Raw genomic sequence first — 52,607 nt, forward strand, 5'->3', positions numbered from 1 at the left:
AAAACCTGCACAAGCGAGCATGGATCAGGATAGAATAAGTGCACAAACAGGGATTTGGGAATGGCCTGGGCTTGAACCAGGGACTCACAAGGCAAGGGAACAACCGCTGCACCAACTCGCTCTCCGATATGATATATAAATATTGTGCTTACCAGAAACCCTAAATGGAAGAATACAAATATCATCAACACCAGTAACTGCAATGAAATAATCCTTGGCATCCAAGCAGGTCTGCAAACAAGTATCTGCACTTAGATCGTAACATCCACCAATTATCTGTGCAACTCCCACATTCCATTGGGTGAAGGAAGTTTTTGATAACCAAACAACTTTATCACCAATTTTGAAAGCAGGAGGAAACTGGAGATCCTGGAGAAAACCTGCACAAGCGAGCATGGATCAGGATAGAATAAGTGCACAAACAGGGATTTGGGAATGGCCTGGGCTTGAACCAGGGACTCACAAGGCAAGGGAACAACCGCTGCACCAACTCCCTCTCCAATATGATATATAAATATTGTACTTACCAGAAACCCTAAATGGAAGAATACAAATATCATCAACACCAGTAACTGCAATGAAATAATCCTTGGCATCCAAGCAGGTCTGCAAACAAGTAACAACATCTCCAAAATATTCCAGATGCAGACAATGGAAGAGATTCTCAAATCCCTGTTTATCTAAGTCGGCAAATCATTCATGGTAGCAGCAAACTTATTCCAGATCAGGTCAGCTTGGTACACAACATTGTGTGCATGATTTCAGCTCAGTGCAGCAATCTCATTTTCCTCTGCAGACATAAGGACAGTCTGAATGTATTACTCCTAATAAATTGCCCTTAAGATGTTTAAGCTGCTCCTGATCAAAGTGCTGTTTTCTTAGTAGCAAGGGGATCTACGATGCAATCTGTGCGTGTAATGTAATAGTTTGTCCCCAGGAAGTCAAAGGTTGTAATGATGAATGTTGGATAGTTTAATCATGGCTTAAATTAAGTTGTCCAAAAGTGATTCAGTTGAAACTGTTAACAGCAATGTGATGTATTTCTCTCATGAAAATGATATTAGATAATATATTGCTACAGATACGGCCCCCGAGGGGGGGTACTCAAGTTTGGTTTGGGTAGGGACGTGCCGCTGAGATTTTGGAAGTAGACCCATAAATATACCAATTTGTCAAGAAATTTGGACCCATTGATATACCAAAAGTCAAAATTTTCGGCCAAATTTACCCAAAATTGTCTTAGTTTTTACAAATTTTCCCAAAATTTTGGGAAAATTTTGAAAATTTTGGCTAGATTAAGGAAAAATTGGGCTGTTTTTTCGAAAAAATTGAGAAAATTTTGAAAAAAGGACCCATTCATATACCAAAATAGGCTTTGAAAAAGGGTCATTGATATACCAGAAGGCTGAAAATGCTACCCATGTTTGCGTGCACGTCCCGTATGGTCATTTGTACTGAGTACCCCCGGGATACGGCCACATAATTTCATCTCTGAATTGATGACATGGCAGACACTAATATGCAGACACACAGGGCAGACACAAATGTGTTACTCCCAAGTCCTCAAGAAGCTGGCTAGTGTTTCTGTTTTTAAGTCCTGCTGTCTCAGTAGCAAGGGGAACTACAAGACAGTATGTGTGTATATATGTGTGCTGTGTGATATATTATTTTGTCCTCAGGAAGTCAAGGGTTTGCTAAAGTTGTTTAAAAGTGATCCCAATTGAAATGATTGATTAATTGAATAATTGAAAAGCAGTCTTCACATTATTATTCCCTGTCCTCAAGAAGCTAGAGTGTCTCTTGATCTTGCTGATGATTAGAATCCTGATGTCTGTCTCAGTAGCAAGACCAGCTATGTGTACGTATATGTTGCTTGATACTTTTACCATGGCTTAAATTATAAGTTTTCCAAAAGTGATCCAGTTGAAAATTAAGCGCACATGATGTATTTCTCTTGTAAATTAAATTTGAAATAATCAGATAATGTTTCTAGCCACATATTTCATTTCTGCATTAAGGACAGGGTAGACACAAGGACAGTCTTCATGCATGTATTTATACTACCAATATGTTGTAGTCAAGAAGCTAGAGTTTCTCCTGTTCATGCTGTTGACGATCCACCTGTTTTCACAAGACTTTTGGTAGCAAGGGGTGTAGTATAATCTGTGTGTGTGATGTATTACCCCAGCAAGTTGTCTAAAAGTAATCCATTTAAAACCATTAACAGCAATGTGATGTATTTCTCTAAAGAAACTTTATATCAGATAATTTGTCCTAGATATGGCAACATCTTTCAACTCTGAATTTAAAATAAATATTGCTGAGTTGGCAAAAGAATCAGCAAAGCAGGTGAGATTGTCACAGTCATTCCTTCACCTAAAGGTAACTAGAGCAGCTAACACCTAGTGAAAGGCTAGGCTATAGGAAAGACTAGGTGCACAAAGTAGGCTTGCATGCCATGCAATGGTTGCCGTTATTGCATAGTCACCGGGCCTAGTCATTCAAGACAAATTTGCTTGGAGTGTCTTGACCCCATTCATCATGAGCACTGGGAGACTGCAACTGAGGCATAAGACACTTGGCTTAGTCCAAGAGTTACTGCCCAGCAAGGATGGGTTTTGCATTCAAATTCACTTCAAAATGTTCTCATTGTCATTGTCAGCAATTGCTAACAATAGTACCTGGACCAAAATGGTATCATCTCCATTGGCAAAGTTCCATATCATCTCCAGTGACACAGTCCAATAGCATCCATTCAACAATCATAGCTGAAAAGATGACCTTGAGTTGTGGAGCATGAGTTTTTGTACCCAAAGTATTGAAAGGTCATTCAACAAATGCAGCAAACATATTGGGGTTAAAGAACTGTGTGATGACAGATGAGCTTGTTTGAGATCCTATGCAGGTTGCTATGACTACCTGGTACAAACCTCTTGGCTCTGTTTGTCAACGAAAGTGAAATGAATGGACAAGACTGGGAAGAGATTACGATCTATGCAAGGGTTGTTGCACTGACATGGAAAGGGTTGGTTTAGAGTTCACCCTAATAATGCTGTCACTTGTCCCTAATAGCCAAGACAAGATTATTGAGAGAGTCAGCAAGGGGGTGCAATGGGCTATTCCATCTGAAATCCATACACCCTCTATGGAAGAGATGACCTTAATCTCCAACACAGGGGGTATAAATTTGAACTGGAGTCACCCATGCAGGTAAATTCTGTTTGAAATTCACACTCCCTAAGATTAAACCTAACACTCTACATGCTTTTTTGGAAATGGAATGGAAAGAAGGAAGAAGTTGTTTGTTTTGGTCAGCATTCGAACCTGAGACCCCTTGCGTTCCAAGCAGTAAGTCAGTAACCGGTAGCCTATGGTATTTCGCTGGCCTGGCTACGAAACCATGTGTGCATACATCACTTTCATGCCTTGGGATATGGGATGCATGCATGCACAGTAGATATATCAAATAGTATTTTGTAGTACCTACCTGGGAGTGCTAGGGTTAAGGTATCAAGTGTCTTCCATAGGGGTGTATGAATTTCAACTGGAATAGCCCAATATTACCCTTGCTGTTTAGATTAGCGGGATTATGAAGACTGTATAGCACATCAACTTGCAATGTGTTATGGGTAATTAAGCTGACATCAGAAGTACCGAAGAAATCTGGTGTATATTCAAAACACTTGCTGGCTTGCCCTGTGACTCATATGTGTCAAGATTGGTCAATCTTGAAGTTTTGAAAGAATTGTGAAACAGTCAGATTAGTTTAAGTCACAGTAGCCAAAGTTGAGAATAATTTCAATTCAGGTACCATTTTTGCAAAATTCTCAGAACTATTGAAAGCATATGACTAAATTTCAAGTGCATGCATTTCGTCAGGGCATTTGTCTTCCATTAACAGGGTAGAAACTTGAACCACCGAAAATTCAGTCAAGTATGTTGCAACATCAGAAACCATTCACTCTTCACAAATCTTGATTAGAGCTTTCATCATGATCATACATAACAGATCACAGATTATAGTCTTAGGAACATTTACTTCAAAGAAACTTTTTACGGTTAAAAAACAAAATAGATCAGTTCTAATTTTGAAAACGGGCACTGCAAAAATTGGTAGTTGTGTGCACAACCACCCCTGCCAAGAATAGAAGGTATGTTTCCCTAGAGAAAACTGCCAAAGAGACACACAATTTATCTAGTACTCTTGACTGACAAACATATTACCCTGTCAATAACAGTGAGATCCCTTCCCTTGAGAAACAAACAGTACAGACTGTTAACAAGGACCTCTAAGCTAGATATAAACTGATGAAAAGTGATTGCAAACTATACAAAGACAATTCATTGACTGCACAGACAAATCACAATTATGCCCAAGACTTGAACCCATAACCTAGGGAGTTGTATGGCTTATTTAAGATTATACTGATATATAGTTGTACTCCACTGACAGTTAGCTCAGTCTCCTGTATTTACATGATTAAGGGACTGTTTAAGCAGCGAGTTGTGTATGGGTGAGTTGTGCTTTGGTGAATTATGGAGCACCAGAGTAGTGAAGTAGGTTGTGGGGTCAAAGTTTAACGTTGTAGATGGACTACAGGCAATGGATGATCAAGTTGAAAATAAGAAAGAGAAAACTGCCAAAGAGACACACAATTTATCTAGTACTCTTGACTGACAAACATATTACCCTGTCAATAACAGTGAGATCCCCTTCCCCTTGAGAAACAAACAGTACAGACTGTTAACAAGGACCTCTAAGCTAGATATAAACTGACGAAAAGTGATTGCAAACTATACAAAGACAATTCATTGACTGCACAGACAAATCACAATTATGCCCAAGACTTGAACCCATAACCTAGGGAGTTGTATGGCTTATTTAGATTATACTGATATATAGTTGTACTCCACTGACAGTTAGCTCAGTCTCCTGTATTTACATGATTTAAGGATTGTCTAAGCAGCAAGTTGTGTATTGGTGAGTTGTGCTTTGGTGAATTATGGAGCACCAGAGTAGTGAAGTAGGTTGTGGGGTCAAAGTTTAACGTTGTAGATGGACTACAGGCAATGGATGATCAAGTTGAAAATAAGTTCACTACTACAACAACAACTCACAGTACAATTCAACCCTTAACTCACCCCAAAATTACTCCACTATCTATAACAGATACTGTAATAGCTATAACAATAAACTCTCTATACAACTCGCAGGGACAACTCACCCTACAACTTGCTCCACAACTCACACAAGCACAACTCAGTCCACGGCTGTTTGATGTATATAGAATGTATATAGAATTGGCTTCATTATTAACTAAATGCAAACTATAGATGGTGCTATTTATCCTAAATCATATTTCTTTATTTGCAAGGGTTATGTGATTAATACCGTCATTAAAACAGTTGGAATAGGTGAAGCAAGCAACAAGGAAATTTTATAAACATATTTTATCAAACAATAAAAGGAATTATTTGTGTTAAAAGCTTGAAAGGGTAATTTCCAGTAAATAAATAGCGCCACCAATTTTGGCATTAATACATACATTTTATATCCGAAAAAGCTTTAAAAAATACTATAAAAGTGAATAATTTTGTAAAAGAGGGGAAATCAAATTTGAGAACGACTCAAAAGCATCTGTATACATTAGCACGATATCACCTTTAGCTGTTTAAGCCTAAAATATGGTTATACATGATGTTTTGTTTGAAAAACTAATAAATGATCCCATCAAACAACGGGATATACATAACTTGCCAAAACAAGAGTGCATACTCCAGACTTGGACGGAAAATTTCATGAAACCAATCCAAAGAATACATGAAGATGTTTTGACAAAATTTAATATCAATAATTGGCTTTGTTGATCTGTGTACATGGACACTGCTGTTAAGGAGGTTATTGACATCTGGAAACAGGACACTATCATGAACAGAGATGAGGGGCAATACATCTTTGCAACAACAACTGTTTGTCATGGTTTTAATCACATATTAAACCTCAAATCTTCAGTTGAAATGTTTTCAATCTTGCAATAACAACTGTTTGTCATGGGTTTCATCACATATTAAACCTCAAATCTTCAGTTGAAACATAGATCATCTATGATCTTCAGTTGAAATGTTTTCAATCTTGGATCCCATCCAATTGTGTCAATGATCTTATGTCATCTCAACATGTCATATGTTACTAGTTGATGACATATAGCAGCAAACATTACAGGTGATTCATTTCTCATGGCTCCTTTACTGATGACATCAACTGCTTCCAGATCTTTGAATCCCAGTCCTATCTCTAGACCTTATTAATTGCTTTTTACACTCGGCCTTCAGCCTTGCAATCAAGTTAAATTGCTCACTTTCTGACAGCAAGTGTATCAACTGAGGAGCAACGGTGTCAGTATTTAGTCACACCGCCAAGTTGAGTTCATGAATTTAATGCAATTTAATGCAATTGGTGTTGTTCTACAATGTGAAACGATTCTAAATACTTTCATCTACAGACCACACCTACTATCGGAGACACTAAGGCTTTGGTGCAATCAAGTAGGAGCAGCATGCAGCCATTACAACTCACCTGTTAAATCAAACTGTCAACCAATCATTACGAAACATGAAATCCACGCAAGCGCATTTCACAATATGGTCTGGATTTCTGGGAATTATTTTATCAAAATCAAGCTGGTGGTGTGAGTTACTTATTGCTGGCTGGAGTCAAATACAAAAAGTTTCAATTTCAATAAAAATACCATCCCAGTCTGCAAAGTATTCACTGTTGGTGTGGATCCAGGTTTTTGCAAGGGGTGCCAGTGGCACATCTGCATAGCTGGGGGAGTCTGGGCAAATTCCACCCCACCGCCCTATCCAGAAATTTTCAGGGATAAAATGGGGACAGTAAAGAGTAAGCTGTCATTAAAAGGACTAAAATGAAAAGTTGACAAAAGTGGACAAAATTTCCCTCGCCCTTTCCCCAAAAGGCTGGCTACCCTACTGGGAGGCCCACTCAAAAACAATTTGGCTTACTTCTCTCAACTATTCCTTCAAGAATGACTGTCGGCTTAGGTTATGACTATCGGCTTAGGTTAAAATCTATTAATAGCGAGGCGCTCGGCCTTCGGCCTCGTTGTTTGGCTTCGCCGAACATGCTCGGCTTTGCCGAGCCTTCGGCCTTCGGCCTCGTTGTTCGGCTTCGCCGAGCCCCCCCCCCATAGCCGAGGTCTTTCTCGAAGGACTACTCTCAACCAAATTGAATGACCCATAGTTTTTTTAAGGTGGTCATTCTGTGGGGATACCCAAGAGGAGTTCCCGAAGTTCCTCCTTGAGGTCAGACAATTTTGCAATAAGGTAGTTAAAATGATCATTTTCACCCAGTCCCACTGTAGCCCATCTATCTGCTCTTGATTCCAACCAAACCCATACTTTTATAACATTATAATTGCCAAATCAGCAGCCCTATTCTCATTATTGTGAATTACAGATTTGACCACATACATTGTAAACTTACATGGAAAATTAAACTATCATTTGTTATGAACTTGTAGTTGAAATCAGTCAAATCTACTACCCTGCGGGCCTTAATAGATGGTGCGGGCAAAAGGAAGCTTATATGACTCACAAATGGAAACAAGAATCTACCATGACATCCTTTGGGGAGGAGCAGAGGGACAAGAAGTCGAGGGGACCCCACGGTTCACCCCAGGCTATATGTAAATCATAGCATTACAACACAATATGTATAATGATCAAACAGTTCTCACTTTATTTACTTTTGAAGCAATGGTTTATCTTAAAAATGACACTACAGGGAAATGTGTGTAACTTTTCAGATTTGATAAATTTGTAATTTGACACTGATCAGGGCAAAGTTTTGACATTTTCGCTGTGTATCCTTCAATCATAGATTTTCGAAAAAACTTTTTTTAAAAAAGATATATGCTTCAATTAATCTCATCTCAATTTAAAGGTGGTTGGTCAAATTGTAAAACATGGTGTTCTCTACCGCACATTAAGGGTAGACGAGGTATTGTTGGTCGAAGCAACCTAAAAATCAATTTTCATTATGTAGATCAATATATTACTGAAAATTAACACCTTGGATGTTTTGCAAAAAGTTCATTCTACAAATCGTATACTTTGCAAACTTGCTTAATTTATTGTTGTTTTAATGAGTTATGTACGTTTTACAAAAGTGTTGTTGTTTCAGCCCTCTTTACAACGTAACTCAAGAACCGCAACACCTATAAAAGTATATCTGTGATATTTTAATTCTTCTACACGCTCGCTATGAATTGAGCAATGCAGTTTTTGCCAAAGCTCACTACCATTCGTAAGATGCTGTGAACTACCAAATCACAACAGTTTAAAATAATTAATAGCCTATCACACAAACATTCTTAATCCAACTTTAGGTATAATGACTGTGCATCAGTTGTTTTGAGGATATCGGAAAAATCTCAACATTTTACTTTGGTTTAGATTTTTTCTCAAAATACTCAAAATATAACTGATGCAAATTAAGTAATTTAACCTCATTCATAACCATCACTTTTCACTTTTTAATTCCATCTGCATCATTTTCTTCTTTTGAATTTGAAAACAAAATACAAGTTTTTTTGTATCTTTAATTTTCCCTGTAAAAAATTTGAATAGCAGATTAATGAAATACCGCTATAGCGATCAATGACAATAGCACGCAATGATATGTTGTCCAAATATGGCAGCCAGCTCCCGCGTAAAACAAGGAGCTTTCACCTGATACCCAAATTTACATTTTGATGGGGGTGAAGTGGGGATGAGGCTGTCAATTGGATCACACACCTTTATCAAACCCAAATGACTATTGTGTATGGGTTTATTCTTTACAGTATGAAACTTGTGTGAATCATAAATGGAAATAGCCTAAGCCCCATAATTTGCAGCGCTCTTCTGGTCTTTGCAAATCACAACTGACATGTAAATGAAATAATGCAAAATTGCCACTACCTTTGGTGCATAATGCTGCAATACAAACCCTTACCATAAATGAAGGCCTTCAAGAGCTGTTTGAAAGCCTTCACTGAACAGGTAATTTAGCTTTCAGATAGTAGCTGTTATTTAGCATGTACTAAGCCTTCAAAATGATGAATTATGTAAATTAGGTACAACTAGTGACAGCCTAACTAGCTGTTCAATAACAGCTATCACTAGCTATTCAGTAACAACCATCACTAGCTGTTTGATGATTATAGCCTTCATTTAGCATGTACTAAGCCTTCAAAATGACGAATTGTGTAAATTAGGTACAGCTAGTGACAGCCTTCACTAGCTGTTCAATAACAGCTATCACTAGCTATTCAGTAACAACCATCACTAGCTGTTTGATGATTATAGCCTTCATTTAGCATGTACTAAGCCTTCAAAATGACGAATTGTGTAAATTAGGTACAGCTAGTGACAGCCTTCACTAGCTGTTCAATAACAGCTATCACTAGCTGTTCAGTAACAGCCTTCACTAGCTGTTCGACGATTATAGGCTTCATTTAGCATGTACTAAGCCGGCAAAATGAAGAATTATGTAAATTAGGTACAGCTAGCGCAAGCCTTCACTAGCTGTTTCTGACCAATTTACATCAATCATATTATTTTTAAGCTTATCTATACCTTGTACATGCATGTACATCCATACCTGGCCTTGCACGGGATTAAAATTAGCTCCATGGATCACATATATTGTAACAGTCCAAGTATATATAAGTAACAGTAAAAGGTATAGCTGTTCAAAATGTGAAGGCTAAATATAGCTGTTCAAATATTAGTTATAGCTGTCCCAAGCATGTAGGATTAAGCTACTGGCTGTTCAAACTTACAACTGCTAAGTAACACCCTAGTGAAGGCTTAATTAGCTGTTCACTTTGGTAAGGGAAGATGTTCAAATGCCTCATGCACCTAGCACTACTTTCTGACTCTATTGCTTTAGTATAATACTATCCGTAGAGATGCCTACGTATACATGCACCCTGGTGCAAGATACACTGTGAGGTAATGGGTTCTATGTCCAGGTTTGAAGTGCATCTTCCGCAATTCTGGTATACTGATGCCCTGTGGTATTCAATATTTTGCTTTATCATGTGTGGTCCTATTTTTTATATACTGCCCCTAAAGACCCCATATTTGTCCTCTTTGCCCCACATGTGGCTTCTTCATACAAGAATATTATAACAAATGTTTACTTTGGATCCAGTAATCATGCTTCTTGTCATTTTGAGTGATTTTATGTAGGCCTATACACAGAGATGCCAATGGGTTGTGAAAAAAAAAATCTGAAAGTTGCGAACGAAGGGAGCGAAGCGCCCGAATTCTCGCCCCCACAGCCGGGGTTCCAGGGGCCCGCTTAAGGGCCCCTGGTGGGGTCCAGGGGCAAAGCCCCGGTGGGGGTCGAGTAAATAAGGGCACATATCCTTAATTCTTGTTGGGATTTTTAGAGGAGTGAGCTCTTTATTTGTAAATGAATTTTACCCCAAGGCAAAGGAGCCCAGGTGCGCCATTAGGCGAACGTTTACGGTATACTAATTCAATGTATTCCTGACTGTTCAATAGAAGCAAAAGTAATCAAAATGTACAACTTTATCCAACTTTGTAAAATAAAATTGGCAATTTCTTTTTTAAGTAGCAGTATTTCTATGGTTTCCAACCTTGAATAACAAGTAATTTAGGGCCTATAACTTGCTTTTTTGGCCAAAAATATTTTTTGAAAATTAAAAAAAAAAAAAAAACATTTTTTAATTTTTTTTAGAAAATCTGATTTTTTGGGAAAAATACAAAAAAATCGGAATTCGATTAAAATCGGAGGATTGGCATCTCTGTATACAATAAGCCTGACCGCTCGTCCTTCCTTCCATCACAGTGGCACTTACCTACCCCCGATATATCTTAGAATATTGTTATGGGAATTTCTTCCCTTATGTTTTATCATTTGATTATCCTTATCAATCTTCCTTATATTGATTCCGCAGACTGATACCGCAGGGATTCAAATCTGTAATGTTTTTATTGCACAAGTGTTCTAGTTTTTTCCTCATTTCTGAGAGTTACTCACCATGCTAATGCACCCCCAGCTAGCCATTGCTTCAATACTACCACTGCAAATGGGAAAAAATGACACATCCAGTTCAGCAATACCTTACAGTAGCCCTACCACAGGGCCTTTTTTATTACACATTATATATTATATACCTCATATATAGATTCCTCTCATCTGATTGGTTAAAAGTGGAGTCATTAAAATAGCTGTGCCCCCCTTTTTCTATCAAGATGACGTCATACAACAACTGTGCCCCGGGCACAGTTGATTCGATGCCCGGAAAATAATTGGATATTCGCAACCCGAATACACAGATCGCTTCGTATGCATTGCGCACCCACTATACGGCCGGCGTTGATTACGAGTGTTGAGACTATCGCGGTCACAGTTCGCAATGAATTTGACCTCTCCTTGACGACGATCTTTCACCGGCCGCCGTGAGTGCCCGGCGTGAGTGCAGTGATTGTTTACATTCTGTTACATGTCAAGGATTTATACCTGCCAAATGTCACTTTTTAGACAAATTACTACGACCTGGAGACTCGGCAGTGTGTGATGTTAGCACAGAAACGGTAGGGTTGTTTTAGATATGAAATCGGTAGATATCGGTCCAAATTCTGCCCCCTTGCTCTTGCATGCACTGTGTGCATTTAAGCCTAAGGCCTATGCAGTTACAAAGCTTGTAGGCCTTGTCAGTCAGGAAATCTTTTAACCAATCAAATGAGAAGAATCTATATTATTCGGTATATAAAACAAATATTGACTGCTTAATATTAGGGCACAGTTTAAAATTATAGGCCCTCGGTGATGTCAAAACCATGACTATGCCCTCAGCTTCGCCGGGCATAGTCATGGTTTTGACATCACCGAGGGCCTATAATTTTAAACTGTGCCCCGAATATTAAGCAGTCAATATTTGTATACTATACACCATGCTAAAAACCCAGTGACAGCTCACAACCAGAGGTTGTTTAAATGTAAGCCCAGAATACATTGCAGCCACTGACAGCATGTTTGAGAAACACATGGTTATTTTCAGAAAATATCACACTGGGCTCCTGCTGTGCATGGTCAAGGTTGTTATACAACAAGATAAGCTATGTGTTTGCATGCATGCATGTGCAAGAAAACTTTGCTGGTTCCACCTTCTTTTCCCAAGCATTTAAAATAGCTAAAATTGTTTTAAAAACACACGACTTTTTAACTTTCTTGCTAGCAATGTATCCACAAACATTACCCGTACCCAATTATCAATTCAAAACATAAAAGTCGCGATGAATATTCCATCAAAACTACTGGTTCTTATTTTGTACATAATTTGAATGTGAAATGGTGTTGAAATGGCTCCTTTATTACATTGCACATAATAACATACTGCATGCTGGGATTACATTGAATCAACCTCTGGCTCACAACCCACTAACCGCTGTCCCCGAGAAAGGGAATTAGCAGTCACTGGCAGTAGCTCTCTGGACATTGGCAGGTTTTATGATATAGCATGGTTTTGGATCACCACAGTCAAAAGGCCCTATACTAGTAGGGCTACCTTACAGTTCTTTTATATAGACTAGTTGTGGCAGGTGGTGTATGACATGCAGTCCCTAAATTCAGTAAATTTTCATCGTCAACCGTGTAATTAAATGGGATTATTTTGAAATTTTAAAACGCTTGAAATATCACAAACAAATAGGCCTATGTTGATAAATAATATAAATACAAGCTAAAACCGTTGGGGTTCGATAATGAACCCCACAAAACTAACTGAGTATATGGAAAATGCCATACGGCCAGGCGGTTTCACGAGTTGCCGGCTCGATCATGTCATCCGCCGCCTGAGTTGTGGATGACTAACAAATCATTGGGGAGAAAATTGCCATTAACATACAGATCATTGGGGATGAATGCCGGGGATGAATGCAGGCAGGAAAATTGATATTTAGAACATGACATATTGCTTGGTTGGATCATGGCCTATACAGTGACTAATTCTTCCAGGGTCTACGGACTATGCAGAAGACCCAACAATTTTCACAGACCAATATCACACAACACTCCTTTGTTTTCGCCAGCGCATAGGGCGCTGGTACCTAATTCTGAGATGGGGTTTGTGTACACTAAAGATTAGCTAAGATTATAGCCTTCTTCTATTGGTATGAATTATTTTTTTTAATTCTTGTGGTGGAAATGTTTTTGATGTCTGCTAATTCGATTTGCAAGGAAAAGAATGTATGTTTTGCTGTTTCAACGAGCTAAAACGATTGAGTATTGCCAAAGTTATGTTTGAATTAATTATGACTTTAAAAGTTATCATAGGTTAGGCCTACACATATAAACATAAACTTGTTCAGCAATCAGCATATCAAAAAAATGACATGGTCAAAGCGGGGGAATGATCACGAGGTCATATCAGTGGACTACTGATAGCATGATGTTTGGTTGCCTGTGAGTGCATAATTGATATGTTGATAACAGATCTAATAATGTTGTGGAATCAAAATCTTCATTATATGGACCACATTGAAGTCAAAGTAATTATCTATCCTATCCTGTATCGTTTTATGGATAAAATTGACTCAAAATGTTATTGATGATATTATTGCTATCTTTAACATCAGTTTTGTCTTTTCAACGGGAAAAATCCGATTGAAAATAAAGTTTTTAGGGGCTAGCTATAATATTGAACAATATATCCCATATTTTGACATGCACTTGTAGAAAATAAATAAATTATTGTCTTACTTTATAAATGATAAATACTGTAAAATGACACATAACTAAAGTGAGGCCAATTTCTATCTTTTTATTTGATTCATAAAATTACATTCAACAAAATGATTGAAGACTGAGAAAACACACAATGCAGACTACAGAATGGAGTAGGTAAGATGCCATGTCCATAGCTTTGCAGGAGTTTCGGACTAACAATCAACACATTCAAAAAATACAGTTTAAAAGTGAAGATTGTAGTGAATGATCAGTCCTTTATCATGTGCTTGCCACTATCTACTTTATAGTAAACTATACATTGCGAAATAATATAAAAAATTTTAAAAATAAAATGTGCATGTAAGTTGAGTTAACATAGCGAATTAACTAACAACTGCAGTGTATTTCTTGATTTTTATAATAAGCATGGGTAAAAAGCAGTAAAGACAAAAATACAGAACAATTTGGAGTAATGAATTAAAGAGTTGACAGGAGTTATAGGAGTTAATGTGTTTTGCTGTTTCAGTGTGCATGTTCTCACCATTGATGGTTTGGTGAACTGTCATGTAACATGGATGTAAGCGTGATCCTAAAAAATGCCTTTCACGGTGACCCAAACTATTTACAAGACCTCTTCTGCATTGACGCTGGCCTTCCCTTTTAAAGGGATTTTTTATTTAAGACTAGGCCTATCGCCTATTGGGCTATTCCATAAAATCCACACACCCCTGTGGAAGATTTCAATGCTATATCTCAATACAAGTTACATGCACCTTATGGTCACTCCACCTGGAAATTTCTAGTTGTAGGTGAAATTCCAGCTGAAATTTGTTACAATTTATAAAATCCAGTTACATTTTGTGCAATATTTTTTCTAAAATTAGACAATTTTGTTTGGAATTCCAAAATCTTCCACACCCTTTCTACTTTTTATGAATGAAAATGGTTGATTTGGTATAATATAGGCCTAAATTGTTGAATTTGATTGAAATTCCAAAATCTTCCCCAGTGGTTTAAATGGAACAACGCATTGCCCAGTAGCTTAAGTAAGGCATCTAAGAAACACATAGGAAATGACCAGGCATGTTACCAGTACTGACAGTCCTAAGCGATTTAATGAAGCCTTCCATTATCTATAATAAATTACTGAGTTTGGCGAATTGGTAAGGCTAAAAACTTCTATGTTTTACATTATTTCGGAAAACGGATTTTTGCGTTGCGTAGAGTAAAGTTGTCCGCACCCCGATAAATCGTCAAATTTTGTTTTTGTTTACGTTAAGGGTGTCAAATAATGTTAATTAGTTTAAAATGCCCTAGCAATGCACTAGCAAGCAACCTGCGAGCTAAGCACTGAGTAAACACTCACAATACACTACATGACATGAACACCCGCAAATCCTATGTCTGATCTGATCAATGCTGAGATTGGGTCACTCATACCATTACACAGGAGAATCTGACTTGAGTAATTAACATGCATTGTTTATTCAACTAATTTGTCAACATTATCATGTCAGTGTTCAAACTAGAACCTATTGTCAACAGTTAAATGTTTGTTTATTGAATTAGGTCAAAGTCTCCAAATCACCCAAAGTAAACAGGGTTGCCAAACTGTGATTTAGTAGCCCAAATGGGTGACTTTTTAAGATCCCCAACTTTTGACAATTTCCTGTCCCATAGAGACAGATGGTTAAGAAAAATGGGTGACTTTTTAGCAATGCAGGTACAAGTCTGGTTTAGGCTCACCGTAACTCACAGGTTAGCGGCATAATCAGTGAATTAGGTCAAAGTCTCCAAATCACCCAAACTGTGATTTAGTAGCCCAAATAGGTGACTAGCAATGCAGGTAGGCCTACAAGTCTGGTAAGCATGGTAAGGCTCACCGTAACTCACAGGTTAGCAGCATAATCAGTGTCTGTGCAAAATACTTTGCCAATGTTGAAAGTAAGTGTTCTACAAAATTGTACATTTATTTTGATTATTCTGAGACTGCACCTCAGATTGCCCTGCACCAGGTGAAATTACACCTTAACTTTCAAAATGGGGTGTAAAAAATTAACTCAAACACTGCAATTGAACCTGCCCATTACACCTGACCAGTACAAAAAAGAATATAAAATATCAGTACTGCAAAAGGCAGTAACCGATAAACACAGTGACCGCGAGATACGGGTGACCGCTAGTATTAATAATTGCCATTGCAATTTTCATATGATGATTGACATCAATGACTTTGATTTTTTTCTATATTTGTGCATATGCAACAGAAGCTATTTAGGAGGCCAGTAAATCAGTTATTCAATCATTTAACTGGTCAATTCATTAATCAATCAATCAATTACTTGACAAAATAATGTTATCAATCTTCCACACCATTTCAGTCTGATGAAGAATTATCACCAACAGGCTTATGGGACAGTGGGGGGGGGTACTCATGAGATGCAATACAGGGATGTGCCACCCAAATGGGTGATTGGGCTGCACATCCCAGTCGAAAAATAATCCAAATTTTGCTATCAGGTGAAAGCTCATATTGTTCTCATTATATTGAAATTAGGTGTTCCAAATGAGTATATTTCCGAAGAAATTATCAAAACACTCTCAAATTAGTCTCGAGTGTGGTATACCACATTTGAGACTAATTAGACAATTTTTTGATGATACCTTCGGAAATACACTGAGTTGGAACTTCTAATTTCAATATGGCACTAAGAAAAATAGGGTCTTTCATTTGAAATTAACATATTGGTGATTTTGGTGATTTTCATCAATAAAAACACTGCAGACTGCCAATTTCACACTGTTGATGTCAGTAAATTAATAAGGAATTAGTCACATTTATGCATTCTTTTTGCATGAATGCTTGATAGGGATGACATTTTATGTTATACACAAGTTTTAGAATTTGATTTTCCAATATCAGGTCACCTTCCTTTAAAAGATCAACATTTTGTCTTAGTAGGAATAACATATGGCAAACCCATCGGCGTATTATGCAAAATATTGATAATAACACCTTTAAACAAAGTAAAACTACTGGCAAGCATGTTTTGTTATGTGGAATGAGTATTACTACGACCATTTATGTCCTAAACCATAATCCCCCCCAAAGTTGTAAATAAATCATGTGTTTGCTCAATTTGGACCCCTACATTAGCTTACATTATACCCCTCCACCGGCGTGTCCAGGATCTGATCTTGCGGGGGGCTCAGAGGGGCTTTCAGAGTTATGCTGTTTTAACAACGTGCGGGGAGCTTCAGCCCCCCAAGCACCCCATGGACACGCCACTTCCCTCCAATAAATTTAGTAACTCCCTGTAAGAGAATGACTGCCCAATATACCCTTTACTAAATGTTTGCAATATTTTGAGCAATGGGAAGCTATTAGGGGTAGTCACAGTCGTTGTACTGATGGACCCTGCGCCACTTGTAGGCTGCAAACGTGGTTCCGACATATTCTAATGACGGCGGAATAAATGTAAAGCGCTTTGAGGCTGTTTACGGCATAAAGTGCTATATAAATATCTACATTTTTATAATAGCCAAGAAGGCTTTCACATGGGCCAATCAGGTTCCTTCTAACTTTAAAATTGACATCGTTTTTGGCTAGTCAGAAAAAAATAGAGCAAACACTCCCCGGTCTCCCCTACTTGCAGCTAGCCAAATTCAGCTTCCCTGTTTTTTTAATTCCAAATACCATACTTTACTATCATTACATCAAAGCAATCAGATTCCCAAACATAACATTTGCACCCATTTTCCTCTATATCAAATTAAAAGTTGATTGCCCTCTGCTCTGCTTCCGGGCTCTGCTTACTCTTTCTCAGCATATAGTCAGGTACAATTTTTAACAATATCCAGAATAAACAGTAGAATTTGTCATCATTTATGTCATAGAAACTTACTACCTGTTGGATTTAAGCAAATTTCCAGTATAATCTGATATATTTATAAAAACAATATTCAATCAATCAACCAAACATATATGACACGATCTGGTCCATGGGGGCCAAAGAAGGAATTTTTGAAAATTGAGTTACTGTAATAATAATTATTACATTATACATACAATAGGCTATCCCCCGGGGGGTCACTCCCATTGTGGCATGTACACCATCCGCGATAATCAACTTTTGAAAAGCACCCTAAACAAGGATTTAACCCTTGGCTAAAACGATACCCTAAACAGGGATTTTATTCCTTGCATCAAATTTCTTACCCTAAATTTCATTTCCGCGTATTAGCAATTTTGCAATTTTGCTACCCTTTTTTCCCAATATTTCATGTTTTTGACACCCTAAACGTGTTACGCAGCAGATCGTGCCTACCCACTAAAAACTACCCTTTTACGCGTTTTCATTATCGCGGATGGTGTACAGGCCACAATGGGAGTGACCCCGGGAGGCTATCATATACTGGAACACCAAAGGTCTAACATACTTGGTTCTTAAGTTATGAAGGTTTTTGAGGGTTGGTACAATTTGTGACCCTACTTTTCATACCCGACTTTTCATACCCCACCTGACCCGACTTATTTTTAAAGTTTTGTTAGATATTCGCAGTTTATTCCGTTGGTAATCAAATATTAAGCAAATACCATACACATTTCCTTAATATTATTGATAAAGAACAGCATTTTCAAGCATTTTCTCATCTCAAATTTCAAAGCCTCGTTCAGCCATATTTAGATACAAAATTGTGATTAGTATTGATGAGTTTTGAGCCCTGTGCAATTCTAATCGCCTGGACTAAGGGATTGTTCAGAAATACTTTGAGGGGGATGGGCAAAATGGAGGGGTCAACAAAGTTTTAGTCTCTAAAAGGGGAGTCAAAAAGTTTTTGCTCCTGATAGGGGCGGGGTCAAAAAGTTTTAACAAGAAAATACCAAAAGAACAAGAACATACAACATTTCTTTTTGGAATCTCGAAGACTTTACATTTATCCAGTCTCTATAAGAAAAGAGTATATGTTTATATTCCACTGATAAATACCGGGTCAAAATGATGCAACCGACATTTTTTTTTCGTCTTTGCCCCTAAATTTATATTTTTCCACTGACCAAGCAAAATTACGCCCCTGATAAACAAGTCTAAAGCACTAAAAATCTTGAGTATGTGCCCAGATGTTTCTCTCAATTTGTTATTTTTATTTAATTATTGGTTCTAAGAATGAAACCTGAAAAAAATTGGAATGCATACAATGAAATTAAACTTAATACAAGTCACCCTATAAAACTTGCATGTTTCTGTGTAGGAAATAGGCTTAAAGGCCTAAAAAAAAAAAAATGTATAACCATTAAAACTTAGTGCATACTTGTTATAATGTAAATTGGGATTGAGTTCGTTACTGCACAAATCATAGGTTGTTTTTTAAATTCTTGGAAAGGGTTGATCTAAAAGGTTTTGTATGTCCAAAGATGGGGGTCAAAAAGTTTCAGGTTCTCTGGAAAACTATGCATGTACGTAAAGCCTGTGATTTGATACTCAAACTGTTGAGGTAAGCACGTATATGGAAGGAATGAAGAGGGGGGGGGTCAAAACTTTTTGACTCCAATTTCCAAGTGCCCAGCCCCCCCCCCCCCATGTTCTGAACACTCCCTAAACCTGGTTATAAAGTTTGCTCAAGCCAATCAATAAGTGTTTGCTTATATCACGATGCATTGACCAATTAAGCCTTGATATGCTAACTTCATTGAACTTGCTTGGAGCAACTGAGCGGTACACTGAAGTCAATACTCAATCTCAAATGTTGGTAGCAGTGAAAGGGCTGAATAACATGCAATGACAATATTGACATTTATAATGTCACCATGCATACAGTTGGAGGGCAATTCAACTTTGACGCGCTATTATTAAATTGTACGCTATGAATACGCACACAACGAAAATTCAAATTTGCTTGGTATGGGTTGCAGTTTTAAAAGCTTCCAAAATTCTCTCTACAACTCCTAATAGCTATATATTTTATAAATAACTATAAGAAAGGCTTTCAACATTTCATATAGGTTCACAAAAAATACCGTAGCTTTGCAAGGAATATGATATGGGCACATAAACACAAATTTTTGTCATGAATTGAGATAAAAGAGTAACAAAAACTACTATATTTTAAAACTGGTGCGAGTTCATAAATCAGGAATTTGCATATGATTAGAAACATGGCTTATTATCCTCATACTAAAAAATCAAGATTTTTGGTTGGTTAAGACAAAAACCTGCCGGGATGAAAAGGGTATTTTACAAGACGGAAAAATACCAGTATTCAGTAGGCCATGCGACAACAACATTGAGAAAGTTCATGCGAGCAGTGTTAAACTGCGTGCGTATTTCACTGAGCGCAGATGAATGGCGCGCTTAGAATAACAAAGTCGTGCTGCGTGTACTCGTTCATGGTGTCAAGTCACGCGGTATTGTTATGAAGTTGTTTACTTAATTTTCCTGCAGAATTGGGTAACCAATTTAAACCATTATAACAACTTAAATTTTTAAGTTCAATATTTGGGACAAAGACTAATCGATAGATAAAGGTTGAAATTACTTGTCTGGCTAAAAATTAGAATGATTAAAGCGTTAAGACAGAAAATATCCGGGTTAGAAGTCCTTAGCAACGAAAATAAATATGAAGATAAAGCAAATGCAAAATCACGAATTCTAACAACAAAAGTAGACAAAATGGGAATCAAGTAGAGAATTGTGAAGATATTTTCAATACAAGCTTATTTGTAAATTGCCCAAGATGATTGGCTACACATAATACGATACATTTAAAATCGAAACTTTCCATGGGAAAGGTAAAAAAGCATACCCAAGAGTGCGACGGTCATTTTTGCAAAAGGTCGCGTCGTTAATAATTTGACCTTTAACGGATGACGCGCACGATGGCCCTCCGACTGCATAGGTCTTAATGTGACAGACAGATATACTTCCTCATGAAAAGGTAACTTATGAGCGACTGGTTTGGAGATCATGGCTGCATTGAGGAGGCGATGTTTATAAATAATAATTTGTAAATTATAATTTTTCACCAATTACACTGATTTAGCCTTTTCAATTCGGGTAGACTTCATTTACACTTTATTTAGTATTCATTGAAATATCTAAAATGATTTATCATAACGATAAAAAGTTGGGTCAAGTGGGGTATGAAAAGTCGGGTATGAGAAGTAGGGTCACAAATTGTACCAACCCGGTTTTTGATGTCTATTTTCTTATGTATTTTATTGTTTTTTACTCCATATTTTTACCTTTATCTCAGTTTCAAATTTGCCGCCTTTGGCCCCCATGGACCAGATAGAGATCCATGTCTAGTAGTGTCATTGACAGCATTTGACTTATTTTCCAATTTCTTTTACATTATTGGGGAAGAACAGAAATTCAGATCGTATTGTCATGTTATCAGTCCATAAAAAACACAGAATCTGGCGTAGCTAGGACTTTTTCAAGGGGGGGCAAGGCAAGGCAAAACTTTGACGAAAATGGTCAAAAAAGGAGCTAAAACTAGGGTGGCCAGCATCCGGGGGGGGGGGTTGGAAGGAGCATGTTATCAGTCCATAAATAAGAGAGAAAGATGGAGGGGGCAAACACAGAGTTAGAGGAAACAAAATATGGACCAGCTCTCTATATGTATTTCACTTTTTCTGCTTCTGCTTAAATACTCCCGAATGCTACAATAATTCATCAGACAAGAAGGAAATAGTATGAACAAAATGATGCGATGACCCGAATTGATGTTATATGACAACACTTTTTGGTAGTGATTCAGGGTCTCTTTTTTGAAGATTTTTGTATCTTCTACGGCAATAAAGTTTTGTGGGTTTTCATTCCCATAAAGAAAAACAGTAAAGAAGTCGAATCTGCATTTTTGTTTACAGGACGGAGTGGGAGTGCCCATCTCTCTTTTGTTAGCAATCGGGCCAGACTCCACCGTGAAATGTTGCTAGGGGGCTCGCCACACCTCCTCCACAGGGAGTCTGTTTACCTTCCCAGCATTTAAGAATGCCGCTACCCATTTATTATACACATGGGTGGAGAGGGCTAGGAGTAATTGAGATAAACACGATGGCATCGCCAGGGCTTGAATCCACAACCTTCCGATTATGAGTCGGAGCCCCTTCCACTTGGCCACTGTGATTCCCATACCAAGGATTATTCCGCATTTATGAATATCAAACTTAACAACCTTTGATGATTTTCCCAGGGGAGGGGCACTCACTGAAAATGGGTGATGGGGATGTGCAGCTACATTGACCCCCATTTTACAACTCCCTCAACCAATGACCCCCTTTTTTGTTTTACTGGACTCCCTCTCACCCAATGACCCCCCTTTTTTGTTTTCCTGTCACATTTATAACTTTTTTCGTAGATGGTCTGTACTTGGCCCATGGTCACCAAAATTAATGTGTGCCTCTGTGGTTCAATTGGCTAGAGCAGCATACTAATAATATGAAGGTCGCCGGTTTGAATCCGGCCAGATGCACTGGGTTTTTCAATGTTTATGTGCTCTGGCTGTTTAGGGGAGTCTTGTGCAATCATAACATTATGCCTTATATTTTAGAAAAATAATTATCAAGCACGAATCACATGGTTTTATATAAACAAACTCATATTGACCATAAAAACAGTCGGCTTTCAAAACGCGATATTGAACGGAATCTATGTCTTCATTCTTAGTCAATGTTAGTACCACTATGTAAACTCTTTATTTGTACTGAATCTTGTTTTTTTTTCAAGATAGAAATACTCAAATTTTATAATATCCTTTGCTCACAAATACATTGAACAGGATCTGACTTTAATCTATTATGTTATTAATGCCCACATGATTCAGTGCCATTTATGTAAATATTCCAAGTTTTAAATATAAGAGATGAATATTTAAATCCATGCATTGTCAACACTTTCCCATTACGTAGAGAACATGTATCTTCTTTACCAAGCGCGGATCCAGGGGGTGCTTTGGTGGCTGCAGCACCCCGGGGGTATGAATCGCAACAAAAAAAAAAAAAAAAAAAGAAAGAGAGAAAGAAAGAAAGGAAGGAAGGAAAAAGTATGCACCAAATCGCGCGAATTGAGTTCAGAAATGTCAAATTTCCCTAGGCAAGTGGACGCTGCCCCTTCCAACACCCTAGACCCCTAACTTTACAGCAGGTGCGGTTTAGGGGGAGCGGGCCCTTCTCACACAAAAAGAGGAAATGAGAGAAGAAAAGAGAAAGGGGAAAAGAGGTAATAAAAAAAAAAGGAGAAAAAGAGAAGAGAAAAGGGCGAAAAGGAGGAGAGAAAAAGTTAAGATAATTGCACGTATTGAGTATAGGTCCATGCCTAAGACCGCACAGTCGGGTCGATCGGAAGTAGGTCCTATAGGCCTGCAATTATTTTAGGCATTGCTTGAAGGCGGGTCCTCGTACCAAAAGCTTGTGAAAATTACTGCGGGCCCGCCGATATTCCGGGGCTATTACATTTTGTCACCAAAGTCACTAGTCGACAATATTAATAATAGGGAAAACTTGTCCACGAAAGGCTTCATGGACGGGCCGTCATTTCACAAATTTTTGTTCTTTTCAAACACACTAATAGTGACAAAATTGTCCACCAAATCGCTTCAATTAGTTCTTAATTTTGTAAAGGAAGTTTCTTACTTCTGAGGGGGGGCACATCCCCCCTCAGACACCCCCTGCGTAGTGCATAAACAAAGTAGCCATAATAGCTTCTGCTTTCAACATTTGCCAATTTATGTTAAAAACAATTTTCAGGCCTACAACAATTACAGGGAAAACTTGTCCACGAAAAGGCTTCATGCCCGTCATTTCACAAATTTTCGGCTTTTTCAAACTAAAATTTTACACACTAATAGTGACAAAATGGTCCACCAAATCGGTTCAAGTAGGTCTTCATTTTTGCAAATGTTTCTTACTTCTGAGGGGGGCACATCCCCCCTCAGACACCCCCCGATGCCCGCTTCCCGCACATTTTTTACATTTAAGATTTTTTTAGAGCACCCCGGGGGGAAACAGGTTTACACACTAATAGTGACAAAATGGTCCACCAAATCGCTTCAATTAGATCTTCATTTTGCAAAAGTTTCTTACTTCTGAGGGGGGCACATCCCCTCAGACACCCCACTGCGTAGTGCATAAACAAAGTAGCCATAATGGCTTCTGCTTTCAACATTTGCCAATTTATGTTTAAACAATTTTCAGGCCTACAACAATTACAGGGAAAACTTGTCCACGAAAAGGATTCATGCCCTGTCATTTCACAAATTTTCGGCTTTTTCAAACTAAAATTTTACACACTAATAGTGACAAAATGGTCCACCAAATCGGTTCAAGTAGGTCTTCATTTTGCAAATGTTTCTTACTTCTGAGGGGGGCACATCCCCCCTCAGACACCCCCCGATGCCCGCTTCCCGCACATTTTTTACATTTAAGATTTTTTTAGAGCACCCCGGGGGGAAACAGTCCTGGATCCGCCCTTGTTCTTTACCCCTATTCTGAATAAAACCTTTATTATATAGCCATGTCACACCAATTTTGGCTCCTACAATGCCTTGGTATGCATCATCCACAGATATCAGGGTAGTATTCAATGCTTGTTGATATAAACCTGGAATTATGTCTGCCGTCAAAATATAACTGCCCCCTGCTGGATAGGGGGATATATTTTTCCTTCTAAATCTGTTTCAGACACATAATACTTTTTATTCTTTTTATCTCTTACTATCGTTGATACACCTATATGTCCCAGGCATGACTTCTGGATCATTTTATCCTCCAAGTTCAAAACATGTATACGTTTAATCAATTTATAGAATAGAACAAATACATCATCGTCACCCTTATAGTAATATTTTGCATGACGACAGTTTTCGGAAACCCACTTCCAGCCTGTGATTAATTTTGATGTTAAATTTCTGTATGAATCGCTAAACCTACCCTGAATAATATCATTGTACTTATCATTCTCAATATCTATCTTATGCTGCTCGTCTTTGTCTTTGGTTAGTCCTAATATAAACAAAACCTTAATATTTTTACCCATAATCACTTTTTGTGATCCCCATGTTTTTCGAATAGCAATCCGTCTATCAAAGCTGCTTGTGCGTGAATGTATCAGTGCTATAAAGTAGATATCCTTAGGCTGACCAACACTGTTGTAACAAGCATCTGGATGGTCATGCACAAGTTTTGTGATTTGCTGAAAGTATTTCTCATTCAACAGTGGTTTCTTCATACTTGGTTGATATGTGGCACAGGCTTGATGAATTGATGAAGCATTTTAAAACTTGATCTAAGCCGAAAGGTGATTACATTTGGTAAACTACAAAAGTCGCCCTTAAGCTCACTCCACATAAAACCATCTCTGTGTATTATTGTCCAATTGTAACGCTGTGCGATAACACCGATGAAGACATCTGGGAAAGGTATTAAAGTCATATTCCCGGCAGCTTGGACAATCTGTTCAGTTGCTTTCCTCGTAAGAACAAATCCAGCTTCTGATGAACAGAATGGGCGAGATGAAACGTTGGAAGATGCATTGATAAGCTTCCCTTGTAGCATTTCAGCATTTTCTGGTTTAACTTTGAGGAGCAGTCCAATGAGTCGGTTGTATGACACAAAAAGTTTATCATCACAGAAGAAAATAAACTTTGCATGGGGGCTCTTGGAGTGTGCCCATGTTACACCCATCAGGAATTTTAAAGTTGAATTCAAATTAGTGTCAAGAAATTTTCCTTGAATTACATCCTGGTATCTTTGGCTTTCCTGTTCCACCATGTCTTGTATCTTGTTTGTTCAAGATAGAAATACTCAAATTTTATAATATCCTTTGCTCATAAATACATTGAACAGGATCTGTTAATCTATAATTATGTTATTAATGCCCACATGATTCAGTGCCATTTATGTAAATATTCCAAGTTTTAAATATAAGAGATGAATATTTAAATCCATGCATTGTCAACACTTTCCCATTACGTAGAGAACATGTATCTTCTTTACCCCTATTCTGAAGAAAACCTTTATTATATAGCCATGTCACACCAATTTTGGCTCCTACAATGCCTTGGTATGCATCATCCACAGATATCAGGGTAGTATTCAATGCTTGTTGATATAAACCTGGAATTATGTCTGTCGTCAAAATATAACTGCCCCCTGCTGGATAGGGGGGATATATTTTTCCTTCTAAATCTGTTTCAGACACATAATACTTTTTATTCTTTTTATCTCTTACTATCGTTGATACACCTATATGTCCCAGGCATGACTTCTGGATCATTTTATCCTCCAAGTTCAAAACATGTATACGTTTAATCAATTTATAGAATAGAACAAATACATCATCGTCGCCCTTATAGTAATATTTTGCATGACGACAGTTTTCGGAAACCCACTTCCAGCCTGTGATTAATTTTGATGTTAAATTTCTGTATGAATCGCTAAACCTACCCTGAATAATATCATTGTACTTATCATTCTCAGTATCTATCTTATGCTGCTCGTCTTTGTCTTTGGTTAGTCCTAATATAAACAAAACCTTAATATTTTTACCCATAACCACTTTTTGTGATCCCCATGTTTTCCGAATAGCAATCCGTCTATCAAAGCTGCTTGTGCGTGAATGTATCAGTGCTATAAAGTAGATATCCTTAGGCTGGCCAATACTGTTGTAACAAGCGTCTGGATGGTCATGCACAAGTTTTGTGATTTGCTGAAAGTATTTCTCATTCAACAGTGGTTTCTTCATACTTGTATGATATGTGGCGCAGGCTTGATGAATTGATGAAGCATTTTTAAAAATTGATCTAAGCCGAAAGGTGATTACATTTGGTAAACTACAAAAGTCGCCCTTAAGCTCACCCCACATAAAACCATCTCTGTGTATTATTGTCCAATTGTAACGCTGTGCGATAACACCGATGAAGACATCTGGGAAAGGTATTAAAGTCATATTCCCGGCAGCTTGGACAATACGTTCAGTTGCTTTCCTTGTAAGAACAAATCCAGCTTCTGATGAACAGAATGGGCGAGATGAAACGTTGGAAGATGCATTGATAAGCTTCCCTTGTAGCATTTCAGCATTTTCTGGTTTAACTTTGAGGAGCAGTCCAATGAGTCGGTTGTATGACACAAAAAGTTTATCATCACCGAAGAAAATAAACTTTGCATGGGGGCTCTTGGAGTGTGCCCATGTTACACCCATCAGGAATTTTAAAGTTGAATTCAAATTAGTGTCAAGAAATTTTCCTTGAATTACATCCTGGTATCTTTGGCTTTCCTGTTCCACCATGTCTTGTATCTTCCTGCCATTTTCACCTTCTGTAGTAGGTAGTCCAAGAACAAACACTAAGCAAATGGTGGAACTCACAGCCCCAGCCCCTTCAGCATTTAGAGCATTCCGAACAGCCATTCTGGATTCAAATGATTCTGGTGATGAAGCAATTACTGACACCAAAAACATCTTGCCTTTTTGACACAGCGGTAACGGTATTACCGCATCTAAAGTCTGCGAGAAAAGAGCTTCATTCACGTTTTGAAGACTCTTAATAGTCTTTTGCACTGGGTCTGATATCGTGTGCTGGGTTTTGACGCCTACTTGTGGTACATCACATGTATGTATCATCAGAAATAGCCCAATGTAAAATTCCAAAGTTCTTAATATGGCGATAGCTGCTATTGTGATAAGTACAAATTTGATAAATAGTTTTCCTCCATACATTTTGACACAAAGATTGAAGTCTGGTGCCGAAGTAATGAATGAACCCACAGAGATGCACAGTTGGTTTAATATTGACGAGCAAAGTACAGATTGTTTTGTTTAATTCAAAACAATTAATACTATTTTCACTAGAGGATAGGTGGTGCTACTGTTCCATTCTATAAAACAACAATAATGGCACTATTGAACACACAATATAGGACAATATGAATCAATAATACCATCAGCTGCGATTTTGTAAATAATTTATATATCATTAATGTATAGCTATTTATATTGATCTCACTATTCTCTAACACCTCTGAAGGCCCACTGTGCCTATCAGGATTGTGTGTTTCATTAAACTTAGACACAAGGTTTTTATTCTAAATTTGAAAAAGTAATGTTTAAGGCATCGGATAGCAATGTTTGCACAGTAATTATTGTGGGACCCAAGAGCACTATAGACCCCGGCATCAGACACACCAAATTGCATTCTGAATACGAGGAATGTCCTTCTGATATCAAATAATTTAGATTTTAAAAAATTTGTGACGTAATTCAAATTTTATGGCAAATTATTAAAAATTGGTACTTTTTATATTTTTGATATTTAACACCTAAAAATGTAGGTCCTTTTGGGAAAATGTGTATATTTTCAATACGAAATGTCAAAATTTTCAGGCTTTAATTTCCTCCCGGCTACATACACTCTAAGTACATAATCATATCATTAGATATTTATAAAGTTTACTTCAAGGACTGTTTTAACAGTACAAAAATATAAAAAGAATCAATTTTTAATAATTTGCCATAAAATTTGTATTACATCGCATATTTGTGACACGATCTGGTCCATGGGGGCCAAAGGAGGCATTTCTGAAAATTGAGTTACTGTAATTATTTACATTATACATACAATAGGCTATCATTTACTGAAAACACCAAAGGTCTAGCATACTTGTTTCTAAAGTTATGAAGTTTTTTGATGTCTATTTTATTGGTTTTTTTTACTCCATATATTTGCTTTTATCTTAGTTTCAAATTTGCCGCCTTTGGCCCCCATGGACCAGATTGTGTTGCATATCAAAAACTCAAAATTATTTGATATCAGAAGGAAATACCTTGTATTGTACTTTTGTAGTAAAATTATTTGAAGAGATAATGACTTCTTACTTGTTTGTTCGTTTGAAATAGTCATTTCCATTTTTTAGAAAATTCTGTGAAAATCAAATGTTCGTAGAATTTTTAGCCAAAAATCAATTTTGCCTATACAGTCCAACCTCTCTTATCCGCGATGCTGGGACCAAGCAATGGCCGGATAAGTGAATTGTATGATAATTCTGCATTGAATGCCTGAAGTGCTAAACATTGGGACAGCAAAAGGTTACTCAAAATGGGGTAATAACACTGAAAGAGGGTATTTGAGTGCTTAACGCCACATAATTATGGCCTTCTAAATGCTTCAGTGCATCATAAAACCAAGCTCTCAAAGCATTGAAAACATGTTTTTCTATGAAGATCCCATGTCCGGATAATAGAGAGATCCATATAAAAGAGGTCCAGATAAGCGAGGTTGGACTGTAGATATATATACATATATGTAAGCTTATGTACATAGCCAGAACTTCCCAATTTTGCATGAGGCTCTCACATTATAACATCATAGTGACATTATGTGGGGAATGTTTGTACCTATTTTGGTATCACTGGAATAATTAATCAGTACCAAATATAATGGTATGTGAAGTTTATAATTGAAAATAAGTGGGATTGCACCCTCCCCCTTTCGTAGTCTGTGTTACAAAACTGGCTCATTAGTTCTAGGGTTCATGCTGTGTGTGCTGATAGTCATCATGGTCATAGGGTTTATCATAAAAAGTTTTTGACATAACTTGTCTGCAGTTGACACCCATATGAAGAGGGTTAATTAACCTCACCAGGCGCGGATCCAGGCATGGGCACACCGGGCCCGGGCCCCCCCTTTTCGAGGGTCCTATTTTTTATTTTTTTTTACAATTTTGTTGGAAAAATAGTAAAAACCCTAAAGTAAAAACCCTGTTTTGCTTTACATTTTTACATGTTTTGTGGAAGATATAAATCGCAATTTGATCATGATCAACGGCCTCCCATGCCGTGGCGGATCCATGCAGGGGCACACCCGAACTGTGTCCCCTTTCATGGTCCATGAAATGGCTTTAATTCGACCTAATTTTTTTCCAAATACTGAGGGGGCCTATCTTCCTTCAGACACCCTCCCTCCGCATATGGATAAAGAAGTACCCACTTAGGCTTCTGTTTTGGGCAGGTGGAAGGGCACACTGGCCCGTGCGCACCCGCTCCCTTCGCGGCTAAGAAAAATGAGAAAAGGAGAGAAGAGAAGGGGCGAAAATGAGAGAAAGAAAAGAGAAATGGAGAAGAAGAGAGAGAAAATAATATTTGCACATAATTGAGTAGAATCAAGCCTACTTATCCATGTTATCTGTTATTATTTTAGGCATTGCTTGAAGGCGGGTCCTCTGCCCAAAAGCCTGTGAAATTACTGCGGGCCCGCCGATACGCAGGGCCCGTCACATTTTGTCACCAACATCAGTATTAAGACGAACTCAATGCTGACTTCAACATCAATCCGTGCTTTAGTTTAGTAGGCCTAAGTCCAAAAGTGTTTGTAAAGTCTGGACCAGTGTACTAAATTTTTCAAATTGAGTTAAAAGATAATAGTGTAAAAATTATGCACTAAATGACTTAAATGGGACCTTCATTTTGCAAAATTTTCCATCTTCTGAACTGGTGGCCGTTTTTACTTCTGTTTTGGATATCCGTACACTTCATGTTTTAACTTTGGCATGTTTAAGCAATAACCTAATAATTAGGCCTACAGTAATAGTGAATAATGATCTACGAGTGGCTTCAATTGGGGCTTCATTTTCATACATTTTCTAACTTCTCAGACACCCCCTGCGTATGCATAAAGAAGTTGCCATTTTCACCTCTGCTTTGGACACCAGACCCTATAAGTTTAAAACAATAGTACACATTAGTAGTGAAATTTGTCGATAAATGACTTCAATTGGGCCCGCCCGTCATTTCACAATTTTTCGGCTTTTTCAAATTGAAACTTTACAAAATACACAATTCTTACATCTGAGGGGGCACATCCCCCCTCAGACACCCCCTGCGTATATCGATTTTCATTATTTAAATCAATAGGCCCCTATATTATTGAAAAAATAACACTTTGATGTTTTGCAAAAGTTCATTCTATAAATCATATACTTTGAAAACGTGCTTGATTTTTTGTTAAGTTATGTACGTTTTACAAAAGTGTTGTTGTTTCAGCCCTCTTTATAACATAACTCAAGAACCACAGGCCCTACAAAAGTATATGTGATATATGAATTCTTCTACACGCTTGCTATGAAATGATCAATGCAATTTTGGCCAAATCTCCCTACCTGCAAGATGCTGTGAACTACCAAATCGCAACAGTTTAAAATAGTTAATTTACACAATAATAGTGAAAACTTGTCAACAAATGACTTCAATTGGACCGTCATTTCGCAAATTTTCAGCTATTTCAAATTAAAATTTTACACATAATAGTGCCAAAATGGTCCACCAAATGGCTTCAATTCGGTTTTCATTTTGCACAAGTTTTATCACTTCTGAGGGGGCACATCCCCCCTCAGACACCCCCTGAATATGCATAAAGAAGTTAACCTTTTCGCTTCTGCTTTGGACACCCGACCCAAGAGTTATGTTTAAAGCAATAATTTACACAATAATAGTGAAAACTTGTCGACTAATGACTTCAATTGGACCGTCATATCACAAATTGTCAGCTTTTTCAAATTAAAATTGTTCACAATAATAGTACCAAAATGGTCCATCAAATGGCTTCAATTAGGCTTTATTTTGTAAAAGTTTCTCACTTCTGAGGGGGGCACATCCCCTCAGACACCCCCTGAGTCGCGCATAAGCGCGACAAACGGCACTAGCTCGATTATTCGAAGTTTGTGCCCCCCCTTTTCAAAAATCCTGGATCCGCCACTGAACCTCACTGTCTTTGTACATTCATCAAGCGACCTTTTAATGTATTACGTACAAAAACTCAGGGACCGTTCACAAACACTTGTTGGGGGCCTGATGCAAAAAGGGGGGGGCCATTAAAAAAGGGCCATTAAAAGTTTTAACCCTCCAAAGGGGGGGGCTCTGAAAAAATTGACCACAAATAAATTGAGTTTATGCTTTTCTATGGCGTTGATCCATAATTTTCATGTCAAAAAGGGGGGCCCTGAAATTTTTGAGATCTGAAAAGGGGGGCCTGAAAAATATTTGTGGTGAAATTGTTTGCATCAGGCCCCTAACAAGTGTTTGTGAATGGTCCCTCATACCCTACAACTTTGAATCCTCTTGAAAATGTGCTTTGAATCCTCTGGAAAATGCGCTATATAAAATCCAAAATTTATTTATTTATTCACAACTTGAGTTCAATTCTTGAGTTATGTTTAGTGAATGGAGGTTATTGAACTTTGTGACTGTGAATGAGGCTGACTATTTGGGCTCATAGTGAAATTAGTATGACAGGATATTAGAATCACTGCAATTCAATTTATCTAATTTCCTTATAATAAAAGCAATATAGACAATGAATAGTGTGCAGTAGCATGATCTTGTGTCATGTATACTTCCTCAAGGATGTTGTTGACAAGGGCGAGATATGATAAACTTGTTGAATTTTCATATCAATTCTTCCCTTCCAACTTGGGTAGATTTTGTGCAGACAAGGATATAGTCAGTCTACTCTGAAGTACAAAGTACCGGCGCGGACGCACACATTGTGCCGACTTTAAAGGCACGCATACCTGCAGCACAACACGCTGTATACGCGCGCGCGCGTTGTCACTTTGTACTTCAGAGTGGACAAACTGTAGTTCTGTACTTTCTTACCAATAAATTTCAGGCTCTAGAAGTTAATTAAATTTTAAAGATTCTATTCTAAAGAATCAAGAATCTACTCAAGGTTTCTATTGGCTCACAATTCTAAGCTGCTGGGATTCTAAGCAGGGGTCGCATTTAAGGAGTTTGCACGTCCAGGGACTCCTTATTTTTTTATTTTGGCCATTTTGGACTCCTCACAAGTTGAAAGTGACCAAAGGGTCCGATAAAAACTGTATGGACTCCTTAGTTTTCCGATGCACGGAGGCGTAAATCAGTATAAGAATCGTCGATCAAAAGGAAAAAAATAAAAAGATCAGTAAATCTTCCAAATCACCATAGGCCAACGACACTAATAATTTCACTGGAATATTTGGCAAGTTCCAAAGTTTAGAATTTCGGACAGGTCTGTGTTATTTCCTTGGGCTTGAGAAAGGGGTTTATAAGGGATTTATAACCACTTTAAATAACCGAACCAAAACTACCGGTATTGACTCTCGTCACGTATATTATCACAGCAATGTAAACACGGTGTTGCCAGCCTATGATACAATATGACGCTAGCGCTAACATAGATGAAATCGCATATCAACACATCTTCCCCCTTTTGACGGAAAAGATAAAGTTCAGCAAAACTTGATACTTTTGAAAGTTCACAATGCTTTTGAAAGTTCTCAAATGTTCAGAGTTATTTCAGTTCTGCTGTATCCTTGCATTTTAGCTGTTTTCCATAAAAGCGCTTTACAAATATGCATTTCAAATCCTGTGCAGTGTAAAATATTATAGTGATGAATAAAGCTTCACTGCAGTGTTTACATCTATATTTTGAGTCATTTTTGAGTCTTTGATTGTCTTTAACATGTGTGAAGTTTAAACACTTTTAACATTTCAGAATTATAGAACTCATTCTGCTTTAACAAATTAAGATGTTCAAAGTTCCAACAAACATAACTACATGTATGATGCAGTGAGATCTTAACTATGCAGATTTACAAATTAGTAAAATCTTTTGACAAAACATTGAAATTTGCTAGCATGAATTTGGACATGCTGATTTCCAAACATGTTCTAAGAAAAGATATCCAAACATATCTGCTTAGTTACCAATCACTGTTTCATTTAACTATTCTAGAGTAACTTTTAAACTCAAACTTTTATGGTATGTAAAGTTGCATAATATACCATACAAAACTGCTCAAACTTTTCATACATTCAAACTTCTTGTGATGCATGTACAATTGTCCAAATTTGTTTTACAACTTCTTTAACAACATATTATTTATGCAATAGTTATCTTGCTACCACACAATAATGAATGTAACTTTAACAAATGTCTAAGCGGTATACTCCTCGCTGTAGTATTTTGGGTTTAACTTGACTTGCGACTACTTCTACGAACTGGTGCTGTTGCTGGTGACTTGCTTGCAGCAGGCGACAACTCTGAAGCTTGACTTGGCTGTTGATTTGTAGCTTGACTTGGTTGCTGGCTTGTAGCTGGTTCCTCATCTGACTCTTCAGGAAGTGTTGACTCTGTTGTTTTCATTAGATGACGCCGATTTCTTCTGTAAACTTCACCAGTTGTAGTCTTCACTTTGTAGGATCTATTTGGAAGGACTTCCAAGATTACACCTTTCTGTGACCAAAGTGGATTGTTAGTAGGCTTGTCCATATTCTGTACTCTTACAGTATCTCCCACTTTCAGTGGAGCTAAGAAAGCAGTTTTCTTATCATAGTTTGCTTTCTGTCTTCGTTTCAACTCATTTTTCATCTTCTTCGTTGAATTTGAAGACTTTGTTAGTGTGCTTAATAGGACTTTGGCTATTGGCAGGTTAGATCTAATGCGCCTATTGAACAAAAGTTCTGCCGGTGACTTTCCATGCTCCAGTGGTGTGCTTCTATAGATCTGTAATGCAAGGTAAATGTCTTCTTTACTTGCAGTCACCTTTCTGATCATGGATTTCATTTGTTTTACTGCATTCTCTGCCTGGCCATTTGACGCTGGATAGTGTGGACTTGACGTTGTGTGCTTAAAGTCCCACACTTTCTTGAAATCTACAAATTCTTGGCTTGTAAATTGTGGTCCGTTGTCACTAATCACTTCCATTGGTGTCCCATGTCTTGCGAAATTTGACTTCATGGCATTGATTACAGCTTTGCTGGTGGTGTTGCTTGTCAAGGTGCTGATTTCTATGTACTGTGAATAGTAGTCTACCATAGCAACATAATCTCTTCCATCTATTGTGAAAAGGTCCACCCCAACTTTCTCCCACGGTCGATCTGGTACCTTGTGTGGTTTCATTGGTTCAGCTTGCTGTTTTCTTTGGTTTCCAATGCATGCTGGGCAACTTTGTACCATAGCTTCAATGTCCGAGTTGATTCTGGGCCAATAAAGTACATCCCTTGCACGACGCTTGCACTTTTCAATTCCTAGGTGCCCTTTGTGGATCTGTTCCAACATGGCATTGTGCATACTTGAGGGTACTACTATCCTGTCGCCCTTAAAGATGATGCCTTGAACTACTGATAATTCTTCTCTGTAGTTCCAGTACTCTCTGCATTCTGGTGGACATTGTCTTCTTTCATCTGGCCAACCAGTCAGGATTACATTGGTTAGCTTTGTAAGATTAGGATCTTTCAGGGTTTCTTCCTTAATCTCCTCCATTCTTGTAGTAGCTACTGGCAATGTTGTCATGATAGCATTTACGTATGCTTCTACCTCTTCTTCCAGCGATGGATCTTTCTTTGCAGACTCTGACTGATCAAATGCTCTTGATAAAGCATCCGCAGTGAACAGTTTCTTTCCTGGTGTGTATATCAGGTTGAAGTCATACTTCTGGAGTCTTATGCGCATTCTCTGTAGGCGTAGCGGACTATCTGCTAGCGGCTTCTTGAAGATTGAGACTAGCGGTTTGTGATCAGTTTCTACCACATATGTCATACCATGTACAAACTGGTGAAATCTTTCACATGCATTTGTCAGCGCCAGACACTCTTTTTCTATTTGAGCGTAGCGAGTCTCGGCATCTGTCATCGCTTTCGATGCGTAGGCTACAGGACTCCAACCATCTGAATCTTGCTGAAGTAAGACTGCGCCCAAGCCGTTCTGTGAAGCATCAGCGGAGATCTTTGTTGGTTTCTTGGTCGTAGAACTTCAAGACTGGACTTGTAGTCAGTGTTGTTCTCAGGTCGTTCCATGCCGACTCTTGCTCAGGACCCCATAACCACTCATTCTGATTCTCTTGCAGTGCTCTAAGTGGAGCTGCCTTGGCTGATACATCTGGTATGAATTTGGCTTGATAATTAACCATACCCAGAAATCTCTGAATGTCACCTTTGCACTCTGGCCGTGGCATATCGTGGATTGCTTGAGTCTTCTTAGGATCAGGTTTAATTCCTTTGTCGCTAAGGACGTCTCCTAGGTATGTCAGCTCGTTGACTCCGAACTGGCATTTGTCAAGATTTAACTTCAGGTTTACACTTCTGCATTTCTCCAACACTTTCCGTGAGCGTTCATCATGCTCCTCTCTTGTAGCACCCCACACGATGAAATCATCCATCATGGTGTCAACTCCATCAAGGTCTTCAAACAGACAGTGGATCTTGCGATGGAATGCTTCAGGAGCCATTGAGATTCCAAACGGGAGCCTCAGAAACCGATATCTGGCAAACGGTGTGATGAATGTACACAACTTGGAGCTTTCTTCGTCCAACTTGATCTGCCAGAATCCTGAGTAGGCGTCTAATTTAGAGAAATATTTGGCATCTGCAAACTGTGCCATCATCTCTTCTCTTGATGGTATCTTGAAATCTTCTCTCTTGACTGCTTTGTTCAAGTCTCTGGGGTCAAGGCATATTCTTAGGTTGCCATCTTTCTTGACCACTGTTACCATTGCATGAACCCAATCAGTTGGTTCATCTATCTTGGCAATGACTTGCATTTGTTCCATTTTGTCGAGTTGTGCTTTCAACTTCTCTCTGACCGGAAATGGAACCTTCCGACAGGCATTCTTCACGGGATCACTTCTTTGTCTACGTTGATCTTGTGTTCACCGGTAGACATCCGAGGCCTTGAACACATCTCCAAATTCTTCTTGAAGGATCTTGTATCTTGTGACTGATGGTCCACCTAAAGCTTCTATGTTCCAGATAGCTTTGACCAACTCTAGCTTCTTACAGGCTTTCAATCCTAACACTGGTTGATACCTATTATTTCTTCCACCCTCCTTTGAGATGTGGAATGGTAATAGTACTGTTCCTGATTTGTATGTTACTTGTGCCATGCAAACACCAATTATGGGTATGCGTGCTCCAGTAATCCCTTTAACCTTCACATCAGTCCTCTTCATTTCTGGTCTGGGTTTTAGTCTTTTATATTCACCTATTGGTAGAACATTGCATCCAGCCCCAGTATCCAGTTTGAACGGTACTGTGATATTGTTGATCTTCATTGGTAAAATCCACTCTTCTTCATCGCTGTCTTCTGTGACTAGCACATCTACGAAGAACTCTTCAGGCTCATATGTGCTTTCAGCTGTGCCGATTTGGTCGACTTTCTTCGCTGAAGGGCAATGAGTCAGCCAGTGATTTTTCTGTCCACAGGATTTACAAGTTGTTCCCCATGCAGGACATGACCTTGGTTTATGCCTTCTGCCGCACTTCTTGCACTGGAATGTCTTGTCCGACATCTGTTTCTTCTTGTCTGAACCTCTGTCGGATCCATTCTTTGGCTTTGCACCGTGGTTATGACTTCTCTGTGTCTTCTTGATTGCGTGGAGATTTGTTTCAGCTTTTTGAGACATCGCTTTCTGCTTTCTTTGGCTGTTTCTTGGTTTTGACCAATCTGAATTGCTTTAGATAGTGTCAGCTCATCTCCTTTGTCCAGGCATTTTTCTCTGACCACCGTTTCCCTAGCACGTAATACTATGGCATCCCCGATCATTCAGTCTTCTTCCTGGTACCCGCATGCTTTGACAAGAATTTTCAAGTCTGTTACGAAATTGTCAAATTTCTCTGTAGACTGTTGATATCTGTTATTGAATGTTACCGTTGCTCTGATTTTGTTTTTCTTTGGTGCAACATATGCTTCAAATTTACCAAACACTCCATCAAGCGTGGCATCCTCAGCAGGTTGGGCTGCAATGTTATTTTCTTCATCTGCTGGAACTGCTGGCTTCCATTCAAATGTGCTGTAGACCTCTGCCTTTATCACCCATGTATGTCATTAAATAATTGACTTGACGTACGTAGCTCTGGTTTATCTGCCAGTGGGCCTTTAAATGTGAAAAGACAGTGCTGCTTGAATCTCTTAAATTCTTTTGGGAGGTCTGGACTGTCCCAGTTCATTACTGGTGCGTGAAACGAGTTCATTTTGATTTGTTTTCAATCGTGTCCGGTACTAGCTGGTATATAAACAGCGCCCTCTGGATGAAATTTGAAATTTTGGCGTGGATTGGGTGCACTGGTCCGAGCGGCGAAAATTTTGACTTGAAAGTTTTTAGTCTATTTTTAGCTACAGTGCTCACACTTTGCGTGACGTTCTGTACTCTTCACCCGTCGATTTTTCAGAATTCTTCTGCATCCTTAGGTGGAGTCCACTTCTGGACATCATGTGTTATTTCCTTGGGCTTGAGAAAGGGGTTTATAAGGGATTTATAACCACTTTAAATAACCGAACCAAAACTACCGGTATTGACTCTCGTCACGTATATTATCACAGCAATGTAAACACGGTGTTGCCAGCCTATGATACAATATGACGCTAGCGCTAACATAGCTGAAATCGCATATCAACACAAGGTCGACTCCTTAAATTCTCATTGGACCAAAGGGTCCAGAAAAATTAAATTGGACCCGTTGATTTTTTGTGCTCGCGCTATCCCTGATTCTACTCTCTAAATGTAAAAGATTGAAAAACCACTCTGAATTTCAGAGTGAATTTAAGTTAGCTCTAAAAGAGTGGGTTTTAGCTCTAAAAGAGTGAAAACAGTACACATAATTTCACTCGCGATTTCGAGTGAGCCTCACTCACTCCAAAGTGGCGCAAAATCTCACTCTTTCTTGGAGTGAACTGTCAGCCAATCAGAAGCGCCGAAAATCGGCCGATGTTTGTTGAACTTGTGTAACAAAATGGCGAACAGTGTGTGAATGAATGGCGAAAAGAAAGCGGATTTGATGAAGAAATAGACAGCATACTCAATAGTGATTACATTTATGTGTAGGTCATAACTCGTAGCAAGTATACACTTGGTCTGGAGACAACGGCGGCAGTAAGCTTAAGTCATATGTGAGCAGTTTGTTACCGGCCCAGTGCCGGTTTACATGTACGCATATGTAAGCTTATGTAGGTTACGCCGCATCACGCTTCTCCAGACTGTGACCGTAAACATGGTATTTGCCAAGTGTTATGTCCTACACCTAAGTGTACTCACCATTGAACAGTTTGACTATTAGCTTCACTAAATCCATAGTTTTTCATCATTCATCATATCCCACACTGAAGTTCGACACATTGTGTATGTGCTTAAGCTTTAGACCAGTTCAATATTCCTAGACCAGGCCCTACCCTAACCTGGGGCCTAGCCTCACAACAATTTAAAGCACATAGTAGCTGTTATGAACTGCTGTGATATTCTAGTATATAAAATAGGCCTAAATGAATAAATAAATAAATAAATGCTCTTTTCTGATTCACTCTTTTCCGGAGTGAATTTGTTCACTCTTTTTTGAGAGTGAGCTTCACTCTAAAAGAGTTGTCACTCAGATGGCTCTTTGAAAGAGTGAAATTTCACTCTTTTTGAGTGATTTTTCACTCTTTCACATTTAGAGAGTAAGTTTCTTCTCTTGGTTATAAGCATAATAAGTGCCATTGCCACGCCAAACTAATGAAATTGGGTAATATTTGGGGATCAAATATGGCACTTGCTCTTAGCTATTGAAAGTTTGAAATGTTTTTGTTTTTGGATTCTTTTTTTTTTGGGGGGGGGGGGGACACGTTGTAACATATCGGCAATCTGTCTTGAAATGTGCGGAGGAGGACAATTACCTAAATTGTCACAAAGTGGCTGAAAAGAAAAAAATGGGTAACTTTGCCTAAAGGTGGGGGACACATCCCCCCCTGTCCTCCCAGGATTGACACCAATGAGCTCTTACATTCATAGGTGAGTAGTTGTAAATTTGGTACTGTAATAAATATGCACAGGCCAGTGGCATAGCCAGGAGCCAGGGGAGCTGGGGGGGGGTCCCCCACAGGAATTGGGGACAGCAAAGAGTAAAATGTCATTAAAATGACTAAAATGAAAAATTGACAAATAGGGACAAAATTTGGCTTTGGCTTTTCCACACTAAAAGGCTGATACTGCTGGCACAGGCTCTGTGCTGGAGTCTGATGTATGATGATATCATATGCTATTTGAGGGAAACAGTGGTTGGTTTGCTAACAGTGCTAGCTATATAGTTCTAGTACTGTAAAGTCAATTTGAAGCCAGCAATTATTATTAATAATTATCTATTTAGCCATAAAGCTCCATGATTGAGTACGATATTACACAAATGTATTCAAACGGACACACCCAAAGATGCACACACACCCAAAGATGCACCCATCCCAGAGAGATTTTCAAATATGCCAACAACGGGCTTCGATTTGTTGTGTGAGTATGCACCATTCTCAAAATAATCAGAGGGTGACAGGCTACTCCTAACGTACCAGATTCTAAAAGAATGAATTGGCTAAAATGCCTAGATAATTTAACATCTCAGGATTCATACAGACCTGTCATCAAGGTGTACTTTACAATGACACTCATTCTTCATGCATGGATTGCTACAATCTATGCCTGACGTCTGCAGGTTTACAGCAAGGCAGAGGGTGTAGTCCAAAATCCAGGGCAGGGGGATGGGGCACTGTCCCAAGAGAATCTTCAATAGTCTGCTACCATGGTAGTGCCTGGCTGGTCTTATTCTTGGGTTTAGGATGATATGGTTGCCGGATATGGTCATATAATCTAGAAGAAAATTCAAACCTAGAAATTATCAGGTGAATACATATTGTTTACTTTAATCAGCCCAGAGTTCCTGAAAAGGTTTGGTTATATAATGTAACAAAGTCAGATTCCCAGGACAAAATATCTTAGAACTTCTTGGCAAGGATGAATAAGCACTTTGCAATCAACTCAGCAAACATAAAAAAAGGTCATAATGTATGATTCCATCAAATTTTAATTTTGGTATTCTTTACTCAAAATGCTGAAATAATATTATTAATAACTGTTTGAAAGGTTTCTATCCATTTTAAGCCAATGTAACAAGGTAAAAGTGAAGAACTCCACTGACTATATTGGAAGTTTTATGGGGACTTAATATTGGCATTTGAAATTATGTAAAAATGCTCTGTTAACCTACAAAAACAACAAACTTGGCCGATTCCCCCGGGCCGATTCCATTAAGGTGTAAGTTGGGGCGTGCATGTAAACATTACAAATATGTAAATGAATGAATAAATCAGGTTTGAAAAAATTAACCAATTTCATATTAGGCCAAATAAAACAAAACATGTCTGTTTCCTGTAGCAGATCTAAAAAGTCAAATGCATAATGCATGTTTTTCAATCCATTACTTTTTGCTGCAAATTGGAATGGGAATTTACAGTGGGTCTCTCCAACACACACAAAATCATATTTCTTCATATTCAAGAATATTTATGATCCCCTTTCAACCTGCAGATTAAAAAAGGTATTTAAAAAAATCACAATAGATATTTTCTAAATAAAGAAAACCTAGAAACAGCATTGTTCTTTTCTTTTCTTAAGGGGTTGTTTGGAATGACAGGTGAGTCAGGGGTCAAAAACAAAATTTTTACCTTTTTGACCTCAGCACATGTGTATGTATGATCTGCCATACAAAAATTAAAAAAACAATACCTCAAAGTATCATTTTTAATGTTTTTTGTCATAATCACGCTTTTCTACAAATTTCATCTGTTTGTACGAGGCGTGTCTGTTGCCAGGTAGGCCTACATGACAGCATAGACACACGTTACAACCTTGAATAATAATACAGAATTGTGACGTTATATTCTTCTTAACCTATCTTAGAACTGCCTATTATTTCAATTGTTATACTGTTCTGGTTGGTTTATTGCATATACTGTATAGAAATTATGCAATATGACGTCGAGCATGACAGAGTCATCTTCATTCAAATAAAATTCAGGTACCCGTAAGGTACCACGGAGCAATTCGCACGATAATACAATAAAACAGATGAAAGGTATGAATGGTTGTGGAATCGAATTGCAGACCTGTCCCTCTGTCACCTTAGAACTGCATCTCGTAGGCAATGGTAGGTAATAAACCAGCCGGAACGGTATAACAATTGAAATAACAGCATGTCTTGGTCTCAATTCAAGATGTGCAATTTGGACACACCTACTCGTTGGCTGATTTATACTTCAACAGTTCCTCAAAGCAATATCAGAAAAGCCACTATCTCATTGTTCATTGGCCCGCAGTATGCGCTCGCCCGGGGCACTCAACTTTAGAATTGATGGGTATATGTGCCTACAAGCGTCGCGAAGGAGGAGAATATCAGTATAAAACGTTGGGTTTTTTAATAAAAAAAAAAAAGGGTCATTATGTACAATCAAAATGAAAAAGGGGTCATTGGGTATAATATTTTGAAAACTGAAGGTGCCTGGTCATCGGGTATAGTCGGCTTCAAAAGAGAGGCATATATTGACAGGCACATACCGTCACCTCTAAAGTTGATGCCCCCGGTGCTCGCATTATATTTTGTTCATGGCTCGGCTTTTAAAACTCCCACACATCACAATAAGGCTATTGAAAAGTGTATAGAATAGCTAATGATAGACCGGTCCCTGCGATTAGTCGCGGACCCGAAAGCGACAATATAGTAAACACATCGAGTTTATAACACAAGTGACAGTAGTCGTGAATTATGGAGGGTTTCATTGAACTTCTACCAGCAAAATATGGAATAATACTAACACAAGACACCAATCGAGATGATGATACCAGCCATAATGGAAGGCTTGTATTTGACCTTCTTATGAATCCAATTTCGTGGCGAGAAGTTAAAAGGTAATGTATATTTCAAGAAATTTGGGTTCAAAAATTCAGTATCAGCTCGTATCATCAATTCCGTAAATATGGCGTATAGAGGCACAACTTGACAATAAACTGAACTATTTACACGTAACGGACGCACTGGATACACATAAATTTGTGTTTCCTTGCTGGCGGAATAGTTGCAAAACTCTTTTTGTCAAAAAGTTGGACAATTTATGAATTATGATTGGCAAAATAGCTTAAAGGAAATAGACTTTTCCAACCATGTAAAACTACACTGGGTTGTTGACATGGTCGACATACATTAAGGCATACGCATGTTCCTAAAGTAGGAGGTAAGTACTATAATTAATTGTTTAAAGTGCTCAACATACCAGCAAAAATTCATAGGGTCATCAGAGTACAGGGACTTTGTGAAATACTGGGTTCAAAATAAAAGTGTGTCAGCCGATATGCAACATCAAATATAAAAGCCGATTTACATAATTTCCCATGACCTTACAGAAGTGATCGTGCTCAAATATAAAACTATAGAGTTTGGTCCTTGATATGCACCATCAATTGTGTACTTGTGATCAATATTGCTAGGCAAACAATCACAGCAAACATGCCAAAATCCTCCCATTTCTCCTCCATTAACACACATATAAACCCATCCCTTAAGCGCTCCACAGACTCCGAGTATTAGATGTACAATATTGTATGTAACATATATACGTTATTTAATATATTGCCATTCTATTTCCAGTAATGTTTAAGTTCTAACGAATGTTTGATGATGAAAAATCAATAATATGTTACATGTAATATCTAGCAGAAATATATTATCGATTTTTCGTCATCAAACATTCGTTAGAACTTAAACATTACTGGAAATAGAATTGCAATAGATTAAATAACGTATATATGTTACATACAATATTTTACATACAATAAAAAGTCTGAATACTGCTTTAGTATCTATTTGCTCACTTAAACATACAAAATGTTTTGGTTTAGTGTTGAAGGGGCCAAGTCTGGGGAGGTTTAACTTAATGTATAAAAACAAAGACCCTAAAAATAATTCAAACATTTTTGCTTGACAAATCCATTTAAATTTAATGGATTTGTCAATAATAATAATAATAAACAGACACTTAAAGGCCCTTTCAGTGATTTCACAGGAACATTAAAAAAATGGAAATTTGTCAGAGTTGCTTAGAAATAAAGAATAAGTCTACAGAATTTCATTAAACCACTTTTCCCCTGAATACATCGACAAATTAGTCAAAAGACAGAAGTTTTAGAAAGGTTTTCTACTTCAACTCAGATGGACTCGAGAAAATCGAGATTGTCGTACAGTGCGCCACCAATCGACTGGAAAACTTCCTAGTCCAGTGTTTCTAACACGGGGAAGTAGAGTCTAAATTGATTTAAAACAGACGCTTAATTTTTGTAGTAGAAAACAAAATAAGCAATTAAAGGTCACCGAGGCAAACTAACGGTCAATTCAAATATGAAAAACAGTTATGATTGTGTATTTTGTTTAAAATAGTAGCTACTGATGTAATAAGTAGTAGAAACAATATGCAACGCGTGTTGGTACGTGGAGAGTGAGCTTCTTTCGATCTCGAGTCGGACTTTTTGTACTGTCAGTATCAAAAGTCCAGATTCATGTAAATGCTTTATTTTGTCTAAAATACACGGCTTTCGACCGAACCACTAGCAGGCTATGTTAGCACATCTATGCCAATTACAAAGGTACAAAAATCTGAATTTTGATGATTTTTACAATCGTCCGGATGAGCAAATCACTGAATGGGCCTTTAAAAGGGCATTTCGGTTACTGGTTACTTGAGTTATGAAGGGATAAAAGTTGAATGAAATGGACCCCTGCCCTGGACACTTTAAGGATAAATTCAGAAAAATATTATTTGAGTTTGAGTCAGGGGCGTAACCAGATTGAAAAATTTCCCAAGTTTTGACCAAAAGTTGTATTATTTATGTGCGAATCGCGAGCGGCTTGCCGCGAAGTGATAAACGGGTGGGGTCCAGGAGTTCAGAGGGTCCAGGGGTCCAGAAGCTCATGGTTTTTGGCATATTAGAAGCTAAAAATCCAGTGTTCAGAGTACAAAATTTCACAATGAAAGTAGTATAGATCTTCTTCCCACTTTCTTTCCCCTTTCTCTTCTTCCCTTTCTCTTCTTCCCTCTTTTTTCCCCTTTTTTCTCTTCTCCTTCCCCTTTTTTCTTCCCTCTTTTCTCTCCTTCCCCCTTTTTTGCTCTTCTTCCCAGTTTTATTGTGTCCAGGGGGCAACTTGCCCCCCCCCCCCCCCCGGCGCCCCACTGGTTACGCCACTGGTTTGAGTGGTATATAATGGTGTTACGTTCGCTGCCACCATGTTACGTGCTTGCCGACGATCCTCCGTAGTAAATCTATGAAATCACACAATTATCACACCATCAAGCGACGTTTTACAATAATTCTTAGACTTAGAGTCCTTTACATGTTTATTTCTCTCTCCGCATCCTCTCTCTCCTCTTTCCGAATTTTATAGTTTTACGACATCACGGTCGGACATTATTGAAGAGGCCTGTTTGTTCCTTTGCCGTCACATTCAAAAGTGAATTACAATAATAAAATACATTCGCAATCATGGCGCTACGCAAATCTGCGGACATAGCGCGCCACGCCGCGTACTAGTTTGAGCGCATATTGCAATTAATCGCGCATTGATAACATTACCACGTGACACTCCCCGAACTCCTATATGATTGTGTCAATCATCTCAAAAATGCACATTTAAATCGCGTTAAATTTACATCGTTTTGTGTGCATAAATATAATTTCATGCATACATTTGTTTTTAATGCACGTTTTAATTCATTTTATAAAATATTCTCCAAACGTACATTTGCCATAAATACAAATAAAATTTATGTGATAAATTTCTTCTCCAATGATAATCTCACACAAGTTTCCATCTCTCCAAAACATAATGAATTAAGTTATACATGTCCATGTTTATATGAAATGTTGCTTGACTAATTGCGCACTATAGCTGCAATACCAAACACTTGTCCAGAAATTTAAATTCATCATGAAATCCTGATCAATACGCACATTTTGTGATAAAATCTTATTTTAAACACAACAGTTTTTTGACGACCATATTATATTACTTTATCCCTTCATTTCAATTTTTAAAGAAATGTCGACTCGATTGACTTGCTCACTACTGCTGCAATCCCAAACGCTCGTCGCTTATTACAACAATCCAATAAAAAATCTTACACACATTTTTGTACTCTGGCTGGAGTTTTTGCATGTGAAATAATGCACACATTTGTCCATGTGCATGATAATACTAAATTAAAACAATATAATGTTTCATTGCTGTTTATTTTTTTATAAACTGATATATTACTGATCATTTTCATCTGTGAAAATATAAACATCTCTTGATTGTCTTCAAGTAAAAAGTCCAACAGTCAAAATATCATACCAAATGTCTGGTCATTTAGCAAGGAATCCAAGCAGGCTAGAACCTGAAGACAGCCTCTCGTAATCCATTTTCCACATCAATCTGCCACACCGATGCGTAGATCATGTAGACAACACTGCCACTGTCATGAAAACACGATTCACCCGTCTTTTTCCAGAAGAACACAAATCAGCAATATATTCCAACGATGAAAATGCATCAAATCTCACAATTCTGGTATTTGAACGGAATTGATGATGATACAGTCACGAAGCTATCTGTTTTCTTCTCTTCTTTCTTCTGTAGCGAAGCTATCTGGTACTGTGACGCTCTCTTCTTTCTTCCAATCCGGGCTTCCAATACAACAGTTAATCAGTTCTGCGTCCTCTTCTTTCTTCTTATGGCTAGCTCACTGAAGGTTTCTTCTTCAAAGCTGAACTAGTCTTTAAGCTTCTTTATCGACTTTGATACCTTCTTTGTCGATTTTCAAGTATCGTTCTTCGAAAACTTTGCCCCTCCCACCATTGACTTCAAAATTGGTGACCCCAGAAGTGAATAATGTGCTCTGCTGCACCCATTGTAGCTGCAACCTTGCCAACAACTTGTTCATGTTTGATTGAGGGGGTAAGACTCACTGTATCAGTGACTGATTCAGGTGAAGGGATTGCTTCAATCAGGGCATGACAGGATTTTCTGATTTTATTTTCTTTCAAGGAAATCACCTGTTATCATCTTGGTCAATCTGGTTTACATATGTGAGAAATCTGTGGATGAGTCAGTATTTAAAGGAAAGGTAGTGGGTATCATTAAAAATGTAACAATTTTAATATAAATTTTTTCAATCTAGAAGAAAAAGGGATATCAAAAATATTTTTTCATTGTGTACTGGGGGTTTGTACCATATAACCCATCCCCATGTAATTTCTGTAGAGCTTTTGTTTTAAATGGAGGTAGCCCTATTGGTTTACGATATGGATTGTCTTCAAACTTGCATTCAATTTCAAATATTGTCCCTTTATGCATATACCGTAAACGTTCGCCTAATGGCGCTATGGGCTCCCTTGACATAACCGGAATTTTAGACACAAAATAAATGTGCCCTCCCATAAAAATCCCACCAGCAAATAAAGGCACATACCCTTTATTCTTGTTGGGATTTTTAGAGGAGGGAGCTCTCTATTTGTGCATAAAATTTACCCAAAGGCAAAGGAGCCCAGGTGCACCATTAGGCGAACGTTTACGGTATGTGAGAAAACACAAACATTTTGAGTGTAAAACTGAAACTTAAATGTGAATAATTAGCACAATTAGCAAGCCAGTATGGTGGTACGTGTGAATTGCATTCTGCTTCTGGTCCGACATCCTGAAACAACACAGTATGCCATATTCCCATTATCATGTCCCGAGGATTTGCCATACCACTATGCCCAACTATTCATGCTTTTTATTTAATTCACCCTTGAAGTATTTCTTTCTAATTTTGCTGGTGAATATCATGTACATTTCACATTTTCATTTTATTTTGTGATTTTTTTATTTTTATGAAAAACTGATTCTTTTTTTTTTAACTCATAGTGGGCTGCAGGCTCTCTTATATTTTTTTCATGTTCCTCGTATCATGCTTGACAAGATAAGGTCATGCTTTTTATCTATTTTGCCCCTTATGCATTTCTTAACTTTTAAGTGTATATCATTATAGTGCCCTCTATATATTTTGATCTATTTTTTCTGGTTGAACAATTTCATTCAGCCTCTTTAGAACTCCTGGGCATGTGAAATTTCGACAATTCGTCTCTTTTGTCACAATTTCTTCAGAAATACATCAATTTGGAGTGTCAAATTTCAGGATGGTAATGAGAAAAATATGATCTATTATTATGATACGAAAAAACTCATCAACAATGAGAAAAATGGGAAGGGGATGATACTGTCAATTGGGTTACGGACCTTTAGGAGTCAATTTACTGATGCATGTCAAAATTCACCACATCCAATTTCTATACATTCAGCCACGCTCAGTATTATATATCATAGTGAATAGTGGATCAACTAGGATTTAATCTTCATGTAAATCACCATATCTATGAAATGTAGATGTTTAAATAAGACAGAATAAAAATGTGTTGAGTTGTGTTGAGTAATTATTCTGCTTTCTACTGACATAAGTCTGGTAGATAAAGAGAGTCCTTGTATTTATATTTTTCTTTGGATTGTAACATATTGAGATACACGCAATACATACTATACCTTCACATTTGCTTGCTTTTATAATGCATACATGTACATTTTCTTTTGTGGATGACCTACAAGTTTTGTCTTTCCCCCAGTAATCTTTTTCCCCAATCAGTAACAACAAATCACTGAAAATGGCACTACTTTGAGCAAATGGTACAATTTTAGGCATATGTTCACATTTGTCAATGTGATCAAGCAAAATGAGTCGGATGTCAGGAATATTGATTTTGAGATATGTGTACATCCATATCAAAACGATGCACTGTAGTCTGTATATACCGTTCTCGAGTCAGTAATTTAAATACTAGTGGTCACCCATCTTTCGTGGTTCGTAAATAAATGCAATTTGCAAATGCATCACCACCCTCCGAGATTTTTATTGAGAACAATTTTACCAACTCCCTATGATTAATTAACGATTGATCAGTCTTTTCATTTTAATTCATTTTAATCAACTTCTTCATTTTCCCCTAGGCTCTCCTTCTTTCTTCTGTTCTCTCTTTAGCTCACATCCCTCTTATCCTCTCTCAGCTTCTCTCCTCTTTTATCTGTCCCTATGTGTAGTATGGTTCTAGGGATATGTACTTTGTCCCCTTCAATAGTTAACAAATATGTGAATGTGAAAACAGTAAATTTACAATTTTTTTTCGCGGATTGTAAAATATTATCGCCAACCCATGGCACCCATGCACTAGTCCCCTCATTCATTTTGATATTCCTGTGTTTATTCTTCCCATTTTCTTTGCTCAATTTTAATTGCAATTAATGCAGACCATCACATAAATATGCATGAAACCAATACACCCGCCGTCATCGTGTAGATGCACGCGTAAACAATGATGCTTGGTAACCGTACAGTATTTTTTTGGACCCTGGATAATGTATTTTAGGCTGTTTTTGCTCATTTTTAGACTCTAATCACTAAGATTTTTAAAAATGAGGTGAATATGTAGCGTAACTCGGTGTATGATTAGCATTGCAAAAATGCAATTTGCAAATGCATCACCACCATTCAAGTTTTTATGACGAAAAGTTTTCCAACTCAGTAATTTATTATAGATTGGGTTTTTTTTGTATCTCCAAATGTTATGATGAGAAGTATATAAAAGTACACATTTCCAGAACGGAAATGATGCAAGGAATCCAACTAGCATAACAGATTCCCGCAACAATTAAGTTTTTGAGAAAACCTCAAAATTTGATTTTACTTTACTGACTCGGACTCATCAGACTCATTTATCGACATCAGACTCATTTAGCTTGATTGCATCACATTTTTGGCCATTCCTATTTCAACCCCTCCCCCATGCCAGTGGCGCAGCAAAGGAGTGGGCAAGGGGAGGCAGCTGCACCTTATGAGAAGTCTTGATGGTATAAATGAGAAAGTAAGATTGGAAATTTGCTGAGAATAATAAATGTGTACTAACCGGCATAGATTCATGGGAACCAATGACTGGGATTGCCGTCCCCCTCAAACAAAGAAAGAGGAACGAAAGATGGAGAAAAGAGAGGAGATAGGAAAGAAAAGTAACAGTCCTAGAAAAGCAAATAGAAGAAGAGAAAAGGGAGTAAAGTAAAGAGAAGAAAAAAGGTCAAATTGTGCGTAATTGGGTATGTCCTTGCCTAAAAGTGAAGCCTTATTAACCCCTTGAACCCGAAATGTCTCTTTTGCGGCATCAATCATAGCTTGTTTTATCGGAGTTGGGCATCGATAGGTTTACCAGTGGCGTAGTCAAAGTTTTGAGCAAAAATAGTGAACAAAGCCAACAAAATTTGACAGCAAAACGTATATCTGTGGCCGATGTTTTGGTTGCCGTACTTGATGATGATAATGGAGATATGAGAATGAAAGTGACTTTGAAAGTGAAATAGATGAGGACTTTATCGATGTTTCAGCTGATACTGCATTGGATACTATGTATGTGTGAGTGTATAGTGCTATATGTACAGTGCATAATAGTATGTGCGGTGAAATGCTGCAGTGGTCAATGGGAACTTCCACACACAACAGCAACCACCAGAAAGCTTACTTCCTGGTTACTTCCAGGTTATAAAAGTAACACAGGTTGTCACTAGATAAATAAACAAATGAATGAATAAATGAATAAATATATATATGTGACGTGTCATGTCAAAAGGAGACACTTTTGGGCAGGTTATGAATTTTGATGTTTTTACATATCTTAAATATAGAGATATTGTGCTCCACAACGTCGTTTCCCCCTATGAAATCGGACATTCCTAAGCGAAGATATTGAGTTCGGAAGTTATGGTATTATAAAATTGGAAATTGAGATATCGGCCGTTAAAAATACTATTGACAATGTTGAGAGTAGGAATTAACTTGAAAAATGTCTCAAAAAATACAAGATGCCAGCTATATTCGGTCTGAAACTATCGGACAATATTGTTAACATTAATAACATCACAAATTCGCAACAAACCCAAATTGTGAAAAATTCACCCCGGACAGATTTTTGGCTATTTCTCCATTTACGATCCTGCCCAAAAGTGTCTCCTTTTGACATGACACGTCACATATAAATAAACAAATTATAAATAAATGAACACTAAGGCAAATATAAATCATAAAAACAGTGCAAGGACAACTTAATGCCTACAATTAGGCAGTATGGTAATTTATGCAGATAATTCAGGGTCACGCCATCATTGCCTATTTCAAATTCAGGGTTCAAAAGGTTAACTGGAAATCCATAATACTATAGTCAGAAACAGGGTTGTAGCAGAGATTTTATAATTATGAGATAAGACACTCTGTACAATTAACGTGCAAAGGGCCTATACCGACGTGAAGACAGTGCAAGAGTCACATTTGCCTAGTCTCGGGCCAGACTGTATGAACGACGAGTGTCATGACCACATAATTAACTGACTGTGTAGGAGACCAGCCCGAGAGCAGCCGAGAGTCACATTTTCTGTCCTCTGGAGTGTCGCGTGCTTGGTTGTAGCTAGAGAATTTTTAGTGCTGGGTGGTATTTGAGGGAATTTTTCATGATATTGACAATTTTATTGAAAATCACCTAAATTTGGCCAAATTCTATGTAATTTTGCAATTTTTGACACTTGAGTGCTGGGTGCTAGACCTTAAATTGTTTATCAGTGGTGGGCTCTAAATCTGAGACTGAGTGCCGGGCTCTGCCGCCTGCCACCGCCCGCTATAGCTACATCCCTGGTTCCAACTTCTCCTCCTACCTTATAGACAACCTACTTCCTGCCTTTACTTGTGTTGTACTGGTCTAGTGGGGGGGTGAGGAGGGCCTGCCCCTGGTGCTGTCTTAGGGGTGCACCAAATCAACCAAATTCAGCACCATTTAGATCAATTCTGTGCCCCCTCCAAGCGGTGAAAGTCAAAAATTTCACACACTTCTCGTCCATTTCAACATAAATAGTTGGTCATTGAAATACTTTTCCACATACAAATTTCTGTGTGCTCTCATGATGTGTAATTGTTTCAGAAATGCAGGGGTCGAAATAAGCGATAGCCCGATAGCCAATGCTAATTACATAATAGTACATTTCAGTCAGGCTATAAGATTAAGATTTTAAGCCCATGTAGCCTATCGGGCTATACTCACTGCCATGTTTAAATTTCACATGCATGGCAATTTAAGTAAATTGTGTGTTTGTGTAATTGGAGTAATTAGACAAAAAGCAATTATGTGTTACTCACTTAGGCCCTATAGCTCAATAATCGGTGAACGCTTGCTTCAATTAATTTTGCGAACACAACATCTTTTCTCTTGGGCTATTGAATTTACTTCCGGGCTATCACAAAATATGGCTGGATAGCCCGGATGGCTATCAGGGAATGATCCCTTATTTCTACCCCTGGAAATGGGGGGGGGGTGCCAGATCCATGTCCCGCCGGGTGCAACAACCCTAAGCCAACTGCTTCAATTCCTGAATCCTTACCCCCACCCACCCCCTCAAAGCTTATATTCTCAAGCTATTTATAGGCTTACACTTAGTATATTAATTATTATACATGACCATGCCCATCTAAAGATCAGCATAGTCAGCATACAATAATTAGGTAACCTAGGCAAACCTTAGTTAACACATTTACTAGTCAGCGAATTCGCCGAGACCGGGGCCCCAACAAAATGCATATTTACATAGAAATTTGAATTTTTTTCGAGAATAGGTGGGTGAAGGAAACCTACATAAATATGTTTTCTATACTTCACTTGACCCAAATATATGATTTTTTATGGTGATAATCAAGTCGCACATGGAATTTTAGAGGATTTTGATAGCAGTTCCATTAAAAAAAAGCTGCCATCGCCATGAGACTAAGATCTAGAAACACCCCGAAATGCCGCTTTTGGGGAATTTTGCTAGCTGAATCTTTTTGATGAAAGTCAATCTTTGACAAGATGTAACTTTGCTACGGAAAGTGCTATGAA

General features: G+C 37.9%; 3 protein-coding genes across 3 annotated transcripts; all 3 read right to left on the minus strand.

The window, feature by feature from the left end:
- Positions 1-24,384: 24,384 nt before the first annotated feature.
- LOC140172707 (lactosylceramide 1,3-N-acetyl-beta-D-glucosaminyltransferase-like) lies at positions 24,385-24,993 on the minus strand. Its single transcript, XM_072195839.1, has one exon. It carries the CDS (start codon positions 24,991-24,993, stop codon positions 24,385-24,387), a length of 609 nt encoding a protein of 202 aa, XP_072051940.1.
- On the minus strand, positions 24,990-25,535 carry LOC140172708 (beta-1,3-galactosyltransferase 5-like). Its single transcript, XM_072195840.1, has one exon. The coding sequence runs from the start codon at positions 25,533-25,535 to the stop codon at positions 24,990-24,992; it is 546 nt and encodes a 181-aa protein (XP_072051941.1).
- Positions 25,536-25,635: 100 nt separating this feature from the next.
- Positions 25,636-27,613, minus strand: LOC140172709 (uncharacterized). The gene has a single exon (XM_072195841.1). It carries the CDS (start codon positions 27,478-27,480, stop codon positions 25,636-25,638), a length of 1,845 nt encoding a protein of 614 aa, XP_072051942.1. The 5' UTR covers positions 27,481-27,613.
- Between the last annotated feature and the right edge of the window lie 24,994 nt (positions 27,614-52,607).

This window comes from Amphiura filiformis, chromosome 16 (genome assembly GCF_039555335.1).
Source record: "Amphiura filiformis chromosome 16, Afil_fr2py, whole genome shotgun sequence".
In the NCBI taxonomy this organism is placed as follows: domain Eukaryota; kingdom Metazoa; phylum Echinodermata; class Ophiuroidea; order Amphilepidida; family Amphiuridae; genus Amphiura; species Amphiura filiformis.

Coding starts and splice junctions, on each gene's coding strand:
- LOC140172707 (XM_072195839.1), bottom strand. CDS start 24,993: ATGAAGAAACCACTGTTGAATGAGAAATACTTTCAGCAAATCACAAAA.
- LOC140172708 (XM_072195840.1), bottom strand. CDS start 25,535: ATGGTGGAACAGGAAAGCCAAAGATACCAGGATGTAATTCAAGGAAAA.
- LOC140172709 (XM_072195841.1), bottom strand. CDS start 27,480: ATGTATGGAGGAAAACTATTTATCAAATTTGTACTTATCACAATAGCA.